Source organism: Hyperoodon ampullatus (assembly GCF_949752795.1).
Source record: "Hyperoodon ampullatus genome assembly, chromosome: 3".
NCBI classification, from domain to species: domain Eukaryota; kingdom Metazoa; phylum Chordata; class Mammalia; order Artiodactyla; family Ziphiidae; genus Hyperoodon; species Hyperoodon ampullatus.
This window is the reverse complement of record NC_136916.1, coordinates 65,054,604-65,123,524: the sequence shown is the minus strand read 5'-3', so window position 1 is coordinate 65,123,524 and position 68,921 is coordinate 65,054,604. Positions and strand designations below refer to the sequence as shown.

Below are 68,921 nucleotides of genomic sequence, written 5' to 3'. Positions count from 1 at the left end.
TCATTTATTGTACCAAGAAAGACTTGGGTTAACTCTATATTTCTAGCTGCCAGCCTTTACTAGTTATTTATCTTCTACTTGTTTAGCAGTCTTGTCTAACAGCACTAGCACTGGTAAAGAGTAGGGTAGTTAAACTGTTTACAGTCTTTACCTTCTCTGCCTATGTCACCATCCGCAGAGTTGTATTCCATTCTGCAAAGTGTTTAATGTTTACTTAGATAAGTAAAACCTTATCACACTAGAAATTACAACTCAGTTTTACTTTGTAGCTTAATTCCATCATGTAATAAAATAATCCTGGTGCGTAGGATTGGAATTGATCTCTATTTGCATCCTACCTTAGAGTGCTGCCCTGTAGATAAATATTGCTGCTCCAAGGGGGCTAGGTAGAAGACTAAGGATGAGTTGATATAATTGCATCCTTGTTATTAAAAAATAGAAAATGCCTCACCAATGGTGAAACAGCAGTCGTTTTTATATATCAAAGACACTACCCTGTTAGCTAAAAATTGATCATCATCCAATAGGAAGCTTGAGTTCAAAGATTTTAAATTCAGAACACTGTTTTTCAAATAAAATAAGTGGATTTAAGTTCAGTAGTGTATCATTTTATGAACTGTTTTAGAAAGCAGTTAATACATTATCATGATTGAGAGCTTTTTTCCTCCTGGGTATTAAATTGATAATTAAATTGTTCTTTTTTTCAGACTATGCCCTCTTAGAGGGTAGGGAAGGCATGTTTAACCTGGTGTATTCAACTCTTTGCTGGGCTACATGTTTATTGTTTCAGTACTTAATAAATATGCGTAATAAATAAATTGTAGCTGCAGTTCTGAACCTACTTTGCTGTGACCTGTAATAGTCTGTTCTGCACTCTGCTCTCTTTGTCTTTCAAGCAAATCACATCACCCGAAACTATGACCCACTTTACTACAATAGTGCTGACATGTTTGGAGAGCCTAGAAAGAAGAATTGAAATTTAACTGGCATCATGGGATCTCAGTTGGTTTAACAGTTTCTCTTACCTTACTTGGTAATGCATGTATAATAATACTGAATGGCATTTGCTCTCAAGGGATTTTAGAGTTGAGTACAACAGAAATATATTGCAGGAAAGAACATAGATACTGTAATTAAAAGGGTTATGGGAGAGACTAGAAATTACTCTATCTGTTAACCTGTTAATTTCAAGACCTAAAGCATGTATTTAAATATGATACTGTGGAAAATAATCTTCCTAGTTCAAAAATTAATAATAAGCTCCATCATAAGTAGTTATGTATATTGAGCATTAAATCTTATGATACTCATTTATTTCATCTCTTTTCTTAAAAACTGGACATTTCCTGGACATAAGCTATTTGATACACAGGCATACCTCAGAGATATTGCAGGTTTGGCTCCAGACCACCGCAATAATGTGATAACTTCAACAAAGCAAGACATACGAATTTTTTGTTTTCCCAGTGCATATAAAAGTTAATGTTTATTCTATACTGTAGTCTATTAAGTCTGCAATAGCATTATGTCTAAAAAATAATACAATACTTAATTTTAAAATATTGCTGAAAAATGCCAACCACCATCTGAGCCTTCAGCAAGTTATAATCTTTTTGCAACATCAAAGATCACAGATCACCATAACAAATATAATAATAATGAAAAAGCTTGAAATATTGCAAGAATTACCAAAATGTCACACAGAGACACGAAGTGAGCAAATGCTATTGGAAAAATGGCACTGATAGACTTGCTTGACACAAGGTTGCTGCAATGCACCAATTTGTAAAAAAAAAAAAACAACACAGTATCCACAAATCACAATAAAACAAGGTGTGCCTGGAGTTTACTGTTCTTTTATTTACTTAAAGAAAAGAGAAGGTCAGGACTGCATTTTTTTACTAAGTATCTGTCATCTATATATAATAGTCTTATTGGCAAGTCAGCTGAATCTTATTCCCTAAAGGATAAATTTGTAAGATGTTTCATGTGAACAAATAGAGGGTATCAAAGATGTGAATTCAACGTAGAGAAGACTTAGTTTTTTTAATATATTGTTTTCAATAACTATACTTTTTGTGTTCTAGTTCATTTAAACATATCAAAATTCCTTTTTCTGATCCCCAAACTGGTTTAAAGGTGGTCATTCACTATTATGGGGCCAAGTTTTATTGTTTATTCTAATGATAAAATTATGTATCCTTACCGTAAGACATTCAAACTTTAAGCATTCAAAACAAGCATAACTTTTTTTGCTTTCAAACAGAATTTTAAAAAGAAAAAAGTAAAAATCACTGGAAGACAGTGGGTAGCCTCTTGAATGATTTTAAACAAGGAATGATATGCATAAGTAGATTTGTATTTTAGAAAGATCACTGGCAGCTGTATGGAAACAGATTGGAGGCAGGAAGGACAGGCAGGATGGACACTGTTAGAGTACGCAGGCCAAGAAAAATAAAGGCTTTAACTGAGACAGTAATCACAGGAACATGGAAGAGGAGACAGGATCAACTGGGTTTTGGTAAGGGATTGCACGTGGTGAGAAGGGCAGGGGAAAAGCTGAAAAGGACGCCCAGGTTTTTAGCCTGAGTGACGAGTAGCGTACCCTCAACTGACATAGAGAACATGGGAGATGGAACAGCTTTCGAGGAAAAGATTATGGATTCAGTTTTATACGTGTAAAGTGTGAGTTGCCTATGGCACACCAAAGGAGGATAATCTTTGCCATTTGAGATACAGGCCTGGAATTTGAGAGTTGGTTTTAGATGTCATCAGTATAAGTGGTTGTTGAAACATTGGGACTGAGAGAGATCACTAGGAAAGCATGTAGAGAGAAAAGGGCCAAAGTCTGAAGAAATGGCTAAAGAGATGGGGGAAAAAACAAGAGGGTAGTAAATAGGAAACAATGGAAGAAGAATTTGAAGAGGAAGAGTCATTTAGAGCATCAAATACCAGTTAGCAACCAAAGAGGTTGAAGATTAAGTGTTCATTGAAATTAGCAACTTAGAGATGACTGGTATCTGAGAATAGTCAGTAGAGTGAGTTAGGGAAAGAAACCAGATAACCATGTGTTTCAGATTGGGTAGCAGCAGTGACTAGAATAATATTTCAGGTAGTTTGGTTATAAAGAAAAGGTAAATGTATGAGCAGTTGCTTAGAACGGAGGATAGAAATTAATGGAGGGTTTTATTATGAATTTTGATTTCTTTCTTAGGAACAGAGTATATTTATATCTGAAGGAAAAAAGAATAGTCACTGTTGCAAAAGAGGTTAAAATAATGGTAAGAGAACCAAAATACTTGAAGAAGCTAGAAGGATATCCAGAGCATGGTGTCTTCCATGGAGAAGATAGATACTTACATAAAAAATTTATAGCACAAACTGATATAATTCCTGATGATAGAATTTAAGTGCCACGTGTTAGATAAATAAAAAGAGAAGGCTGGTAGTTCCAGAGGAGTTGAGAAAATTTTGATAGTCTGATGTCAAATGCTAAACTCAGTTGGGTATCCTCCATTTAGTTTTCTACTTTGAAAATCAGTGCATCATTTAGAAGTGTGTAACATAAGCCTTCAGTTCATTATTGCTGATGAGAATCTTTAGTTATGTATAAGATTTCCCTGGCTCAGTCTGATAGATGACCTTCACTGTCTTCAGGCATTTAATCCATCTATGTTTCTATGCCAGCTCCATAAAACCATCAGTGGTACCTTTTCTCTTGGAAAGCACAGCCATGAAAGAATTTCTTTCGCAGATTACTATAAAGCTTTACTATTAGTAAGTTTTCCTTCTCGTTATTACTTTTTTTTATATATATAAATTTATTTATTTATTTACTTTTGGCTGCGTTGGGTCTCCGCTGTTGCGCATAGGCTTTCTCTAGTTGCAGCGAGTGGGGGCTACTCTTCGTTGAGGTGCGCGGGCTTCTCATCGTGGTGGCTTCTCTTGTTGCAGAACTCCAGCTCTAGGCGTGTGGGCTTCAGTAGTCGTGGCACACAGGCTCAGTAGTTGTGGCTTGTGGGCTTAGTTGCTCCGCTGCATGTGGGATCCTCCCGGACCAGGGCTCGAACCCATGTCCCCTGCATTGGCAGGAGGATTCTTAACCACTGCGCCACCAGGGAAGTCCCTCATTATTACTTAATATTCTTCCTCAAAACTTCCCCAGAATCATGAAATAATTACATGTTGTTTTTACAAAGTTCATGTTGCAGATAATCTATCTGTAGATAATTTTGAGTTTGTCTTGATTATTGTTCTCTTCTGTGCAATAAAGGACAGCACAGTAAGAATATGAGGTTGTAATAGTAAATGGGCAACCATAGATGTGAAGTGATCGTATAGGCAAAGTGTTAGTGTTTAACTTTTTTAACAGAAGGCCTGAATTCTATGAATATTACTAGAACATATATTATCTTGAGTGTAAGAAAAATCTCATTCTGGTTTTCCATTCATCTCCTAAACTTTTACTCTATAGAGGCTTTTTAATGCCTTAACATACACAATTCTATGAATTAATTGTCCAGTTGGCTCTTTGAGGTTAGGGAAGTGCTTTTATGTTTGTTCATGAAGTCCAATATGATTGATTGCTTTAGGCATAACAGTGCTTTCCATATATTTATCTTTATTCCCAGTGTACAGGTCAAAATAATCACCATTGACTTGACTTTTTTTTTTATCTAAGAAATACACTTCTCATCTTCCCAGTCTAAACATTTGGTGGTAAACACTCTCCAAATCCAAGTGAGTTAGTATGTTTCATGAGGAACTCTGATATTCTAATGTGTTAAGCACTGAGAGATACCCCTTTCTGCTCTCATGAGCACACAGATGTGGCCAACTATTGATATATACTGTAAATATTGACATACATTTGAAATTATTTTGAGTAAAAATCTACAAGCTGGTTATCTATTCAGGTTGATGCATAGCATTAGAATACTTTGGTTGAAAGAGTAAAGTTCAACAGAGGTGCAGAGAAAGAGTAAAAGAAAGAAATATGGACTACTGAAAATATAGAACTCTAGAATTTTTAGAGCAGAAAGAGATCTCAGCAGTTACCAGATAAGCCTTGGGATAACTGAGTGTATATGACTTAGAAAAGGGAGCACACTTATTCTCTATATCCCTGAAAGAGTAGAATGAAAATCTCATATAGAAACTCCTTGGGGATAAGTTTGGAGTTCATTATAAAGAAGAACCTTCTAGGGACTTCCCTGGCAGTCCAGTGGTTAAGACTCCGTGCTTCCACTGCAGGGGGCACAGGTTTGATCCCTGGTCAGGGAACGAAGATCCCGCATGCCGCAGGGCTCAGCCAAAAAAAAGAAAAAAGAAAAACCTTCTAGTGGTCAGAGCTATTTGGAAGTGGGAGTAGACATCCCCAAGTGAGATTTTCAGGTCGCGAGCTGAGCATTGGATGTGTAGTTGGACCCAGTGACATTTGTGAGATCTTCCAATCCTTGAATTCTTACCTAAACCAATGACCAACGTTTCTCTTTTCTTTTAACTTTTTAAAACTGCGGTATATACAGTAAAGTGCACATATCTTAAATGTACAAGTCAATGAATGTTTATGTATATATGCACCTGAGAATATTTCCAGCACTTCAGGAGGCTCTAGTCGGTACCCTCTCTCCCCCTATTATAGATAATCACTATTCTGATTTCTGCCACCAAAAAATAGTTTTACCTATACTTAAACATCACATAAATAGATTCACAGAATATTTACTGTTGTGGGTCTGGCTTCTTTTGCTCATCGTTATGTCTATGAGGTTCATCCATGCTACATGTAGCAGTAGTTCAATCTCTGTAATATTCCACTAATGTCATTGTAGGAATGTCTCATAATGTAGCCATGCCACTGTTGATGGACATGTGGATTGGTTCCACTTTGAGACTGTAAATAACCGTGCTATGAACAATCTTCACATGTCTTTTGGTAGACACCTGCACTCATATCTCTAGGATATGTTACTAGGAATGGATTGCTGTTTCATAGGATAGGTTTAGGTTTATTTTAGCAGTTACTGCCAAGCAATTTTCCAAAGTGACTGTGCACATTAGATTCCCACTAGCAACATAATGAGAGTTTCAGTTCCTGCTCATCCCTGTCAACACTGTGTATTGTCAGTCTTTTTTATTTTAGCCATTGAATACGTTGTAGTATTTCTTTTTCTATGGTTATTGATCATTTGAATAGTCTCTCTTAGGAAGTGCTTATTTTATTTTTAGCCTTTTTTTTAATCGGGTCATTTATCTTTATCTTGATGATTTTTAGGAATTCTTTACATATTCTGAATATGAGTCTTTAGGGAATTATATGTATTACAAATATAATTTCCCAGTCTATGCCTTACTTTTTCACTCTTTTAACATGGTCTTTGATGAACAGATGTTCTTAATTTTAGTTAAGTGCAATTTATCATATTTCTCTTTTGTGGTTAGTGCTTTTTGTTTCCTCTTCAAGAAGTCTTTGTCTAGCCCAAGGTCATGAAGACATTTAGACCAATAATTTTTTTTTTCTTTTTAATTTTTTGGCCGCACCATGCGGCATGCGGGGATCTTAGTTCCCTGACCAGGGATCAAACCCGTGCCCCCTGCAGCGGAAACAGGAAGTCTTAACCACTGGATGGCCAGAGAAGTCCCCCAGACCAATAATTCTTGAATTACAATACTAAATTAGATAATGGTAAACTTTCATTTATTCATACACCAAAAAAAAGAAATAAATGTATAGAACTGTACTATTTTCTCCCATATTTTAATTCTTAAGCTTTTGGCATTAGCTGTGAATAAGTAGATAATGATGATGATACTAAATCTGAAATTTACTGTCAGGATACTTGGTTATTGCTATGGTAACAAAACCACTACAAAATCTCAGTGGCTTTTTTTCTCACTCATGCTGCTTGTACAAAGTGGATTAACAGGGGGGCTTTGCTGTTTTTGTTCACTTAGGCAAACATGATGTAAACTCCATTATAATATATACTTTCATGATCACTGTGATAGGGGAAGCAAAACATGGAAAATTGCTTTTGGACTCTTAAACTTTCTGCCTAGAAGTATCATGTCCCACTATGAGTTGACCCTATGAGTTCCATCAACCTTGCCTAATTTCAGAGGTTGTGAGGAAGTGTAATCTTACACTTCCTGAAAGGAGAGCTAAAATATTTGTAAATAGCCATAATAATGACTGTCACAGTTAACTTGGGCAAGTTACTTAACGTCTCTCTATGGATTGGTTTGTTCACTATAAAATAGAGGCTAATGATAGTATCTATCTCGTGTGGTAGTTGTGAGGATTAAATGGGGTAATACATGTAAACTCTTAGAATACTGCCTGATACTTAGTAAACACTCAATATATGTGTGCTAATATTACTTCTGTCATTGTTACTAGGCTCTTACTCTGTGATGGACTCCATACTACCTGCTTTACATGGATTGATTATTCAAATAACTCCCATAGTATCTACTATTACTATCCTCATTTACAGATGAGAAAACTTAGCTTCAGAGATATTAACTAACTTGCTCACGTTCCACAACTAAAAAATAAAAGGTGGGATTTGAATTCAGGCAGTCTGATTTCAGAGCCTGCAATATTAACCATGACTCCCTCCCAGATAGCAAATAAATATTAACAGAAGAATTCAGAAACGCATCCTGTGCCTAGAGAACTCTGTGTTTGTGTATGTACAGTTCATGGTTATGAGTTTATAGTGAACTTTTAATATATTTCAATTTTCTGCTAGTTTGTAAAGTTTTTCTAGTTCATATCATTTAATTAACAGTACTATTTCTGTACTGTTGTTCTGTCATGGTCTTACATCTAAACAAATTTAGAACTGATCTTATCCTTCATTAAAAAGTTGAAGAAACTTAGGCCAGAATGGTTTAGTGATCCCAGAAGACATAGCTAGTTGGTGTCATGCCTGAACTCAGACTCAGACTTCCTGACTTCAGTTCAGAGCTCTTCCTACTGCCTCTGGTTCCCTCCCTGTAGTTTACATGCCACGTAATCCTTTATCAAAAATTTGAGGTGCTTTGGTTCTTCCTCCCCCCAAATTTGAGTGAGTTTGTTGTAGAAAACTGCAATTGTGCTTCTTCCTCATAGCTCACATTGGTACATCTTGATTTTAAGTTACTAATTTTGTCTTTTAAATATTCTGATGTTACTAAACACCAAGAGTCAGATGAGATATTTGGAGAGACTTTGTAATAAGAATAAATACCTCCAGAGAACATGCTTCTGTGGAAAAACATTGTAATGATGAGCTTTTTCACGTAAGCCAGATTTGGAGTCAAATTTCTGAAGGAAAAGGGATGACAGTGGAATTAGAGATGGATCAGGTATACTATATTTGAGGTATATCTCAAGATATATTAGCAAGAAGTAAAATGACTATTTACACATAAACAGCTTGTTACTTTTCCTACCAGTGACATGAGAATGTACATTTATCAACCTCAGATACATTGAGTTTTCAGAATTAAACCTTTTAAGGAAATGCCAAACCATATTAATTTCATGGTCATGGTCTGTTTTCCCATAATTAAATGGGATTTTTGTATGACATTTGCAGTGTATTGTCATATAATTTTATCTGGAAGGTTAACAGGATATAAATTGAGTTAACCTATAGTTCTAGCCAGTAATAACAATTACTCATTCTATTGCTGTATGGTAGAGAAGGAGTAGGAAGGAAGTCACGGCACTTCTTTTCCTCTCAGTATCAAAAGTTGTCAGGTATCTGTCAGGAAGATGAACCTAACCTGTGCCACATGGTAATGCATTCATAGGGAAATATATTGTTGTCTTGAGAGTACATTATCCTTTTCCTGCTCTCCTATAGTTTCAAACATTTCTTTTTGCATTAGAATAAACACTTTTATAAAATTGAATGCAGAATTTAAATGAATTTTTTAATATAAAACACAAAGTTTATAAACTGTGCTGTCATACTCTTCCTGCTAGACATGTTTACTCTTCTCTGTCCTGAAGGGCTCATTCTGATTTGAGAGAGTGAGACAATGAATTTATCACTAGAAATTATCTCTAAGGCTCCTTTCAGCAATAAGGTAGTATATTTTCTGGAGAGGAAAATGGGAAGAGTCTGGTCAAAGGGAATTTTAGTTCTATGTGTAGGAAAAAGTTTTAAAAAGAAAGTGTATTCATAAATAGAAAGTATTGCATGTGGAATTAAAATTGAAGTTTAAAAGGTCTGTGATTTTTTATGGTACTTTCCTCTTTCTTTAAAGTAACACAACCATATTACTGAATGTTGGGGAGTAAAAACAAAGACTGGAAAGTAATTACTCATAATCTCATCACCCTAAAACATTACTACTTTGAGCATTTGGGTGTGTTTCCTTCCAATCTTATGTATCCGTTCTTTTGATATAACTATAATATGTGTAATATACTTTTTTTTATACAGCAGGTTCTTACTGATTATTCATTTTATACATATTAGTGTATATATGTCAATCACAATCGCCCAATTCATCACACCACCCACCCCCCACCGCTTTCCCCCCTTGGTGTCCATACATTTCTTCTCTACATCTGTGTCTCTATTTCTGCCCTGCAGACCGGTTCATGTGTACCATTTTCCTAGGTTCCACATATATGCATTAATATACGATATTTGATTTTCTCTTTCTGACTTACTTCACTCTGTATTACAGTCTCTAGATCCATCCATAGCTCTACAAATGACCCGATTTTGTTCCTTTTTATGGCTGAGTCATATTCCATTGTATATATGTACCACATCTTTATCCATTTTTCTGTTGATGGGCATTTAGGTTGCTTCCATGACCTGGCTATTGTAAATAGTGCTGCAATGAACATTGGGGTGCATGTGTCTTTTTTTTTTTTATTTAATTTTATTTTTTATACAGCAGGTTCTTATTAGTTATCCATTTTATACATATTAGTGTATATATGTCAGTCCCAATCTGCCAATTCATCACACCACCACCACCACCACCCCCGCCACTTTCCCCCTTTGGTGTCCATATGTTTGTTCTCTGCATCTGTGTCTCTATTTCTGCCCTGCAAACCAGTTCATCTGTACCATTTTCCTAGGTTCCACATATATGCATTAATAAACGATATTTGTTTTTCTCTTTCTGACTTACTTCACTCTGTATGACAGTCTCTAGATCCATCCATGTCTCTACAAGTGACCCGATTTCATTCCTTTTTATGGCTGAGTCATATTCCATTGTATATATGTACCACATCTTCTTTATCCATTCGTCTGTTTTTAAACTTTGTTTTAAACTTGGTTTTGTTTCACCTAGAAACAACGGAAACAAAATCAGTAGCTTGTAAACCAGGAAGATAACATCTAAGCACTTGTTTGGAATTGCCGTCTGTGTATGAAGGGCGAAGCCTTTTCATACTGGGTAGGGTATTTAAAGGAAAAATGTTCCTGGGAAACTGGTCTTCTAGAGCTTTAAATGTGTCAAGTTTGAATTCTGTGGCTATTTGATTTACTTTCTGAAGTCCTGAGCATTATCAGCTTTAGGATTCAAAAGCAAAATATAGCAAAATAATTCTGAGTTTTAAGTTTTGTCTCTTTCATTAAAATGCTCTGTTAAACTGCAACTGTGCCTATTTGTTTTGTAGGGAAAAGTGTGAATTTCAAAAGCAAAATATAGCAAAATCTGTGTTTTAAATATTCTCTTTCAGTTTAAACTGTTCTGTTAAACTGCAATTGTGCCTATTTGTTTTCTGAGGAAAACTGTGAATTTCACTTTATTATTCCATTAACTGCCTTTGACTCACTGCAGCTAACATTTTTTTGTTGTTTTGTTGTTGTTTTTGTCTTCAACTTTTGACTAAAGAAAACTTCCTTACTATCCAAAGCTCTCTGTTTTTTCTTTTAGGAATTCTCCCTAGGAAGAGAATTTACTTTGTATTAAATTAAATTGATTGATTAAAATAAAGTTGATTAAAATGAAGAACCTTTGGGATCTATTTCCTTTTATTACATTATAGTTTTTATAAGTGATCTCTGACTTTCCTTAAACATCATCTTTTACTTTTAGTATTCATCAGATTAGGAAGGGTAAAAGGTTTGGGAATTATTGACTGTAGCAGAAAAGAACATCCTTTCCATCTCTCCTTTGCAGTGTCGTTTCACAGCTGTAAGTTTGAGCTGAAGAAAACAGTGTAAAATATAAGAAAATAGAGGAGCAATGTTCCTTGAACCAGTAAGGACCCTTGCCCTAGAACTGTTGACTATTAAGTTTTTGTTTGGGTCAAGATACTAGAGACCTTTGTTGCTTCTGCTTTCTCGTATATAGCTTTCTCAGACTCCAGGCTTGAATAATTTTGTTTAAGAACTAGAAATGAATACCATCTGCCTCCTTAATATGAGTCTGGATTCTAAACATGTAAGTACCCTGAGCTAAGTGTTCCTTCTCAGGTTTTACTCAGTTAGTAGTTTCTGTTTCCTTCAGATCTCGAATGCTCTGTGAATTCACTGCGATCATTAGCAGTTATCTTAGCTGGTCACCCCATCTATTTAATTCATCTGTATTTCTTCCCTGTTTTCTCATATATTTAAATAGATAAATAAGTAAGTAAGTAACTTTACACACATCAGCTACTACAACCTTTGCATTTTTTTTTACTGTTTGCCCTTCTGTGCCCCCAATAGATTACGAACTCTAAAGGACAAGAATTTCTTCTTAATCTTAATTACCTCTGTGTCTTTGATGCCTAACACAGTGACATGTAGTGAACTGTGAAAAGCATTGCTTTTTCAAAATTCATTTCCCTCTTGGTAAACATAAAATTCCTCTTTTCTGATATAACCTCCATGAGGATCACTAAGAAGTGAGTGAAAAAATATATATCATGTGGCTTCCTAAATGGAGTAGGAAGTTCCCCCCTCTCACCTCTCCTCCCCTGCCTCATACACACCTACCTTTTACTGTTTCATAGTACCCCAGTGTCCCAGGAAATTGTTTGGGAAAGTACTCTACACTAAGGAAGTACTCCCAAATTTTATTGGATTACTTTAACTCTTATTTCCGGCACTGGTCCAGAAGTTTCTTACTTGGGCAGTTATCTGTTTACTAATAATAAAAGCAGTGCTTGAATAGGCTGTGTAGGAAGGACAACTTGGGACCAACAGTCACCATGAAAAAGCCAAATATGTGGACTGTGACCTCAAAAGGCAACACCCTGCTTGTAAAGTGACAAATTTGCTTTGGCAGAGGAAAATGTTTCTTATTTTCTCTGTGTTATCACAGTGCTTTAACCTGATACAAAACACTATGTCTAGATGTTCAGGGTTATTTTTTTTTTCACAACATATTTTGTGTCCTGATTGTAACATTTCTCCATCAAGATTCCACTGAGAAGAAAAAAATGCATGTACAGGGATCAAACTATCTCAAAAGAAATCTAAAGTGTGCTCAGTTTCTTTTGATGATCTAGTACTTCTATATTTTTTAGAAAATACCTAACTCAAAAGTTTGCAAAACTCTCACTCCAAAAAATCATAAACAACGATAGAAGATTTATGTTTGTTTCTAACCCTGGCATCTTCTTCCCGCTTATCATTGTTGTCTGAGAACAGTGTCTCTAGACCAAGGAGAATAACAGCACACACCACTTGACACCAGGCACGATCTTAGTGACACGTAAAGATGCTCAACAAATGTTTGTTGTTCAAATATAAATTCTGCAAGCATTTGCCTTAAAAAGAGGCTGGATTATTTCCTTTATGGCCCAAAACAAACACTATATTTAACTACAAAAAATTGGAAGTAATATATTGTCAGTATAGCTTTATCACTAAACAGGTTATAAAACTACAGTTAAAATATATGCAGGCCGGACTTCCCTGGTGGCGCAGTGGTTGAGAGTCCGCCTGCCGATGCAGGGGACACAGGTTCGTGCCCCGGTCCGGGAACATCCCACATGCCACGGAGCGGCTGGGCCCGTGAGCCATGGCTGCTGAACCTGCACGTCCGGAGCCTGTGCTCTGCAACGGGAGAGGCCACAACAGCGAGAGGCCCACGTACCGCAAAATATATATATATATGTATATGCAGGCCACAGTTAGATTCTATTCCTAATTTTTTTCCAGTTATTTTGAACTGAGAAATTGGCTTTACCTTCAAAATATATCAAGAATCTGACTACTTCTCATCACCTCCACTACTACCACTGTTGATCCAATCCACCATCAACTTTCAGATGGATTACCGCAATAGATTCCTAAGTGATCTCCTTACTTCTACCCTTGACCCTCTTCACCCTTCATTCTGTTCTCAAAACTGCAGCCATGGTGATCTTATAAAAATGGTTTATTCCATGCCTTATCTACTCAGAATGTTCTAGTGGCTTTGCATCTCAGGGTAAAGGCCAGTCTTTACTATGATTTACAAAGCCATATATGGTCTGGTCCCCTATAGCAGTCAACATCATCTACTATTTTTGCCCCTATTTCAGTCCAGCCAGATTTGCTGCCTCCTTCAGTCAACCAAGTGTACGCCTTGCATGTGTTCCCCCTGCCTGGACCACTCTGTCCTCACACATGTGCACAGCTCTTCATCTCCTTTAGGTCTTTCCCCAAAGGTTACCTCAGTAAAGCCTTTCCTGGCCTCTGTTTAAAATTCCAGAACCCTCTTCCCTTGAACTCTTCCTGGGCTGTTTCCTTGCTCTCTTTTTTTCTTTGTACTTATCACTATGTAACATTATTCATTTTACTTATTTTATCTTGTTTTTTGTCTGTATCCCATTATACTGAACTCAGTAAGGGTGGGGACTTTTGCCTGTTTTGATTGCTGCTATATCCCCAGTACATATAAAGTGCCTACAGTGTTAGATACCCAATAAATACTTGTTGAATGAATGAATCAGTTTCTCTATTATTTAGTTCTTAGACTAGCCCACTACATTTTTAAAAATTAACAGTAGTCATGGTTACAGGAGCCTGGGCTCTAGATTCTAGGAATAGAGAGCCACATTTTCTGCTCACTCTATCCAACACCCAGCCAAACACACACCTCTATGCCCTTCTTAGGTACTGAAACAACCCTAAGCCTTAAACTCTAATTATCTCCCCGATCTTACCCATCCCCAAAAAAGTAAGTACTTAATTACCACCAAATTACCTAGCCTTATCTTTTGCCCCCTCATCTCCCGTATCAAAACCTACAGTTAGAGAGTTCTTAATGAACCCCAGTTAACTGCCTGGGGATTAGCCAGTGCTCTTATTCCCTCTGTAAAACATATTGATTAATGCCCACAGCCTGCTTAATGCTCTTAGCTAAATGTTCACAGCTGGTAGATTGTTCTGTAGTAAGCCTTCTTCTTTCACTTGCTCCTGTTAAATTGCATGCATATAAAAATCAGTTGTATTTATTCCTCAACTTCAGGGCTATCTTACAATGAATTGTATAATTATAATAAATTAATTTTTAAATTAATAAACTTTATATTTTAGAGCAGTTTTAGGTTCACAGTAAAATTAAGCAGAAAGTACAGAGTTCGCATATACTCCATGTTCCCCATATGTGTAAACCTCCCCCACTCTTTTTTTTTTTTCTTCTTTTTTTGCGGTACGCGGGCCTCTCACTGTTGTGGCCTCTCCCGTTGCGGAGCACAGGCTCCGGACGCGCAGGCTGAGCGGCCATGGCTCACGGGCCCAGCCGCTCCATGGCATGTGGGATCTTCCCAGACCGGGGCACGAACCCGTGTCCCCTGCATCGGCAGGCAGACTCTCAACCACTGTGCCACCAGGGAAGCCCCCTCCCCCACTCTTAACATCCCCTACCAGAGTGGTACATATGTTATAGTTAATGAGCCTACACTGACACATAATCATCACCCAATTCCATAGTTTACATTAGGGTTCACACTTGCTGTTGTACCTTCTATGGGATTTGACAAATATATGACATATCTATTATTCTAGTGTCATGCAGAATAGCTTCACAGCCCTAAAAATCCTCTGTGTTCTGCCTTTTCACTCCTGCCTCCCCCCTAACCCCTCCCAATCGTTCATCTTTTTACTGTCTCCATAGTTTTACCTTATCTGGAATGTAGTGATATTGGAATCATACACTATGTAGCCTTTTCATATTGGCTTTTTTCTCTTTGTATTATGCATTTAAGTTTTCTCCATGTTCTTTCTTGGCTTGGTAACTTACTTCTTTTTAGCACTGAATAGTATTCCATTATCTGGGTGTACCACAGTTTGTTTATCCACCCACCTACTGAAGCATGTCTCAGTTGTGTCCAAATTTTGACATTATAAATAAAGCTGCTATAAACATCCATGTGCAGGTTTTTGTATGGACATAACTTTTTAATTCCTTTGGATAAATACCAAAGAACCCAGTCGCTGGTAAGAGTATGAGTAGTTTTGTAAGAAACTACCAAATGGTCTTCTTTAGTGGCTGTACCATTTTGCGTTCATTTCTACCAGTAATGAATAAGATCTCCTGTTGCTCCATATCCTAGCCAGTATTTGGTGTTGACAGTGTTTTGCATTTTAACTGTTCTAATAGATGTGTAGTGGTATCTCATGGTTTTAATTTTCAATTCCCGACTGACATATGATATTAACCATCTTTTCATATGCTATTTGTCATCTGTACGTAGGCACTGTTGAGTCTGTTCCGGTCTTTGGCCCGTATTTTAATTGGGTCGTTCATTTCCTTATTGATGAGTTTTAGGAGTTCTGTGTATATTTTGGATAAATTTCTTTATCAGATGTATCTTCTGCAAATACTTTTTTCACATCTATAGCTTATCTTCTCATTCTCTTGACATTGTCTTTCACAAAGCAAAAGTTTTTCATTTTAATGAAATCCAGCTTATCAATTCTTTCACAGATTGTGCCTTTGGTGTTATATCTAGAAAGTCATTGTCATACCCAAAGTCATCTAGATTTTTCTCCTATGTTGTCTTCTAAGAATTTTATAGTTTCAAAATTTAAATTTTAAATTTAGGTTTATGATGTGTTTTGAGTTAATATTTGTGAAGGGTGTAAGGTCTGTTTCAAGTTGTTTTTGTTTGTTTTGCATATGGATGTCCAGTTGTTCCAGCACCATTTGTTGAAAGACTATCTTTATTTCATTGTTTTGCCTTTGCTCCTTTGTCAAAGATCAGTTGACTGTATTTATATAGGTTTATTTCTAGCTAGGATCTCTATTCTGTTTCAATAATTTATTTGTCTTTTCTTTCCCAAGTGCACACTGTCTTGATTATTGTAGCTTAATAGGAAGTCTTGAAGTTGGGTAGTGTCAGTCCTTCAACTTTGTTGTTCTCCTTCAATATTTCCTTGGCTATTCTGAGTCTTTTGCCTCTCCATATAAACTTTAGAATCAGTTTATTGATATCCACAAAATTACTTGCTGGGATTTTTATTGGGATTGAGTTGAATGTAAAGCTCAAACTGGGAAGAACTGACATCTTGACAATATTGAGTCTTCCTACCCATGAACACGGAATATTTTTCCATTTATTTTGTCCTTCTTTGATATCTTTCATCTGAGTTTTGTAGTTTCCCTGATAGAGATCTTGTAAAATATTGTTAACGTTATACCTAAGTATTTCATTTGGGGGGGTGCTAATATAAATGGTAATGTGTTTTTAATTTCAAATTTCACTTGTTCATTGCTAGTATATAGAAAAGCAATTAAATTTTATATACAGTTGAACAACTTGGGTGTTAGTGGTGCTGATCCTCTGCACAGGAAAAGACTAAGCCACATGCTACCAAAAAAACCAATGGGTCAATGAAGAAATCAAAGAGGAAATTAGAAAATACCTTGAGACAAATGAAAATAGAAATACAACTTTCTAAAATCTATGGGATGCAACAAAAGCATTTCTAAGCGTTAAGTTTATAGCAATTCAAGGCCTACCTCAAGAAACAAGAAAAATCTCAAACAAACAGCCTAACTTTCCACCTAAAGGAATTAGAAAAAGAAGAACAAAGTCCAAAGTCAGCAGAAGGAAGGAAACAAAAAAGATCATAGTGAAAATACCAAAATAACAAAACAAAACAAAAAACAATAGAAAAGATCAATGAAACTAAGATCTGGCTTTTTGAAAAGATAGACAAAACTGATAAACCTTTAGCCAGACTCATTAAGCAAAAAAGAAAGTGGGCCCAAATAAACAAAATTAGAAATGAAAGAGGAGAAGTTACAACTGGTATTACAGAAATACAAACAACCCTAGGAGAATACTATGAACAGCTATACAGTGACAAATTGGACAACCTCAAAGAAATGGATAAATTCATACAAACATACACTCTTCCAAGACTGAATCAGGAAGAAGTAGAAAATCTGAACAGACTGATCACTAGTATTGAAATTGAATCAGTAATTAGAAACTCCCAACAATTAAAAGTCCAGGACCAGATGGCTTCACAGGGGAAGCCTACAAAACATTTACAGAAGAGTTAATGTCTATCCAAACTGTTCCCAAAAATTGAAGGGGAGGGAACACTCCCTAACTCATTCTACAAGGCCAGCATTACCCTGATACCAAACCAGACAGAGACACTACAAAAAAAGAAAAATACAGGCCCATATCCCTGATGAACATAGATGGAAAAATCCTCAACAAAATACTAGCAAACTGAATCAACAATATGTAAAAAGAATTATACATCATGATCAAGTGAGATTTATTCCAGGGATGCAGGGATGGTTCATTATTCACAAATCAATCAATATGTTACACCATGTTAACAAAATGGAGGATAATCATGATCATCTTAAAGATGCAGTAAAAGCATTTGACAAAATTCATGATTAAAAACTCTCAACAAGTGGGTATAGAGGGAACATACCTCAGCATAATAAAGGCCACTTATGACAAACCACGGCTAGTATCATACTCAGTGTTGAAATGTTGAAAGCTTTTCCTCTAAGATCAGGAACAAGACAAGGATGCCCACTCTCGCCATTTCTATTTAATTTATATTGGAAGTCCTAGCCACAGAAATCAGACCAGAAAAAGAAAAGGCATCCAAATTGGAAAGGAAGAAGTAAAACTGTCACTATTTGCAGATGACATGATTCTATATATAGAAAACCCTAACAACCCCACCAAAAAAATATATTAGAACTAATTAATTCAGTCAAGTGCAGGATATGACATTAATATACAGAAATCTGTTGCATTTCTTTACATTAATAATGAACTTCAGAAAGAGAAATCAAGAAAACAATGCTATTTACAATTGCATCAAAAAGAATAAAATACCTAGGAATAAATTTAACCAAGGAGGTGAAAGACCTGTATTCTGAAAACTGTAAGACATTCATGAAGGAAACTGAAGATGATACAAATAAATGGAAAGATATTCCATGTTCATGGATTGGAAGGATTAATGTTATTAAAATGACCATACTGCCCAAAGCAGTCTACAGATTTAATACAATTCCTATCAAAATACCCATGACATTTGTATCAGAACTAGAATAATCTTAAAACTTATATGGAACCACAAAAGACCCTGAACAGCCAAAGCAGTCTTGAGAAAAAAGAACAAAGCTGGAGGTATCATGCTGCCTGACTTCAGACTATACTACAAAGCTACAGTAATCAAAACAGTATGGTACTGGCACAAACACAGACACATAGATCAATGGAACAGAATAGAGAGCCCAGAAATAAACCCACACAAATATGGTAAATTAATCTGTGACAAAGGAGGCAAGAATATACAATGGGGAAAAGACAGGCTCTTCAATAAGTGGTTTGGGGAAACTGGACAGCTATATGTAAAAGAATGAAATTAGAACATTTTTTCACACCGTATGCAATAATAAACTCAAATGGATTAAAGACCTAAATGTAAGACCTGAAACTATAAAACTCCTAGAAAAAAACATAGACAGTGGGCTCTTTGACATTGGTCTTAGTGATTTTTTTTTTTGGATCTTTCTCCTCAGGCAAGGGAGAGACAAAACCAAAAATAAACAGATGGGACCTAATCAAACTTAAAAGCTTTTGTGTGGGAAAGAAAACCATCCACAAAATGAAAAGGCAGCCTACTGAATGGGAGAAGATATCTGCAAATGATATGTTTGTTAAGGGGTTAATATCCAAAATATATAAAGAACTCATACAGCTCAATATCAAAAAAAAAAAGAAGCCCAATTTAGAAATGAGCAGAGAACCTAAATAAGCATTTTTCCAAAGAAGACATACAGATGGCCAACAGACACATGAAAAGATGCTCAATATCACTAATCATCAGGGTAATGCAAATCAAAACCACAGTGAGATATCATCTCACACCTGTCAGAATGGCTATCATCAAAAAGACAAGAAATAGGGCTTCCCTGGTGGCGCAGCGGTCGAGAGTCCACCTGCTGATGCAGGGGACATGGGTTCGTGCCCCGGTCCAGGAGGATCCCGCATGCCACGGAGCGGCTGGGCCCGTGAGCCATGGCCGCTGGGCCTGTGCGTCCGGAGCCTGTGCTCCACAACGGGAGAGGCCACAACAGTGAGAGGCCTGCGTACCGCAAAAAAAAAAAAAAAAAAAAAAAAAAAGAAATAATAAATGTTGACAAAGATGTGGAGAAAAGAGAACCCTAACACTTTGTTGGTAGGAATGTAAATTGGAATAGTCACTATGGAAAACAGTATGGAGTTTTCTCAAAAATTAAAAGCAGAACTACCATACAATTCAGGAGTTCCACTCCTGAGTATTTATTTGAAGAAAACAAAAACACTAATTTGAAAAGATATATGCACCCCAACATTCATAGCAGTGTTATTTATAATAGCCAAGCATCCTAAGTGTCCATAAACAAATGAATGGATAAAGAAGATGTGCTATATATATATACAATGGAATATTACTCAGTCTTTAAAAAAAAATGGAATTTTGCCACTTGCAACAACATGGATGGACCTAGAGGGTATTATGCTTAGTGGAATAAGTGAGACAGAGAAAGGCAAATACTGTATGTTTTCACTTATATGTAGAATTTTTTAAATAAAACAAACAAATGAATATAACAAAACAGAAACAGACTTACAGATACAGGTAACAAACTAGTCGTTACCAGAGGAAAGAATGGGTGGGAAAGACTAAAATAGGTGAAGGGAATTAAGAGATACAAACTACTAGGTCTAAAATAAATAAGTTACAAGGATGTACTGTATACCACAGAGAATATAGCCAGTATTTTATAATAACTTTTTATGGAGTATAATCTGTAAAAATATTAATCACTATATTATACACTTGAAACTAATATAATATTGTAAGCCAACTGTATTTCAATTTTTTTAAAGTTAAGAAATAAAAACCATGCTGTATCTTACTCTGGTTCTAATTCTTGTTCAGTCTCTTCAAATCGTTTTTTGGCTTTTAGTATGCCTTGTAAATTTTTGCTGAAAGGTAGAAATGATGTCCTGGGTGAAAGGAACTGTGGTATATAGGCCTTCAGTGATGTAGTGGTAAGGTGTGAGGGGAGGAGAAGCATTCTGTAGTACTATGATTAGGTCTCAGTCTTTTGGTGAGCCTGTGCCCCTGGACTATAAACTTCACTGGTGCTTCTTAGTTTTTTCCCCCTTTCAGTGGGACAGGATGGCTGAAATGGGCTGGAGTTCTGTATTTCCCTTAGCCCATGTGGAAAGCTGGAGGAGGGTAGAATTGATATTTTTTTAGCACTCCTAAAAAGTGTGGTAAGGGTATGGGGAATTTGGAAATCTCATACATTGCTAGTGGGAATGTAAAATGGTGCAGGTGCTTTGGAAAAGTTTGGCAGTTCCTTAAAATGTTAAACATGGAGTTATCATATGACCCAGCAATTCCATTTCTAGGTATAGGCCTAAGAAAATTGAAAACATGTCCACACAAAAACTGTACACAAATGTTCTTAAGCAGCATTATTCGCTATAGACAAAAAATACAAACAACCCAAGTCTATCAGTCTATCAGTCTTTGAATGGATAAACAAAATGTGGTATTATTCATCCATGAAAAGATATGAAATACTGATACATGCTAAAATGTGATGAACCTTGAAAACTTTATGCTAAGTGAATGAAGCCAGACACAAAAGGTCAGAGAATATGATTAAATTTATATGAAATATCAAGAATATGTATATCTATAAAGACAGAAGGCAGATTAGTGGTTACCTGGGCCTAGGGGGAGGGGGGAATGGGCAGTGACTGCTAATGGGTACCGAGTTTCTTTTAGGGATGATGAAAATGTTGTAAAGCCCTGTAAATATATGAAGGCCACTGAACTGTATAACTTAAATTAGGAATAAATTTTATGGTATATAAATTATATATTTTTAAAATAAAACAACTTAGGATGGTTTTGGTGTGAGTCAGGGATGAGAAGTTTGAAGAGATGAGCCTGAATATTCAGGAGGGTTTGAGTGAGTTAGGTTTGATTTGATTGGAAATTTTCAGTGAGCGATTAGTGTTAGAGGGGATTTTTGAGTTTCCAAAGTTACAGTGCAGACCTTGGCTCAAAGTGTAAGCCCCAAGGTAATACTACTTACTTCCAGGTGGAAGCCTTCCCTGGGTGAATCCCTTCTGCGAGAAGACATCTGCATGATATACCTGTTTCTGTAAACTGCAGTGGAAAACCAAACTTGTATATTGCCTTGCCTTTGTACATATATCTCTTCTTTCCCCTTCCAGAGCAGCATTCATTACATTTCTTAAGTGCTTTGCATAGAATTTCAGAGTTTAGTGTGACCTCTGTACTGGGACATTATTAGGCACAGATGCTACACTGAAGGGCTTTTGGCAGTCAGTGGCTTGGTAGCTGTGATTCAGTTTGAATCACCCCCTCATGAACCATATGAAAGCAGATTCTTGCAGGATCCCAGCCAATTCTTGGGAATCATTTTATTTTCCCAACTAGTTTAGAGGCCTTTGAGTTTCACTGGACTTTTTCCTCATTTCCTTCTTTTGTTGATTTTGGCCCCTTAACCTTCCACCCACTTTATTACTCATTTCTTAGGGACCTGACTACTCAGTAACACTAGAGAAAATATATCTGAAGCCATATGGATTGAGTAAAACACACTTAAGAGGAAAAAACAACATCAACAAGAAATGTGTTCTCTGAACTTCCTTTGTTTATATGATCTATTTATATGTTGTTAAGGTTGTGTTGTCCAGCTGCCTCCCCATATTTAAAAAATGACTAAAGATATCTGGGAAACACTCTAAGAGGATCATGTTGGTATAGTGAATGAAAAGACTCTTCGTTTGTCCCCCACCAGGTAATATATCTTCTTTTGAGGTATAGGTGGGATGCCAAGAGCTTCCAATGCTGAATCTTGAGGCTCTCGAAAAGTCCTTTACTTCTAAGGAGACTTTTAGAAAGAAGCCAATTAAATGAGTCCTTTTAAGGTTTGTGGATATATACCTGACTATTTGAATGTTTGCTTGTGGTTTATAATTAGATTATATGGCATCTAATTGATTAATTTTCTTTTGATAAAATGAATATTGGTGTAAGGTGATGTTAGCAGCCCTAAAAGCCTGGGCTCTAATCTGGTCTGTGCATAATGTGAAGTAAAACATAAGTGCACTTGTGTCAAGATTATCCTAGAAAACATCTAGAATGGAATTTTGCAGTATTTGTTAGAGCCCCTTGTAAACCCCCCTCTCTTGAAGGAATTGAAAAGTTAGCAAGTATCCCTGCATGTGGAATAAACTCCGTACTCTGTGGTTGAGTGGGAAGTTCCTCTCTGCCTTCCATGCTCTGCCACTATAATGGGTGGTGAATATACAAAGATGCATTTTTTCACAGTAAGCTATTTATGGAATTTGGTCTGCTAAGTAACAAAGAAGTGAAAACAAGAAAATAAGTAAGAATAAGAAATCATCACTGTTATCATTTTGTAAGTAAATTATTATATTGAACATTTTAGAATATGGCATCACTGTCATGTGCATTTTCTTCGTATTTCCATCTCAGTGGAATGAATCCTAGCTCTGCTTGGGCTGCTGTGCTTTTCTTTTAATTGCTATTTCACTAGGTCTCCTTAGCAGCAGCACCTGAAATAACTGCTGAGGGAGCTCCTGAGTGAATTTTCATAATCTGTTCCTCAATTCTCCCAGTTGATTGAGGTACTTTTTTTCTTGAGTGGTTTGCAGTTCCGCTTAAGTGGCTGATGTTTAGGGTCACTATTGAATGTTTTGTTTGAATATCATTTTCATGGTGAATGGAAGGCTTCTGCTTTTAGCTATATGGGGGTGAAGCCCCTGGTAGTAAGCCTTGAAAGGGAAAAATCTTTCTTTGTAGCGATATGCTAAATGAAATTACTCTCTTTGTCACTTTGTCCTTTTATCCTTTCATTCTGATAACCTCAGGGTCTTCTGATTTATTTGCTTTCTTCAATTAGGCTTAGTTATTTCCTGTGCCCAGGTGCATGCTATTTCCACTGTTGGTCATCATGGTGATGTGGAGCATATTTCTGACCTGGAAGTGTGGTTTCTTTCATTTTGAACCACATCAGTATGCCTTCCATCCTCTACTTCCTTTGCATTGTTTCCTTTTGGAGGACTCAGATTGTCACCATTTAATCTAAGGATGATTCATCTGGCACTAAGAACTCATAATGCTGTAATAACAATACCTTTCTTTATATAATAATACTCAAAGCACTTACGATCTTAGCCTTTCTCTGTTTATGAAGCACTTTCAGTTTAATCCTTCACAATAACCCTGTGGGTTAAGTCAGCAATTTTGTCTGTGTCTAAGATGGTAAAATTGTATCTCAAAGAGGCTGAATAACTTGCTCAGGTTTGCAGTGCTTCTGAGTTACTCTGCTTAACAGTTTTTACCGGAAATGAAGCATACTTTTGAAGATATTCTGAATGAACAAAAAGGAATTTTCCAAACTGTGTCCTGGCTGTTAAAATCTGTTTTTAGTCTGGTCAGTTGATAAGACCAGGGTTAAAAGCCCATTAACCATAAAGTTCAAATTGATGTGTCCAAGTCAAGAAAATAAATATTTAGGTCAGTTTCTATTCTGCTGCTGATGTAATAAAGTTAAGGAAGACTGGCTCTTAAATTAATGCAACTTGAACTGGAAATAATTAAGCCATTAAATTCTTTTTTTATTCTGTCTTCCTTTTAGAGAGATGGAAACCTTGATGACTGGTTCCACCCTGCCTCCCCTTTTTGCAGATGAAGATGGCTCCAAGGAGAGTAATGATCTGGCTACAACTGGGTAAGCAGCTGCTTTGGGACACTGGGCCTCTGCCTAGGCTTCAGAACAGCTTCTGACAACATATGAGGTGCTAAAGAGGCAGTTTTATATCAAAAATAGAAGGTGCGTTTGTTATGCTTTGCAAAGAGAATGAGAGCCATTGTAAACTGCTTTGATATCTGTATTCAACTGTCATTTGCAATGCTCTGGTTCCTGTGAACTGGAACAGCAGTACTGTGGGATCTAGGAAACATCAGTGACTCCCAGTTAAGAGAATTACATAGTCACCATTAAGGAAATACTTGCCACAGGGCTAGCTTCGAAAATCAAATTCATTTTCTGTCTGAATTGCCACAGATAGTAAAACAATTTTCTCCCCAAGCATCACGTTTTTTGGTTGCTGTTTTAAGATTAGATTTTTAATTATGGTTCTTTATTCAAGATGCCTAGGAGCTCTAGCTGACTTCTCTTCCTCCCAACCTACCCCTCCCTGCCAACTCCAACTCCTTTCTTTGGTATTTTTGGACAGATATATAAAGAAATATAGAAAAGGGCTAATAGCAGTAGTCCCTCTTCCACTGAAAATCTCTGTTCCACTTGAATTTTTATCTTTTCTATTAGACATTACTTGCCAAAGAAGAAATGTATTCACTAATAGATTGAAGTGCTAGCTAATCCCTAAGATGAATTATTTTAATATTCCTTAGAGCTCTTTAAAAACAGACTACACTTTATAATTGTTTCCTTCCCTGACATTCTTTCTTAACTCATTAATATCTGCCTTCTGACTTTATTCAGATGAAACTGTTCTCTAAAACTTTTCTAAAAGCTGCCTACTTGCTGAGTCCAACTTGTACAATAAAAATGTTCTGAATGTCTGCTGTGTGCCAGGCACCATTCTAGGCACTAGACATTAAGCAATAACCAAGATGGACAAAAATCCCAACCCCTGTAGAGCTTAAATTCTACTGGAGAAGTCAGACAATAGACAGGATAAATAAGTAAAATGCATACTACATTGATAAAAACTATGGATTAAAAAATAAAGTAAGGAAGAGGGACAGGAAGGGCTTGGGGTGCCATCTTAGATAAGATGGCCCAGAAAGGCTTTACAAGTGACTTGAATAAAAACCTGAAGGAAGTAAATTAGCTAGCCTACAGTTATGGGGGAAGATTATTCTAGGCAGAGGGAGCAGTGAGTGGGAAAGCCTTGAGGTAGGAGTGTTTCTGCCTTTTAGAAATAGCCAGGAGGCCAATGTGACTGGAGCAGAGTATACCAGGGGGAGGGGTAATAGGCTCCATCAGTGTTTCTCAAAATTCAGTGCACTTATGAATTGCCTAGACATCTTATTAAAACGCAAATGCTGAGTCAGAAAGTCTGAGTTAGGGCCAGAGATTCTACATTCTAATAAGCTCCCAAATGATGCCAGTGCTGCTGGTGTAAGGCCGGTACTTTGAGTAGCAAGGGACTAGATCGTGTAGGATCGTATGGGTCAGAGTAGGCACTTTAACTGTTACTCTGAGTGAGGTGGGAAAGCATGGGGAGATTTTGAGCGGAATGATATGATCTGACATTTTAAAATAGTATCCCTGCGGCTGTTATATAGAGAATAGAGTGAAGGGAGCAGGGGCTGAAGCAAGGAGACCAGTTACAGTTCTAAAATAATTCAAGTGAGAGATGATGACTCAAAGAACTTCACTAGTGACTTTGACTTTTGGCAGAGTAGTAGGGACAAAAACCTCACTGGAGTGGGTTTCAAAGATAATAGGACTGGGGGGGTGTTGAGAAGTATAGAATTCTAGATATATTTTGAAGGTAAGCCAAACAGGATTTGCCTGAAAGACCAGATGAGATGTGAGAAGGGAAAAAAAAAGCAGTTAAAGACAGCTCCAAATTTTTGGCTTAAGCAACTGAAGGGATGGAATTGCCATTAAATTAGATGGGGAAAACTGAGCAAGTGGAGGGGGGAATTTTAGGAGTTCGGTTTTAGAGATTTTAAAATAGAGATTCTTTTTTTTCTTCTTTGCGGTACGCGGGCCTCTCACTGTTGTGGCCTCTCCCGTTGCGGAGCACAGGCTCCAGACCCGCAGGCCCAGCGGCCATGGCTCACGGGCCCAGCCGCTCCGCGGCACGTGGGATCTTCCCGGACTGGGGCACGAACCTGTGTCCCCTGCATCGGCAGGCGGACTCTCAACCACTGCGCCACCAGGGAAGCCCTAAAATAGAGATTCTTATTAGCTCTCCAAGCAGAGATGTCAAATAGGCAGCTTGATACAGGGCTCTAAAGTTAGGGGCTGTCTACACTAAAAAGAGAAACTTGGGAGTCAATCAACATATTAGAGATGATATTTAAGGCTGTGAGACTGGTTGAGATCATCAAACGAATGAGCACTGTGTAGGTAGAAAAGAGAAGAGACCTGACACTTGAACTCGGGGATACTCCAGCATTTACAAGTCAGGGAGGAGAGGAAGAGTCAGCAAAGAAGACTCAAGGGGGTACCTGAAAAGGTATAAGAAAAAACAGAGGAGTGCAGGGTCCTGAAAACCAGGTAAAAATTATATTTCAAGGGAGGGGAAGAGATGAACTGTGTCAAATACTTCTGGAAGATCTGGTAAGATAAGGTCTGAGAAATGACATTGGATTTAGCATGCAGGTCACTGGTGACCTTGACAAGAGTTGTGAACACTTATCTCCTTTGGGTTAGGCTTAAGAAAGAATGAAGGGAGATCAATTGAAGTCAATAACTATAAATAATTCTTTCCACTATAAACAATTGAAGTCAGTAAGTACCCCCCTTATCCATGGTTTCACTTCCCATGGCTTCTGTTACCTGCCACGGTCAGCCATGGTTGGAAAATATTAAATGGAAAATTTCAGAAATAAACAATTTATAAGTTTTAAAGTGCCCGCCACTCTGAATAGTATGATAAAATCTCACATCATCCCACCGTGTCCTTCCTGGGACGTGAATCATTGCTCTGTCCAGCATATCCCACCTGTTAGTCACTTGGTAGCTGCCTGTTATCAGATGGACTTTCATAGTATCTTAGTGCTTGTGTTCAGGTAACTCTTATTTTACTTAATAATGGCCCCAAAGCGCAAGAGTAGTGATGCTGGCAATTCAGATGCACCAAAGAGAAGCCCTAACGTGCTTCCTTTAAGTGAAAAGGTGAAAGTTCTTGACTTAATAAGGAAAGAAAAAAAAATAGTTATATGCTGAGGCTGCTGAGATCTATGGTGAGAATGAATCTTCTATCTGCGAAATCGTGAAGAAGGAAAAAGAAATTCGTGCGAGTTTTGCTATCACATCTCAAACTGCAAGAGTTACGGACACAGTGCATGATAAGTGCTTAGTTAAGATAGAAAAGGCATTAAATTTGTGGGTGGAAGACAGAACAGAAAACAGGGTTCAGGTATACTGGGGATCTTGGAACATACCACCCTCAGGTCAGGTCCATAAAGGAATGGAGAAAAATGAAGTGGAATCAAGAAAGTGTGTTTTTTGTTTTGTTTCCAGATAAGAGTAATAATGCCACATTTGTTTGCTGATTAGGCTAATCTAGTAGAGAGGAAAGAATTGGTGATGCCAGAGAGGGCAGAATTGCTGAAACTTGTTTTTGAGTAGGCTAGAGGGTGTGGGATCCAGGGCACAAATGTAAGGGTTGTTGGCTTTAGCTAAGAGCATGGACAATTCATTCATTGGAACAAAGGAGCCTTTTTTTTTTTTTTCAGTCTTTATTCAAGTTGTCATCTCTAAGGCATTTGCTGCTTTTGACCACTCCCTCTGATTCCTATCCATTTCAGTCAAGGGATTCACAGGATTGGTACTCTTTCCTAAACCTAGTTTTCATATTTTACTGAAATAAGAATGTGCAAGAGTTAGTAACTTAAAAATTGATAGCACAGTTGAAATGAAGAATGACAGTGAAAGAAAAGACATTGTAAGACATCCAAAATGATTGAAATATTTGAAAAACAAAGCTGCCAAGATCAAACTGGATCCCTAATGGCAACTCTTCAGAGAACATAATTAGCATTGAGTTAATAACTTCTCCTATCTACCCTTTTTCACAGGACCTCAAAAATGTAGGAACCTCCTAGTTATAATACTCTATTTTTTATAGAAGTGTTCAGAAAAATAAAATGTCTGTCCTTTCAAGGACAGTCTGAATCTGCTTTCATTCTTTTCTCAGTCCACTGTAATCTGGTTTTTATTCCCATAACTCCACTAAAACTGTACTCTCTTGAAGTACAGGGAGTACAGCTGAAGTCCTTCAGATCTTCAGATTTAGCAGATACTTTTTAGCCTATCTTATGTGACATGTGCAACTTTTTGCTTGTGTAATAACCCCTTCTCAAAAGTCTTCCTGCCTTGGCCTCTGTAACAGTATTCTCTCCTAGATTTCTTAATGCCCTCCTTAGTCTTTCCCAGCTTGTCTAACACTTGCTCCTAAAATATTGTTCCAACAGAGTTCTATCCTGACTTTTCTTCTCACTATCTTTCTGGAGAATATCTAGCACTTCCCATTATTTCCATGAGCTGATGCCTCCCAAAATATCTCCTGCCTTTTCTTCACTTCTGTTCTCTCAGGGCATGTTTCCAGTTGTCGGTGGGACAGCTCCACCTAATTATGCCATGAGTGTTTCAAACTTAGCATTTTCTCGTCTGTCTTTCTTACACACACACACACACACACACACACACACACATTCCAGTTGTTACATTGATTAATAGTACATTATCACCCAATCTAGAAACCTCAGAATTACCTTTGACTCTTCTTTTTCCCTCACTATTTATATTCAATCTGTCATTCTACCTCTTAATTATCTCTTACCTTTCTCTCCCCTATTCTCCTGCTTCCCCTTGTCTCTCACTTAGTCTATTGCAGTAGCCTCCTGAAAAGTTTCCCTTTCTCCTATTATACCCTGTTCTTTCTACCTGTAATAATGTTGTTTACCTGTTGAATGCCTCTTCATCTTTTAAGACCTCCTCTGTAAAATCTTTCTTAACATTCTCTCCATACATATAAAATTCATCATCCCCTCTACTGTACCTTTATGGCACATTTTACAGACCTCTGTTTCAGTACTTATATTGCATTGTAAGTATTTTCTGTAACCCTATGGAGTATACATTCTTCCAGAATAATGACTGAATATTACTCTCTTGTACATCTTCCTCCACCTTCCCCACTACCTGCCCCAAACCCCAAACTCCCTAGCGCATGGCGTTACTTTTATTTCCATTCCTTTATCTAAATGCGATAGGATATAACTCAGTCTAAGATCCAACCGTCATCTGTACCTTCTCATGTCCACTTTTCAGAAGGATGAGATCTGGTTTGCTGACTCATCTGGAACAGAATGATAGGAACAGAAAATGTATATCTCTGATTTATTAACATTTATACCTGAACTTATTGAACTTGATAATATTGTTCTTAGATGATCTCATTGTCAATAAACACTATAATCCAAGGAGTAGCCTATGGAAGAGATATTTCTTATGCCCTTAAAGAACGCTCTCTTTTGTAATAGGGGGTCAAACTGCTTCTTCAACTCCCATTCCTGTTCTTTTCCATTAATAGTATTTTCCTTTTATTACATGAAAAGGAGATACATGAAACTAGCATATAAAAGTTGCATGCTCAGAACTAAAATGTAAAGTCTACGTTGAGGAGAGAGGTAATTTGTGGGGGAAAAATTATAGTTGTTTTTAGTAGGAGATTTCTTCATGGAACTGACCTGATCCAATCAAGCACTGAAACCTTTTTTAAAATGCTCTATAATTGCTATGGAGACATTGTTTACATTTATACAGAATGAGGTGGGGGAATTAATTCAAGGGCTGGCATGTGATTTTGCTGGCAGTGAAATTTGTCTTGAACCTTGGTAAGTAGGAGTTTTTGATGCTGTTGATACTGAACTTTTTCCACTCTGCCTATCATTCTTCAGGATAACCCACCCAGAGGTTCCATATAGTAGTGGAGCCTCATCATCCACAAATAATCCAGAATTTGTTGAGGATCTCTCCCAAGGTCAGTTGCTTCAGAATGAGTCTTCAAATACAGCAGATGGCAATGAACAGAGGCACGAAGATGAGGTAAGCTGAAGCATCTCCTCCTGTTACTGGTCTCTGAGGCTTCTGAAGAAGCAGTCAGCAAGGGAGTTGATCGAGGTGTTCATCCTCTGGCCTCCTTACATTCTGCAGAATATTCTGTTTTATATTTCTTGTTTCACATAGAGCCATATTAATGGTTTTAATGATACAGAGACAAGTAGACTCTTCTTTTTCCCCTACCTAGAAAATTTATACCTGCATCAGATTAGATGCTCAACAAATGCTTACTGAATGAGTTGCATGATTTAATTAAATAAGGAATTAGGGCTTCCCTGGTGGTGCAGTGGTTAAGAATCCACCTGCCAGTGCAGGGTACATGGGTTCGAGCCCTGCTCTGAGAAGATCCCACATGCTGCAACTAAGCCCGTGAGCCACGGGCTATCTAACTACTGAGTCTGTGCTCTAGAGCCTGCGAGCCACAACTACTGAGCCCGCGTGCCTAGAGCCCGTGCTCTGCAACAAGAGAAGCCAACCACGATGAGAAGCCTGCGCACCGCAACAAAGAGTAGCCCCCGCTTGCTGCAACTAGAGAAAGCCCACATGCAGCAGTGAAGACCCAACACAGCCAAAAATAAATAAATACAATAAATAAATTTATTTTTTTTTTAAGTAATTAATGAGGAGCCCGCATGCCCTTACTCAAGACCACACTCTGCTCACCAAACCCTGCAGCGTGGAGTCATATGTGCCCAAAGGGTTCACACGACTTACCAAGTCATTCATTGTCCCATAGGGGGCATCTTTTTCTAATTCACACAGAGGTTCTGTATGGACCTGGGCCATCATTCCCTTGTTGGACTTTCAGTGTTCCTCACAAATGACTAATTACATTGTCTATGTTTTAAGGTACTCTTTTTTTTTTTTTAGCTATAAAAGAGTACCACCATTGACTGTTGTCTTTGTTCTTAATTTGAAAGAGCTTATTCTTTTTATGTTGGCATTCTTAAAGATTTTGACAAATGCTTAAAGCTTCTTAAACATCTTAAATCCTTAGTAGCTTTAATGTTAAATGTTACTAGGTTTACAAAACAAAACCAAAAAGAAAAACAAAAAAACTGATACCAAATGCACCATTTGCCCAATGCTGAATTATTGTACCATTTTATATATAATTGGAGGAGTGCAGTATGGTAATTAATATTTAGATATTTTTGCCCCATTTGGCTTATCTTTCTCTTCTCTGAAATAAAAATGCTTGTATCCATAAAACTTTATTAACTGATAGGCTATGTGTATTTGTAAAATTAGGAAGTAAAAGTACCTTGCATCCTGTTTAAAAGGACAAAGAAAAAGGCTGTGGTAAAACAATAGTGGTACTTCAGTCCTTTAAACTTTTTTGGGGGCGATTTTGTCTTTTGATTTAACTAATAACATATGAAGACCTCTGCCTTTATAAAATAAACATCTTAAGAAATAAACCAGCAAGCCAAAGAACTAGTATTCATTTTGGATATATTATAGTTGCTGAAATTTTTCTAAGTCATAGATATTAATTTTAAAATCTATAGTGCTATCTGCTGTGGGAAATAAACTGGTCTTTGAATGATATCAATGAGAAACACCCTTCATGAATGATTTTAATCCTAGTACTACAACTTGTCTCTTCTTTTGCCCAGTGCATGTGACAGCATCTTGTTCTGATCTACTGTAGCAATGTCTGCTTCCCTGGCACAGTGCTGTATATGTGCTGCATTTCTCATTTAGAATATTCCCCTGTCAGGAGTCAGGATTTGTTAAGTGCATATGAAGGCCAGAGCTTATGTGATCATGGTACCCCATATTCTTATCTGTTGGGATTAGCACTAAAATAGCCCCTTAGTGTAACATTGTGTAGCATGGTACATAAAAAGGTCTGCAGGTGAACCATCTGGAGTCCCTTCTTGAAAACTGCACTGCAGCCATTTGTACCTATAACAGGTTTGGAGAGCTTTGAATATCCAGGGCCTTAATGGTAGCAAAATGCAATTATTAATCCTGTTTTGTTTGTTGATGTTGATTATTGTGTTATTTGGGGAAATTTTTGTTGTTGTAATTTGGTTTGGGTTTTTTTTTTTTTTCTTGTTTTGTAGCAAAGAAGTAAACGAGGAGGTTGGTCCAAAGGAAGAAAAAGGAAGAAACCTCTTCGAGACAGCAATGCACCCAAATCCCCCCTTACAGGATATGTTCGGTTCATGAACGAGCGTCGAGAACAGCTTCGAGCAAAAAGACCAGAAGTCCCATTTCCAGAAATTACAAGGATGTTAGGCAATGAATGGAGTAAACTTCCTCCGGAGGAAAAACAGGTAATTGTTCCTATTCCTGATCTTTTGCTTGGTTTTGATTATATCTCAAAAATAACTTTTGTCAGAAAAGCAAAGAGAATGGACTGTTGATTCTTCAAGTTTGTCATGGGTCTAGGAGACCAGAATAGCAGGGTCCTTCATAGCTCTTTTCTCCACAGTGGTTTTTATACTCTTTCAGGGTCTGCTGCAGGGACGTGAGCAGGAGGGACTCTAGGATCCCCCCCAAACCAAAGCAGCTCCGCTTTTATTTGCTTTATATGCTGAGAGTTCATATAAGATTTTTGTAAAAAGTAGTTCAATATTAAGAAATCTATCAGCATGGTTTATTCTGCCGAGTTAAATGAAAAGTCATGAGTTAAATGAGAAAAGGTCTTTTGATAAAATTCTGATGTTCACATAAGAATTTTGTTTAAGAAAAAGATTTTACTGTTTTAATAAACGTTTTAAACTGGAGTTCTGGCAAATTTAACCTACTATGAAAAATAAAGCAAGAACTGTTTGAATTGTCTTTCCTCCAAGACAGAAACTAACCCTATTGCCAAACTGAAACAAATCCATTTGTTAGATTTGAGAGGAATTAAAGACAAGTTAGCCACGAACTGGTTGAAATGCCACAAAAGTGGTGTGATGGTAGGGATTGTCGGAGGGGTTAAAAGTTCCCAGCATTTTCAGTATCTGATATATGTCTATATTTCTCTTATGTCTTACACTCTTTAAAAAGGATTCCAAACAAACTAAAACCAAATTGAAAAATACTCTTGGGAATTAACTGAATTCAAAAAATTTCAAAGAGATCAGATTGAGTTGCAGCTTGAAGCTCTGTGCTTGTGGTAGCAAGCTAATAGAAAACAGAGTATATCATCCATTGTTTTAGCTCTAATGTATAAATGGATTATGAGCTGTACATAGTAGTTACTCTTTTCTCTTTAATTTTTTTACTTCAAAATTAATACACGCTCATCGTTTAAAATTTTTTCAGACAATACAGAAGTATATAAGGAAAAAAGCAAAAGTCATCTCCAGGGATAACCAACAGTCATTAGGCAGGGCAAGGGTTTTTGTGTTTGTTTTTGTTCTTAAATTTTTATTTGAAAATAATTTTTCAAATGTACAAAAAGTTACAAACATAGAATAATACAAAGAACACCCAAATACCCTTACCCAGATTGACCTATTATTAACACATTTTCTCTTTTTGCACATGCGCTCATACTCTCCTGGGCAAGACTGGGCATGTGGTCTCTCTTTTCTCTCTCTCTCTCTCTCTCTCTCTCTCTCACACACACACACACACAATTTTTTTCTGAATTATTTGATATAAGTTACATACATCATAGCCCTTTACACTTAAATATTTCAGTGTGAATTTCCTAAGAATAGACATGTTCTCTCACTTAACCACAGTTTAGTTAACAACCTCATAATTTTGTATTAACACAATACTTTTATCTAGCTTACCATCTATATTCCAGTTTTGTCAGTTGACCTAACATCATTCCTCTGGAACATTTTTCCCTTCCAGTTCAGATTCCAGTCCAGGGGTCAGGCTCTGAGTTTAGTAGTCAAATCTCTAAATTCCTTTAATCTGGGATATTTCCACAGCCTTTCTTTGTCTTTTATGACATTGATATTTTTTTAGGAATACCATCTCTCCCTCTTCCTCCCCCTCCTTTTTGTTTACTTTGAACAGAACATTCCTCATTTTCTATTTGTCTGATGTTTCCTCATGATTAGACTGAGGTTATGCATTCTTGGTCAGAATACTGCACAGGTGGACGTTGGTCCTTCTCAGGGTATCGCATATGCAAGCACACAATGTCTTTTATTCCTCATTCCTCATTCCTTTTATTCATAATGTTAATTTTGCTCACTCACTGAAGTTTTTTACTCTCCCTTATAATTAATAAGTAGTCCGTGCAGAGACATTTTAAGAACATTCAAATAGTCTGTTCCATATCAAAATTTCCCCCTAGATTTAGCATTCATTAATAACTTTTGCCTGATCTAATATTTACCATGATGGTTGCAAAATGATGATTTTCCAATTCTAGCACTCCCTCCACATTTGCCAGTTGCCCTTCGGCATTCTAATCTAAGCAAGAGCCCTCTTCCTCCCTCCATTTATGTATCTGTTTGTTATTTATTTACAATTGGCATAGGCATATGAATTTCTTTTTTTCCCAATGGTTTATAAATTATTACTATACTTGAGTATTTTGATACTTAAATTGTCACAGATTTGGACATTTGACCCCTACATCTGGCTCTTGTGTAGGACAAGGCTTTTAACATGATTTCTAAGTCTTGTTTGTGTTCATTTAGGAGAGTATTTTTATACTTTATTTCTTAAACCTAATGATGAATGAAAAGTACAAGGCATTAAACAAAATTATCCTAATAGATCAATGAACTTTGTTTAAATAATTAATAGCACAAAGCATGTAGATACAGGCTGTCTCATAGTAGTCCATTTTAGGTCCATAGGGTGAGGTCATTCTTTTTTATATTCCTTGTATCTCCATTCTTCTGGCTCTTAAAGGCCAATTGATGTATGAGATCATCTCCTCAGAGTGGGTTGGGGATAAAGAAACAAAGTAATATTCCATCCTTTCCCCTGGGAAGATTAAGTGTGCCTATGTGTTGTTCAGTCTTCTTGAGGACTCTAGGGCCATGTGTAGTTCTATCTATAGGATTAGTAGAAGAACTATAATCTTCTTGTGAATTTTTTATGAGAATGACCTCAATAGAAGTTGTCTTCAATAAGTTAAGAAAGGCAGTAGTCTAAAAAGTTAGAATCACCTATTTCTGTTATAACTGAGAGATTATATTTTATTCTATTCACATGACTTTTTTTTTTTAATTCTCAGTGCTTATCCCACTTGTACTTTTCTTTCCATGTGCTAATTATCCTTTGCTTTCTTCAAAGAGTTCATTGGTATTTTACCTCAGTAAGACCTATTTCTTGAAAATAATTCCATATTTCTTTCCCAGCGCTACCTTGATGAAGCAGACAGAGATAAGGAGCGTTACATGAAGGAACTGGAGCAGTATCAGAAGACTGAGGCCTACAAGGTTTTCAGTAGGAAAACCCAGGACCGTCAGAAAGGCAAATCTCATAGGCAAGGTATCAGAACCAGAACCAAATGTATTTGTAGTTTGTTTTGCATGATGGAGTGTCACAAAGCCAAGTATTAGAGTGATAATATTAAAGATATGTTTCTATCATTTCTCTATTATACTACATTCACTTACAAGCATCATCTTGGAATTTTATTAAAATTACATTGCTCTCATTTAGAAAATTCATTTTGGTTTCCATATCCATTATCAACAAATTGGCTTGTGCTCCAAGACTCCTTTTAGTTTTCTGTGCTTTTTCTTCTATTTCCAATTTAGTCATTTCTCTACCTCTAAACAAATCTGTCTGCTACACTATATAACCACCTTGCTGTAACACCTCTAAGCCTTTCATGTGATCATTTCTCCCAGCTTCCAATGATCAATCATCCTTTTAATTCACTCATTCATGTATGCGTGTATTCAAAAAATGTATTGAACACCTCCTATTACATATCAGGATCTCACCTAGGCATTAAGGATGCAAAGGTAAACAAGATACAGAAGATCCCGGTCTTCATGGATCTTTTGTTTTCTGTTAAAATTGTTCATCCCACTCTTAAAATATTGCTAAAAGTTCCCCTTCTTCAGGAAACACTGCCAAAGAAAGAAGCCCCACTCATAATAGCCTGTCATTCCTGAGCTATTGCGTCTTCTCCACATTTGGGCATCTTGCCTGCTAAACTGTAATGTTGTGCAAACATCCTTTGGCATGTATTTCCTGTCCACTCTCCCACCCTGTTCTCCTCAAAGGTAAGAACTGTGTATGCTGTTTCTCTTGTGTCTAACTGCGTAACCTGTAAGATGGCATTCCCTTTAACTTTTGTTGACTGATTAATAAAGCTATCAGAGAAAATATGATATGTTTTGAGAGCCCACATATACCAGCAGTTTTTGTAGCTTAGCACAGTCATTTCCTTAGGTTTTGTTATTTTGTTTTGTTTTTCAGCTTAATGTTCTTATTCTATCATATTTTTAGATGCAGCCCGACAGGCCACTCATGATCATGAGGTAATTAACTTTCTGTCTACATAGTGTGTGTGTGTGTGTGTGTGTGTGTGTGTGTGTATGATATATGTATATAATAATGATGCTGTTTGAAATGCTATTGGACTGTTTTTTAACGAATGGCAGAGTATTTCCTATCCTGTAATTAGGATTGGGTTAGTTGCCTTTAGCTCAAGGATTCTTAGCATATGGCAGACACTTATGTCATGAGTCTGTCCTTGAACTAAAGCCCCTAACTCTTGTCCTTTCTTATGGTCCAAGAATTTTATTGGCTTTAAATGCTGAAGATGGCTGGAATTTGGAGTGAGGTATAGAAATGAAGACCAACTAAAAGCTATAACTTGACCATAGTTTATCATCATCAGATACTATATTCTGACTCTTCAAAAAATTGTTATTTAGGGAATCCAGCATTTAGTTAAAATGAACTATTCAACTTACAGCATCTACAGACCACAAGTGACATTATCTTGATTACTATGCCTACTTTCCTCACTGGTGCATATTTGTTTACTGGCCTTTTCCCCTCCATTGGTTCAGTCTCAGCAATAGGATTTAGACCTGTGTTCCTGTATAGGACTGAGGCCTGTGTGTGTTGGCTCTGCTGCATAGAGAGCTTTAGATATATATGTAGCCTATGATTAATACATGGTTCTAAGAAAATAAAATTTGTGGTAATTTCATGCATGAAAATGCTCAATGACTCCTCATTGCTTACCAAATCACATTCAAACTCAGCAATCAGGGTTTTCTGTAATTAAGCCCCAATTTCCCTTTCCAAATACCTTAACTCCCATATTTCCCATATATATCTTATGTACTTAAAAACCTTTAATACTCACTGTCCTCCAGGTGCCCCATCCTTTTCTGCCTCATGCCTGTGCTCATATTCTTCCTTTCACGAGAATACTTTCTTTCCCTCACTCATTTTTTCTATTACCCTCTCCCATCATCCAATTTTGCCTCTAAATTCTAGTCATCCATCAAACCCTATTTCAAGTTCCATTTCCTTCTTCAAGCTTTTCCTGTTTCCTCCAACTTCTTTTAAACCTCACAGCTCTCTATATTACTCTTACACACTTAGCTGATATGGCTAAGGTGCCAAAGTTACTCAAGTGCTTCTGTTATTAACACGCTTGGATTATAATCTCTTTGAAGGCAGGCATGGTCTAGTTCCATCTTATACCCATCCCATCTAGCATGATGCCCTTGCATGGAAGAGTTCTTCCATAAATACTTATTTGTTTCTATACAAAACCCATTTGTTGAAATAACAATGGATATTTACACAAACTTTTCTGATATATCTTTTGCATGTATTGGGTTTTTTACTAAATCAAGGAAATCATTTCTGCAAAATAATAATGTATTTATCTTGGAGTTGTAGTTCTCATACCTAATTTGGTATTGGTGACCTTCAAAACATAGCGAAGACTTTTAGATTCACAAGTCAAATAGATTTATTACCATCCATGAATTATAAAGTGAGAAGCATAGTAAATATTAGCATTTTATTATTCATATAAATCCTATATAAATGTAGTTATATATGACATCTCTGTGTTTCAATTAGGATGAAATCTTATTTTTTTTTGCTTGAGAAACTGTATGTACACTATATATTTTTAAATTATAATTGAATAGTGTTGCAAGCTTTCCATATTGCCAAATACTTATATAATTACTTATTTCTCCTTCCTTTGTGTGCCCAACCCACCAATATCATGAAATTACCAAACTTCCTTTTTTCCCTATTAAGCATCCTTTATAGCTTCTCTATCCTTAATGGTTACAAAAGAGAGTATGAACAGTAATCTAAAATATTAGAGCTCACATTTTCTAGTCAATGACTGACTCCTTTCATCACTATGGATTTTACTGCCCAAACCATATGTGGCATTTTTGCCTCTCATAAAGTTAATAGTTGCCATCAGAAAAGAATTAGTAGACTTAGTCATAGAAGCTGCTGCTACTGATTTGAGAAATGAAGGTTTTTTTAAATACATTATTTAGTATGATATGAATTTCTATGATATGTGAAAAGGAATAAGTCTCTGCGATTTCCCTGTTTCAGGATTAGACTCATGTGAACCACAGAAAAGGAGGGAGTAGGTGGAGAGCCAGCAGTAATTTCTCAGATGTGTGTACAGTAGGGTCTATAAATCGGTTGTATGCCCACATCAGGATAAAGCTCTCTTAGTAAGGCTGTTGACCCAATTAATGTCCCCCACTTTATCCGTTTTTATTGAATAATATCTTACTAAACTAGATAATTTCAAAAGAGTTGCAATAAAAAAAAAACCTCTTTGACAATTGTTAAACGTAGTTACACATAACCTCTTAGAGTATAATAAGAGTTAAGAAAAATAAGAAAGCACTACAAGTGGAAAACAAAAGGAGCCACAGAAGCCCCCATGGAAAGGAGGAACTAAATCAGACCTTAAAGATGACCCACGTTTTGTGGGGCACTTCAGATATATTTATATTCATATATATATATTCATATATATATATATGTAAAATGGCTTGAGCAGAGTTATGAGGAAGTTAATAAAAGAACAAGTACCTTGCAAAGTGCCTAAAACATCACAGTTTCTAAAAACATGCTTATTTCCCTTTACTTATCCTATTAGGAATAAAATGGCAAATGCCATAAAATAGTCTTCGAGCTCACTTCAAAACTACTAAGACCTCAGAAATCCTCTCAACTGACCCCCTCATTTTGCCGGTGAGGAAAATGACTTGCCTGAGACAGGAAAGAACTTCCCAGAGTCACTTATTGAATTAGTTAGAGGCAGAATTGTGACTGAAAGCCAGGCCTCTGTAGCCCCGTCTTATTTAGCAGTCCTGGCAGCACCTGCCACGTTATATGGAATAAACAGTGTTGCAAGTTAAAATGGGCCAGGTTGCCTGTGAGGTCAGCAAAATTTGTTGCCACTTGAGACAGAAACGATTTGATTTGTGTGTATGTAGTAAAGAAACCTATTGTATTCCCTAATGGAACTTAGATTCCTAAGACATTGTTGCCAAGGCAGTTACTGGAGAGCATATTAGAGCCAAAGAAATGCTGACCTGAAAGCCATTCAAGCCATTCTGCATAGCAGTGGGGCACTTAAGCCTGGTACACAATATTAAGAGCATTCCTTAAGGTAAAGGGCACTTGAGAGAAGCATATCACTCTCTATGAAATTCTGGCCCTGAGCCTAGATCACAGCAAAATAGTTTCAGTTCAAAAGGCCTCTGTTCTCTTACCCTCCACTCAATATATAGAATGAAAACCAAAGTGGAGAGTATTCTTGCTCCTCTCAAATCAAAAGCCAGCCTGCTAGACCCAGGAGTCAGCTAGTGTTACTCTCAAGAAAGTGTCTAAATCTCATGTGAGGACTAAGATAGAAACAATAATTTTGTTTCTCCTTTAATTTATGGGAAATGACAAAATGACACTCAGCCTGAACAAATTAGACCCTTTCAATGAAGAGGTAATGAAATCCTTATGATTTTAATCCCTTGAGTGACCTTTGGAGCAGCTTAAGTATATCTGAGCCCCCAAGAGGATCCTCTCCAATGCCAAGTAATGTACTCAGTAATGGAAGAGTGCTGATGGTTTTTATGACCACTCTTCAGTTAAGTAGAATTCTCTGTTGCTTCTCAGAGACTGAACAGTTTCATTTAATTGCTTTGGTGTTTCTTTTTTTGCACTCTAAGAATCTATACCAAAAGGCAGTGTGTTAATGCACCTATGTGGTGCTGTCCTCTGCCCTTGTGTAGTTAGCCTGGTTTGGTTTGGACTGCTTTGGCAGGGAAGAGAGCAGAATTACCCATCTGAGCAGAATCTAGGCCTTGGAGAGGGCTCTTGGTACCATGGTAATGGGAGCCAAGCATCCCCACCTACCCATCTGACTGGCAGATATTCAGACCTATGGCTAGGTAAACTGATCTCATATAAGCCTGTGCAGTTACTAAGAGACTGAACAAGATGGGATGATAAAATCATAAGGCCTTATCCTAAGTCATTTATGGACTTATGCTTATATCTGTTATGTCTTGTATAGTAACAGAGTTAAAGAATATGGTAAGCCAGCAGAGTCGAGAGAAAGTCACTGAGATATGCCTAAGATACGTTCTGGAACCAGCCTTTCTTGTCCATACATTAGTTCTCTTTGAAATCCACCAAGAGCTGCCTAGAGGTAGAGCTTTGCATGTTGAAACTGGGGCTTTCAATGGTAATTTTGTTGTTTGTTTTTAAATTGTTCTGGAAAACTTCACTTTCTTTCTTTAAGAGGTAAAAGATAGGGTAAAAATTAAGTGCTGTGAAAGTGTCTTCAGGTAAATACATTGTTTTTCAGACTTCCATCTTAGAAGTCTCTCTTGATCAGCTGCCATTGGCAGGCAGCTCACACAGCACAGCCCCGACCCCTAAGGAGGCAGATACCAGTATGAAAACAGGATCTTGGCTGTCAGAATTCCCTCATAGGCTGTTAAGTGTTTAACCTTTCTACTGGGCCCCAAATCATATTTGTGTTCAAAGATAAAAGACTAGTGGTGGCAAAAGTAGGAAAGATACATCCTGTCTCTGGCATTAAATATGTTTCTATAGGAATGATTTCTAGATTTTTTAAACTGTTCTTTATGTTATAAAGGTTTTGGAATCTTCAGATTTCACTAGTAATTTCTTCAGTACTCATTTCCCACTGTTCTCTTTACCATCTTATATTATGCAAGATTTTAAATACTGCCAAGACACTTATAATTTATGTTCTTAATGCTTTCAACTTCAAATTCATGGTATAAACTGCAGCCAAAGCATTTTGAAATATTGACTTTATTCACACGGATCATTGTGGAATATATTTTGCAGCGGTTTTACGAGACTTTTATTTTTAATGGCTTATTGGTGAATTAATTTTAGGTTTATTATTCTTTTCTATCTCACATAGTCCTTGGCATTTTCATACTTAGAGCCCAGTTACTTCTGGATTTTTGGTTTTGTTTGTTTGTTTTTCCTGTGTCTGAAGAAAGTCTAAAAGATCCCCAACTATAGGCTGCCCTTGTAAATAAGTAGAAGTAAAAGTAGAAATCCCAGTGGAATACCATTATTAGTGCTCATGGCTGGCAGATCTCTGCTTAAAATTCTTATTGTCCACTCTGCAAATTTAGATTGCATAATCCTATCTCAGAGAGCACTTTATGTATGTAAAGTGTATATACATAAATGTATATAAATGTATATACATGTATATAAAGTGCTTTATGTATATAAAGCACTTTATGTATATAACCAACAGAAGCAACAGAAAAAACACCTAGAAATTCCCTTTCTATATTCCTACCTCAACCACTTTCTCCACTGTATACTGTTGACTATTCAAAGCACAGAGCTAAGAAATGGTTTCCAAAATCTTCATTAGGGAAGTTTATGTAGGTTTGTTTTAAGGTTTCTCATTGCACAGCAGTTGTCACCTGAGAGATCTGAATATTTGACCTGCTTGAGCTCTATGAAAGTTTGGTTCCAAAGAAAAGGTGAATACATTTTCCTCACAGCCTCACCTAGACTGATTCCTGCTCATCCTACTATTTCTTTAAGGAAAACATGACCATTGTGCCTTTAGGCACTACTGTTTAATTTAGCTTCTGTTTAAGAATTAACTATTTTGTTACTCTTGATTCACAGAAAGAAGCAGAGGTAAAGGAACGGTCTGTTTTTGACATCCCTATATTTACAGAGGAATTCCTGAACCACAGCAAAGGTGATTACCAAAGGATCGTTTTGTGTTACTCAGGTCTATGACAGGGGATTTAGTTGTCGGGAGGAATTCATTGCTGAAAAGCAACCGTATTGATATTCCAGACCCTGGGACTGGTCTGGAAGAAGAAAACTGCTTCCATTTCACTCTGTATTAAAAGCAGCTACTCAGAGACCCGTGGAGGACAGCTGAGCCAGTGTTGTCAAAGCTGCTTTAGTCTCTGGATCAGAGGAAATAAATATACATCACTAATTCAATTGCTTTCAGGCTCTTAGCCTAGAACCCTTTGTACAAATGAAAGCTTACATGGATGTCCAAAATATAAAATAAATGTGAGTAAAGCTGACCCCACTGCAGTAAAGATGTGGACCCACAGCTGTGCTTGCCCAGTCTCCCAGGATCCCCCTGTGGAACCCCTCAGGCTTCTCATTGCACAGCTTTAAAAAATCAAACAAACAAACAAATACTGGGAATTACAGCAGTTCCTTACAATCTTAAGTATAAAATATGACCAGCTTTAAGAATTAAAATAGGGCCTCCCTGGTGGCGCAGTGGTTGAGAGTCCGCCTGCCGATGCAGGGGATACGGGTTCGTGCCCCGGTCTGGGAGGATCCCATATGCCGCGGAGCGGCTGGGCCCGTGGGCCATGGCTGCTGAGCCTGCGCGTCCGGAGCCTGTGCTCCGCAACGGGAGAGGCCACGGCAGTGAGAGGCCCGCGTACCACAAAAAAAAAAAAAAAAAGAAGAATTAAAATAACTCTGGGGAGCCAGGCGTTTTATTGCTGAAATTGCTATCTGGAAGGCACGAGAATAGGGACATGAGGAGGGGTAGCTAATTAGAGACAGCTAAGCAGGACTTCCTGTAAGAGTCATCAGGACTCCTCAGAGAGGCTGGTATTACCTGTGTTTTGTGGGGGTTTTGTCCTCAGCTCGGGAGGCAGAGCTCCGTCAGCTTCGAAAATCCAACATGGAGTTTGAGGAGAGGAACGCAGCCCTGCAAAAGCACGTGGAGAGCATGCGCACAGCGGTGGAGAAGCTGGAGGTGGACGTGATCCAGGAGCGGAGCCGCAACACCGTCTTACAGCAGCACCTGGAGACCCTGCGGCAGGTGTTGACAAGCAGCTTCGCCAGCATGCCCTTGCCTGGTAATGTCATCCCTATAGCTGAGCCCTGTGAAGTGGCAGGGGTGGGGGGAGGTGCTGTTCATGTTGGTACTGGTGTGGTGAGGCTGAAGTCTCACCTCCAGAGGAAAATCAGTAAACTCAGGGGTCTTTTCCTCGGAGGTTTTTGTGGGCCATGTAATAGAATCTCAGTATTGGTTAAAATCATCCAGAATTTCAGGCTCTCTGCTCAGTTAAATTTTTCTTCAGTTATATTTTCATACAGTCTACTTTCTGTTAAGCTTAATTTGATATTCTGAACAGTGGCAACTGAGTAATATTAAAGTCCTGAGTGGAGCACTTTTCTTTTTTTTTTAAATTGTGGTGTAATTGACATATAACATTGTGTTAGTTTCAGGTGTACAACGTAATGATTCGCTATCTGTATACACTGTGAAAATGATCACCCCAAGTCTAGTACCATGCATCATCACAGAGTTACCAAAAAAATTTTTTCTGTCATGAGAACTTTTAAGATATACTTTCTTGGCAACTGTCAAACATGTAGTACGATATTTTTGACTACAGTCACCATGTTGTACATTACATCCCCATGACTTAATTTATTTTATAAGTATAAGTTTTTATTTCTTGATCCTCTCCCCCAACTCACTCATCCCCCAGAGCATTTTTCTGATGTATATTTGCTTGCTTTGCAATATTGTCTTAATGGGAAGGAAAAGGAAAAGGAAAATAAATACTAGTATTTCTTTTTTTCGTTTTTTTTTGTTGTTTGTTTGTTTTGTTTTGTTGCGGTACGCAGGCCTCTCACTGCTGCGGCCTCTCCCGCCGCAGAGCACAGGCTCCGGCCGCGCAGGCCCAGCGGCCATGGCCCACAGGCCCAGCGGCTCCGTGGCACGTGGGATCCTCCCGGACCGGGGCACGAACCCGTGTCCCCCACATCGGCAGGCGGACTCTCAACCACTGCGCCACCAGGCACCACACTGTGCCCATAGTATTTCTTATATACTCTTTCATTTTGAAAATAGTTACAGCAGAGCTGGGAGAGTCTTTAACCTTTTGTGCTATGCAACTACTCCTATATACTGCACAACAATTATATAGCCCATCTGTTTATTTAGAGTATGTGGATTAATTCATTTCTTTGAGGTCTAAAAGTCTCTCCTCTGAAAGTAAATCTTCTCTATGGAGCAGACCACATTAGAGTCAAGTTTCTTTTGCTGTGGAATCACTGATCTGTGTTATGGTTGAACTGAATGGGAGGATTTTCTTACTTTCTCTTCTTATCTCACTTCAGGAAGTGGAGAGACACCTACAGTGGATACTATCGACTCCTATATGAACAGACTGCACAGTATTATTTTAGCTAATCCCCAAGACAATGAAAACTTCATAGCTACAGTTCGAGAAGTTGTGAACAGGCTTGATCGTTAGGGAATGGTGAGTGCTCACTGACATGATTCGTATGTGCCAGCATGTCATCAAAAATAAGATGGCATTAGACTTTATCAATACTACCAAAACCCTGGAATTACATTGAATAAGTGAGTTGGAGACTTGATTAAGATTCCTGTTGCATGGTTGCTAAATGTAGTATATAGTGTTGGAAAACTGAATCAAGATAGTTTTTCCTCATGCATGCCTCCACATGGCTTAATGGAAAGATCGTGATTTTTGTGGTTGGACCTCAGTTCTAGCTTTGTCACTTGTGAGCTGTATTCTCAGGTATTAGTTTCCCAAAGAGCTTTGAAGGGTGAGTGAGAAATTTAGAGAAAATAACCCCCCAAACAACACATAGAACAAAATAAATATCACTTAATTGTTAAGCTTCCTTTCCCCTGTAAAGTTAATGATAATTTACAATAGTCAGTGAGACACTGTATGTGTACAAGACTCTATAAGTAAGAAGCTTTTCATTTATCACTCAATATCAGAGTAACTGTAGTATGTTAAATGTTAATGTGGACTAAACTTACAGTGAAACAGTTAATGCCTTGATTAAATATATTAAAAAATAAATAAACTCTCAATAAGTAGAAAAAGAGGAAAGAGAAAATGAGCTTTTTAAAAACATATTCAACAAATGACTAGTAGTATGTGTTGCATCCTTTTAGAAGAGAAAAAAATAAATTTCCCAAAGGGATCTGCTTATATGAACTTTTTGGTACTAATGGTCAGTCATCAGGTATCATCACTCAAATTCCTATAGCGATAGGGTACCCTTCAGTATGTCATTCCACAAAGTTGACAGCCCTTTGGTCTGTCAGTTAAATTGTTCCATACCTGCAGACATATAAACTGTGTGGAAATCTTGGAGTTGGACCATACAATGAGTGGCCATATATGAATACTAAAACAAGAGTGGATAGCAGGATATGCTCCTTAGAATGGCTGGTCATGGGCTTGGATCCTTATTTATTTGTCTTGCAGGTACATGAGCACACTCATATACATACTCATATTCTAACATGGTCTGGACCTTGAGCAACATGTGCAAGAATAAATAAAACCCATGATTCTTTATCTAATGAGGCCACATCTGCCGGCAGAGACAAAAGCAGTAGTCTTTATCCTTCTTGTCCAAGCCCTTGAATAGTAACTGTACAAGGCAATTTATTATACTTTAGCCTCAGCCGTGCTCTGGTGGGGAAAGGATTACTGTCCTTTTAGTGAGTAGCCAGATGGAACGGACCATACTTCTAAGAGATGGCAGGACTCCCTGCAGAATAAAGAAATGGCATTACTGCTGCTGTTTGTGAAGGGAACAGCTTGTAAATCTAGGCTTGGGATTTTTAGGAGCTCATCATCCTTCTCATTTTCACACAGTGTTTTCAATTAGCAGTCTTTTAGGCTTGAAAAGAGAGAGCTGGGAGAAACAGTGTGGAGGATTGTGAAAGAACACAGTAATTGATAACGTGGTGTCTCCTCACATAGGTATAAGGCAGTTATTGCAAGTCCTGAGCCAAAAATGGTTTTCCATTTTGAGCATTTGGCCAGTAAGACTCTCCTAAAGCTTTATCTATCTTAAGGATATAAACTGTAGTGTCTGCTTTCCGAGGTGTCTTTGAAAACCTAGAATGTGATGATTATTATTGATTTTAACCTACAAATATTTTGCCCTTGAAAGAAACAGTACCTGAAAATGTGAACCGTTTTATTACCACAGATTCTTACAATCTAGCCATGTAAACATAACTAAGAATGGATAGTTCTCCACACCCTCTGAAACTGTCAAATGAAACAATTATAAAGTCTGTGATAACACTAGCTTGCCCTCATTATACAAATATGTACAGACAGCTAGGCCTGATGTCCCCAGCATTCATGGTGCAATTAATTACTCTGACATGAGCTTGGCAAAGGTTTCTTCCATTGTCAGGACCCAGTGAGTGAAAGGAAGCTAATGGTCTACAGCTTTAGAGGAGCATATTAGAGCTGGAAGGGGTGTTTAGAAACCCCAAAGAGGCAGAATCTCTTGCCTGAAAATACCTGAGTACATGGGTGCAGAATCCAGAACTAGAACACATGTATCTAAACTCAGTGGGGTTTCTAAAACATTGATACAAGGAGGTAAGGATGGGTGTAAGGGGAAAGCACTAAAAAAAATCTTAGAATGAGAGCATTAAGATAAATGGGACGTAATTAGGAAAAAATTACAATCCAGCAATTATAATGTTATAAAATTTTGGTCAGCCATTTTATAATTATTTTTATAGTTATACAATGGAAGAATTACCCCAGCTGTCATCTTTCTTTGTGGCTAACTTGTACTTAGAAAAAGTGGAGCTGGGAGGAAGTCATGGGGGTGATTTCATATTGACAGATGACTACTGTATATAAACTATCAAAAGCCATATGTTGCTTGATTTCAGTTGAACCAAGTGATAAATATTTGCCTGTTTGAGGACTAGAAAAAAAATATATATATGTGATTGCATTTTTATCAATGTAAAAATGTATTCATCTTATGCACACAGTACATCCCTATCCATGCAGAGGGCCTTAGATTTATACTTAAAGAAAATTGGTTTTGGACCTCCCTGGTGGCGCAGTGGTTGAGAGTCCGCCTGCCGATGCAGGGGATACGGGTTCGTGCCCCGGTCTGGGAGGATCCCATATGCCGTGGAGCGGCTGGGCCCGTGAGCCATGGCTGCTGAGCCTGCGCATCCGGAGCCTGTGCTCCGCAACGGGAGAGGCCACAACAGTGAGAGGCCCACGTACCGCAAAAAAAAAAAAAAAAAAAAAGAAAAAAAGAAAATTGGTTTTGATTGACCAGGACTAAAGTAAAGTACTAATTTTTCATCATCAGATTTGTCCCTGATACTTGCTTTTCTGTGTTCGGCTGGCAATTTTCCAGCCTCCTGAGCTGGAGCAGGGCCACATTTTTCATTGAAATGTTGTCTAAAATGCCTCAGTGAGGTTGGTTGCTTGCAGCTTTATGAGCTCTTTAGTTTACATACACCCTGCTACTCACCGTAACCCTTTTTTTTGGCCACGTAACACTGGGTGTTTATTCTGCATAATAATAATAATAAATGACACTGTGAGCATTTACACATGCCAGCACATCCTAAGTACTTTACGTGTGCTGGCTCATTGACTCCTTGCCACAACTCCATGAAGTTTTTCTTTTTTCCATTTAATTTAATTTTATTTTTTTATTAATTTTTACTGGAGTACAGTTGCTTTACAATGTTGTGTTAGTTTCTGCTGTACAGCAAAGTGAATGTCCCCTCTTTTTTGGATTTCCTTCCCATTTAGGTCACCACAGGGCACTGAGTAGAGCCCCCTGTGCTCTACAGTCGGTTCTCATTAGTCATCTATTTTATACATAGTATCAAGAGTGTATATACGTCGATCCCAATCTCCCAGTTCCTCCCACACCTCCCTCCCCCTTGGTATCCATATGTTTGTTCTCTACATCTGTGCCTCTATTTCTGCTTTGTAAATAAGACATCTATACCATTTTTCTAGGTTCCACGTACCTTAACCCTTTTGAAAATAGAGCAAAGCATTATTTTAACCCATAGCCCTAACCCTTTCTGATCTGTGCTTACGTTTTGGTATCCTTTTTTTTTTTCTTTTCTCCCAATTCTACAGGTCTTAGAGCTCCAAGATGTTCTGTAAGTGGTTTTACTTGTTTGGAATGAGAAGCCATCCATGGAAATTTGAATTGAGTGGAGGCAGAGAGGGAGGTACAGATTACTCTGCTTGTGAAGGAACTGTCAGTTGAGTTAAATGCCTTCACCCCAGGAAGCCATATGAGGGAGCAACAAAAGGAACATGTATGTGAACTTCCTATGGAATCGTCCTCGTGAAGCTTTGACCATGTACAGCCACTCTCCTAAGTCTTCAGTTTCCTATCATTTCTATTTCTGTTAAAGTGGGTCTGCATATATTCTGCTGACCAGGCGCCCCTGAGACTGGCATCTTCTGCAGCAGAAAGGAAGCCTTCTTATTGTTCTGCTTCATTCAGATTGGACTCTTTTATCAGTGGCTCTGTGGTTTTATCAGTGGTTTTCCTACCTAGCTGTCACTTTTTTTTAATGCTTTTGGGGGTTATTTTTTTATTTCCTTCACCCCCACCAAGCTAGACATCTCCATTTTCTGACCTCTTGGCTTTGTTGCTCAGCAGGGTTCTGAAGGAGAGTTTCTCTCATTGGACAGGCCCAGTCTTCTCCCATCATTGTCCTGCTGTGACTCCAAAGAAAGGAGCTTCTTGTTGACAGTGTCCTGTGGAGTGAGGCTGTGTTTCGTGCCCCACACAGCGCTCAGTGGGTGCCAGTCCTCGTGGAGGCTTTGTGGTTGCTGCCCTGAAGGAGAATGCTCTTTCCTTCCTCCTTGGTACCGCCTGCTGTTTTCTGAGCATTGCTCCTGCACATACCCTGCGTCCCAGCCCCAGCAAGGCTCTTCTGTTTCCATCTGTTGGCAGTGACTTGTGGAATATTTTTGCTGAGGAAAAGGTCATTGGTAAACAGGACAGAACGAGAAAAGTAGTTCTCATTTGGTATTGAAAAAAATCCTAAAGTTTATCATAAGTGAAAACAGAGGGAATCCCTGTCTGCTTGAGGTGTACCAATTCATGGATATGGATGGGTGGAAATGCCATTCAGAATAGCCTCCAGCTGATGGAGAAGGACACGGGGGGAATTCTCATGTCCTTTGTCTTCCTTCTCTAATCATAACTGCAGAGTCTATGTCAAAAGGACAGGCTTCCCTTCCTTCTCCCTGCTTAATTAGTAAGTGATTTTTTTTTTTTTTTAAACACCAAAAGGGAAGAAGGGTTTCTGTTTCTCACCTCAGGGTTTGGTTTTGTTGTGTTGTGTTTGGATGCTCTGGAGCACAACGCTGATGGTTGCAGCTGAGATCTTTGGAGCCAAAGCAGGGCATGCTGAGCCCATTGTCTAGGCACCACACCACCGAAGGCGGGTGGAAGTGTGGCCCCTTCACAGTATGCTCACAGGCCAGGGTGCAAGCCAGAAACCCCCGTCACGTTGCTGCCTCATCCTGTCTTCTCAGCATCTCCTCCCCTGACTTCTTTCTTAACCCAAAGGAAATAAAACAACAACAAAAAACCTTTTTGAAAATTCTGACACAACACACATCAAATTTCCATGTACCGAAGCCCATGTATCACCACTTGGCAGGCTTTTAGAATAAGAGCCCATCATTATCTATCGCTGTAAACCTAGCCAACTCACCTGCTCTTCTCTATTTTCCGGTTTCTCTGCTCTCACCTGACATTCCTGTGACTTCTTTCAGACTCCCTGCCTACTAAGTCCAAGCTGGAATGCACTGTCTGTGGCAGGACATCCAAGCCGGTTCTGGAACTTTGTGTCTGCCTTCTGCCAAATACTTTCTCTCCTTTCTTCCTCCTACTCTCTGTTTCTCCTTTGTGTCAGTTTTGCACAGCGTTCTTAGCAGTGCCGTAGACCAGAAAAGGCTGTAAGCTGGTCCAAAGATCGTCATTCTCCTGAGTCTAGCTAGGATACCTGACATTGACTTGAGACATCTGCATATTCAGGAAAGCACAAGATCTCAAGAAAGCCTACAGTCTGAAATCATTTTCACAAAATAACAGCCTGCTTTTGACACGCTAGCTGGCCCTCCTAGCAGTGACACACCTGACTCACTGGTGGCTGGGATTCAGCTGCCACAAAACAAGCAGGTTCTGTGAAGCAGGTCTGCGTCACCTCCTCTCTCCTCTGTGCCCAGCCAGGAGGTAGTAAATGAGGTCACAGGCTAACGTGATACCTAATTCACATTTCCCAGTAAACTTGTAGATGTTATTGCACTTACATGTTCTTCTCAAGAAATAAGTTGTTGCCTATTCAGTGTTACAGATTTCTTTCTTTTTATTGAAACACAAGGAGCAGCTGAGGAAAATGAGACAAAGTGTTTTATTTATGACAAAATAAAATTTTAGAAAAAAATTTGTGTACATGTGTTTGAAACTGTTGAAATGCCAAGTTTTCTGTACAAGTGTTTTTGTAATTAAACTTTTAGATTTTCTTTGTCTTTTTAAGAAGTCGATATGCTTGCCTGACATTTGCCTCATTAAAACTTTTCTGTGTTGAATCCACCCGATTCAATTTTACCTGCATTGCCTTTTCATCTTAAAGACTTTGTCAACTCTACGTTAATCATCAAGTCTGTTATGCTTTTAAAGCAGTAACACATTGATTTTACTAATTGCTTATTCAAAATGTGTCTTAGCCTGTTTGAGAATTCAGCTCTCTTAATGTATGTTATAAGAATACAATGAGTTATAATTCATTTTAATGTAGCAGTAGTATTCTGGAGGCAACTTGAAAGAAGTCTGATGTTCTTCAAGTCAGTGACTTCAGTCCCCTTGATAGGAGACTTTTGACTTCCTTTTGACTGAAGAGATAAATTGTCCTTAAATGCTTGCTTTTAAAAATAACCACTACTTCACCAATCAGAATCATTTTTAAAGGAAATTTGTCACCTACTTCCACCATGCTTTTAAAATCCTAGGGGTGAGCTCACCTGGCTTCCAAACCCTGCATCTCTCCAAGTAGCTAGTTGTGTGGCATTGGGTGAGACTTGCTTTGTTCTAGCTTCAGTTTTCTCATCTGACATGCCTCAGCTCTCTTACACTTGTTAGAAAGATAGAATCAGGTAACAGAATCGACCATGCTTTGGAGGATATGAAGACTCTGTTACATGAATGCGAAGAATTGTTGAGGTAACTCAGTTAGGATCAGGCTTGACTACATTTAACAGAAACTCAAATCAGCAAAAGCTTGAATAAGAAACTTATCTCTCTCACTGAAAAGTATTCCAAAGGTAGGCAGTCCAAGACCAATATAGAGGCTCCTGTCTGCACCACAATATGGTTCCTTTCTCAAGGTTACCTCAAGGTCCAAAATAGCCACTTGACCGTCAGCCGTCATTTGAAATTCCTGGCAGCATAAAGAAAAGAAAAAACGGGCAAGGACAAAATGGGCAGACTCAGCTGAGTCAGCACCCTTTAAAGAGCCTTCCTGGAAGCCACACTCAGCTTCCAGAACGCAATCACATGACAACAGCTAGCTATATGGAAGGCAGAGGAATCTCATATTTCCTTGGACATTACTGCCCCCAATAATTTACAGGTTTTAGTCAGTAAGGAAGGAGAAAATAAATACAGAGTAGGCAGCTAAGTTAATTTCATGACTCACATGTGTGACTCCATGCATACACTAAGGCCAGCCCTGCTATATTAGTAAACAAGATGCATCATCCTGCCTTTGCCTCTTGGCCATCGAGAATGACCACGTACTTCCTTGGCACGTTTTTCCCCCTTAAACAGTCAGAAAGCTGACAACTTGAGTTAGCATTTCCTGTTCCCACCTTAGCTCCTCCCTTACCCTCAACACCGGTGACCAGTCGTGTTTGGCAAAAGTCAACATAAACAGGTGGCAATATCTCCCCCAGTTGTTTGTTCCCTTTCTCTAACTGCTCAGCATCTGCTGGATTAAAACAACAACAGGATAATCTTTCCCTGAGGGTGGGGAAATTGAAGTATTGCTTGGCGGAAAAGCTCATAGCTACTTCCTGCCCTCTAAATATCCTGCCTTGCAACTGAGGGTTCCAAGGGCCTTTTCTTTGTTTTATTTATTTGCCTTTTGATACATAGCCTGTGCTCAGAAATATGTTTTATAATATCTATAGAAATAAACACTAGCTCATACACCAACTCACAAAAAAGTTGAGGATCAAGAGTTACAAAGGTCAGGGGCTTCCCTGGTGGCGCAGTGGTTGGGAGTCCGCCTGCCGATGCAGGGGACACGGGTTCGTGCCCCGGTCCGGGAAGATCCCACATGCCGCGGAGCGGCTGGGCCCGTGAGCCATGGCTGCCGAGCCTGCGCGTCCGGAGCCTGTGCTCCGCAACGGGAGAGGCCACAACAGTGAGAGGCCCGCGTACCGCAAAAAAAAAAAAAAAAAAAAAAAAAAAAGTTACAAAGGTCAACTGAAAAATGTTAATGTACTTCCTCTCACCCAGAAGCCATTTCAGTTTAGTTTTCATGGGAATGTGGTCTATAGGGAGAAACTTCTACCGGAAGCATAAATGTAAGCTCTGTTAAACGACTAGAAAAATGCAGGAAGGAGAAGGAGCCATGAGATAGGGATGGCATTGGGAAATTAAGAGCAGGGTCAATGCAAACTGTCCAAATAGAAGGATTTTTGTAAACCACCTACAACACTGGGTTGGTAAAGAAGATGCCTTAGATGTTTAGATAAGAATATATAAGACAGTGGTTATAGAAGTAGTCTTTTGTCTGAGTCTCAAACACCACCTGACACTTGAGAGCCAGTTCTTTATAATCAGCTGCTGTGTTCTCCATTGCATGTCAGTTCACTATTTGGGACCACAAGAGTATTTATAAAACATGTTTCTGCCCTTGGCGTGACAGTCTAGTGGGAAAGACAGACATCTACGTCAATTGTTCTAACACAGGGCAGCTTGTATTGAGTTTTAATAGTGGTAAATAATTTTTGAAGAGTGAAAGAATTGCTTGAATCTTATCTGACAAGAGCTGGTTTTTCCATAATTGCCAGAGAGTTTGCATAGGGAGCACATCTGAGTCTTAGGGGATCAGCATCTTAACTAATAAGGACTTTTATCTGAAATGTAAATGAAATATAAAAGTCTAGACTGATAACTATCGGAGTTTTTCTAGTAGAAGTTGAGGTAACTGGAAGGTAAGAATAGTTGGATTATTGTAATTTAGACAATACTTTTTCAAAGTATGGTTTTGACTCATTAAGGGGACATTAAATCAAGTTGGTCAAAAACATTTTTTAATTAAATTGAAGAGAAACGATCAGAATGCATTACATATAGTAAGGGTAAATATTATTTTGTGAAAACTTGTTTCCACTTCAGAACAGACACGTGATGGGTTACAATGTGAAATGTACTTCTTACTGTAGGGTCACAATAAAGATAATCAATGACTGTTTCACTACCTCTTAAATTGGATTGAACTGCTGGGTTCAAGTTTGGGCTCTGTGGTTTTCTACTTGTGTGACCTTAGGTAAATTGCTTAAACCACTCTGTGGCTCAGCCTGTAACACAGGGATATTTATAGTGTCTATTGTGTAGAATTTTTATGTGGATTAGTTAATCCATGTAAGGTATTTAGTACCTGTCGCAGAATAGACACCTAAGTAAATATTAGCTACTATAATTTATGGAAGACTCAAGGGGAAAGAACAATTAGATACATACTATAGGCCAAGCACTTTGCTCTGCTTTTTATATAAATTATATATATCATTTAATTTGTACTACAACCTTATAGAGTAGGACTGTTACACCCATTATCCAGTACGTAAATTAAGACTCAAAGCTGATAAGCACCTTGCAGGTTATACAACTGGGAAAAGGCAAAGAAGAGATTTATACCCAGATTGTTCTGACTCCAAATTCCACTGTGGTGGTCCTGTCTTAGAGATATTTAAGGAGACTGACAGGAGTTCAAGCAGAGGCACAGTATGGGGGTTCTGAGAACCAGAATTTGACCTGATCATTCAGTGGTATTTGTTGAATGCCTTTCTTGTGTTAGGAGCTATCCTAGGTCCCTGTCCCCATGGAGTTTATATCCTGCTGGGGGAAAAGAGACTATAAACAATTAACCTAACAGACTCACGTCAGCTAGTTGCCTAGAGGAGATGAGATGACACAAACTAACTAGGGTAGAGGAAAAGCCTCTCTGAAAAAGTAATGTTTAGAGAGAGAGCAGATTGATGTGAAGGAGCCAGCCCTGTAAGGACTGGGAATAGAAAAGCCAAAGTCCTGAGGCAGGAATGAACTCTTTGGGTTCAAGGGAAAAAAAACTATTGAGGCTGGAACAGAGTAAATAAGAGGTAGAGTGCTTTGAAGATGCAAGGAAGGCAATAATGAGATTCAATGACACACAAATAACACACCTTGTAAAGCATGGTAAAGAGTTTAAATTGTATCCTAAGTATAGAGTGAAGAGAGTTCTAAGTTAAGTGACAAGATTTGATTTATATTTTTAAAGGATCACCCTGGCTGCTGTGAAGGGAATTGTGAGGAGGCAAGAGAGGAATCAGAAAGGCTAATTAGAAGGTTGGCCCATGGGGCTTCCCTGGTGGCACAGTGGTTAAGAATCCACCTGCCGATGCAGGGGACACGGGTTCGATCCCTGGTCCGGGAAGATCCCACATGCTGTGGAGCAACTAAGCCCGTGTGCCACAACTACTGAGGCTGCACTCTAGAGCCCGCGAGCCACAACTACTGAGCCCACCCGCCGCAACTACTGAAGCCTGCGCGCCTGGAGCCCGTGCTCTGCAGCAAGAGAAGCCACCGCACTGCAACAAAGAGTAGCCCCCGCTCACGGCAACTAGAGAAAGCCTGCGCACAACAATGAAGACCCAACGCGGCCAAAAATAAAATCAATTAATTAAAAAAGAAAGAAAGAAAGAAGTTTGGTCCAGGTGACAGTGGCTTAGTCTAGAGTGGAGGCAGTGGGGGCAAAAAAAAAAGAACTGCTAATGAATTCAGAACATATTTTGGAAGTATAATGAACAGAAGTTGCTGAGGGATTGGATGTGGAGAATGAAGGAAAAAGAATCAAGAATGACCTGACCCCTAGACTTCTGGGCTTGAGCAACTGGGTAGTGGACAGAGGTGCCATGGCCTGAGAACGCATAAAGTTAAGGATGAAACATCGTGGAGGAAAAGAGCAAGAATTCTGTATGTGGACTTGCTAAATTTGAGATTCAACCAGCAGATCAACCCCTGGGCAAGACACATCTCTCAGCTATTCGTTAAAAGGTTCCTTTCAGCTCTTAAAAGTCTGTGGTTCCGTGAGATTCTAACTTCAGTTCAGGGCTGCTAACATTCCTTTCATCCTCGGTGCCTGCGCACACACGCGTAGATCCGGTTACTCAAGCTGTTCACTGAACTATGAAATTAAGGAATGGTCTCCTTTTTAATTTTTCAAGCTCCTTAGGAAAAGAATTTTTTAAACCTTCCATCTGCATTTGTTTAAGATTGGCATAAAGCAGCTGAATGTTCTAGGATATAAAAATCATACCATAACCTGATGGTTAGAAAATCCTGGGCAAGTAATAGAAAGCGTCTGCTTGAAGGAGACTGGATGAAAATATATTTGGCATCAGTCAAAGAAGGGAAATATGAGAAGACATTAGTGATACAGCCAAAAGGTTTATGGAATCAGCAAATGGGTTCCTGCTAGGGGTGCTTCTGCTATCTTCAAGGATAGAAATTAAATAAAGGCAGCTGAGTCCAGGCAGTGACTGTAAGATGATAACCTTCTACTTTTCTTGGGGCTGGTGGATTTTTCAAGTGGGCTTATATGTATCAAAAGAAGTTCTTGTTTTGCAGGACAAACTAATGTGGTCATTATGGATTTTACTCATCCCCCAGGAGAATGAGTATTTTACATATATTCATTCATTCAAATATTTTCAAACAAGTACTTACTATGTGTTTAGGGTATAAAGTTGAGGACGTCTCTCTCCTCAAGAAGTTCCCAATATAACACAAAAGAAACACAGGATCTGATAAATTATCAAATAGCTATAAGCAAAGTGCTCCTGAAAATGAAAAGGAAGGATTCAGTGGTTGTGCTTAGGGGAAGTCAAAAGAGGGCTTTACCCGGGTAACATTTTGAGGTAGGCCTTAAAAAAAAGAGTAGTTCTTAAAGAGAAGCTAAAAATAGACCTGGAGCTATGAGTGCATTTTTGGTGTACTCCAGTAATTTGGTGTGACTGGAACACAGGTTGTATCCAGGGTACTGATAAAAAATGGAGATAGTAAGGTTTTTTGAAAATGGATTACAAATGGGCCTTGAATTCCATACGAAGGGATTTAGCTTTTATTTTGCAGCCAGGGGGAAGGCATTAAGGCTGTTTTGCAAGGCAGTGATGTGAGATGAAGAAAAACTGGACCAGAGGTTCTTAAACTTTTTTCTGCCACGAACACTTTAGGCAATCTGGTGAAGCCTGTAAACCCCTCTCAGAATAATGTTTCAAGTGCAGAAAATAAAATGCATAGCATTACCAAGGAAATCAACTATACTGAAAAATAACTATCAAAATATTAGCATTACTACTAAATATATTAATATGAAAAAGAGTTATATGGGAATATCTGTGTTTCTTACTGAAGGATTAAATAATGTAATCTAGCAGCAGCTCTAATAACTACCATAATTTTAAAGTTGTAATGATCATAAATGATATTTCAACATCTGCAACAGCAGTAATGGGATGTAAAAATATCTGTGATTCTGTGGGTGCCGAAGTCACTGGTCCTGTCAGTACTCCTGGGGCTTGTTGCCAACATTTATAATCAAAGGAAGTGCAAATTTTCAGTTAGAGGTTTATGAAAATCAAGATGTAATTTTTTCCCCATCCATGCCTTCAGTTCTTAGTCCTTGCCAGATTCCTGAATTCAAGACAGTATGGAGATGATAGACTGGTTAGGAGACTGTCAAAAAACTCAGGTCAAGAAGTAAGAAGAGCCTGTATTGGGAGTGGTAAAGGAGCAGACTGGACAAACATTTGGTAATTTGGCTTGGTTTCTCCCAACCCACAATGAGGAATCCTTCTCAAGGAGGAATTTGGGGGTAACATGTGGTCTGACCAGGCAGATTCCCCAGGAAGGAAGCATAAATCCTTTTAGCAGCTGTCCATATTGCAGTATAGTTTCATTAATTTGTTCAGCTGATACTGATTACCCTCTGTGGCAGACTCGAGGAATACAGCAACACAGACATGGTTCCTGCTTTCATGGAGCTTACTGTCTAGTGGAAGAAACATGATGAAACAAAACTAAACAGACAGAAACTTCCCTGGTGGTCCAGCCATTATGACTCCATGCTCCCAATGCAGGGGGTGCCTGGGTTCGATCCCTGGTCAGGGAACTAGATCCCACATGCTGCAACTAAAAGAGCCCGCATGCTGCAACAAAGATCCAGACGGCAGGTTTTTTGGTTTTGGTTTTGGTTTTTTGGTTCTTTAGAGGAACTGAATGAAAATCAAGGGAGTGGGGCGGAAAAAGCAAGGGGAAGAGTAGCAAAAGGCAGAGGGGAGCTAGACCATATGAGGTCTTGTGGACCATCCGAAGGATTTTGGATATGAAGTGCAGGGGGAACCCATTGAAGTTTTCAAAGAGGGAAGTGATATAATCCAATTTGTGGTTTTCAAAAATTCTCCTGGCTGCTCTCTGAATAGTGGGTTGTGGAGAACACTCACTGAAGAAGGGAGGTCAGCTGAGGCTGTGGTCCCTGGTGAGAGATGATGGGAGCTCGGACTGAGGCTGTAGCAGAGAAGAATGAAGGGGAGAAGAGTGTGGAACAAAGAACAGGAAGAGCTATGGGCTAGAGGTGGGAAGGAGGGAGGGAGAGAGAGCAGCTGCAGATGAAGCTCAGGCTTCAAACAGATCCATTGGAACACTGTTTATTGGGATACATATGGCACCGTTTATTGAGATGGGCAGCTGGGGGAGGAGCAGACCAGGGCAGGTGGGAGAGGCTAGAAGCCAGAGATCCTTGTAGGCATGTTCATTTGAGATGCGGGAGGGTAGGTGTTAAGTAAGCATCTATATTGACAACTCTAAAGCTTAAAAAATAGGTCTGGGGGCTTCCCTGGTGGCGCAGTGGTTGAGAGTCCGCCTGCCGATGCAGGGGACACGGGTTCGTGCACCGGTCCGGGAAGATCCCACGTGCCGCAGAGCGGCTGGGCCCGTGAGCCATGGTTTCTGAGCCTGTGCGTCCAGAGCCTGTGCTCCGCAACGGAAGAGGCCACAACAGTGAGAGGCCCGTGTACCGCCAAAAAAAAAAAAAATAGGTCTGGACTTGGGGTGACATTTACTAAAGACCCCCAAAGAGGCTTTTTGTGTTAACTTTTTTCTCTCAGATCCTGGCTCAGCTCTGCTGGCAAACAGATCCCTCCAACCTCTACCATCCTGGCTAAAAATTTCACTGTTTTGGATCCACTGTTTGGATCCTGGGCCCTATTACCAACTTTGACTATTCTTTTGTCCTGCCCTTGACACCAGAAACAGCATCTGGACCCAGCTGCAACGTATCTGTTGGCTTAAATCAGGCAGTATCTCTAAAGGTGTTCAGAGCATTTAACTTACATAGGTTTCTTGTGTGGGATTTCTGCAGGGAGAGCTTTGCATCTGTAAAGACGCTAAACATCCTAGAGGCTTACCGTGAAATAATATCTGTTTACCGTGGCTGATTTTATAGCAAATATGATTGGGACATTTACTCGTTTCTTAGAACTGGATGAAAACAACAGGACAGACCAAGTGAATTGCAGCAACTAAATATGCTAACAACATGCGGTAAAGGGCTACAGATTATAGAAAATTGTAAATTGTGATCATGCAAAGAAGGGGTTTCGCTGTAGCTTGAAAACCTGACCCACAGCTAAATGAGGCCAAGATTAATCATGTCTTGCTCTTATACATAAGCCAAAGGATCTTTTCTAAAGATCATACCTATTAACGCAGTAAAGACTTTTCTGCAGTTTATACCATAATGAGCTCCAGGCATTTAATGAGAGAGGCAAGTACTATTGTTGAAAGTGGTAACCTTCAGCATCTAATCCGAAAATGAAATAGGTCTGCTTGCTCTGCAAAATGAGGGCCCAATTCAGTCCACGAGATGAAGAGGACTCTCACAATTTTAGATGTTCTGGTGCAGGCAAACTTAAATCTTCTGGGAAAGGGGGAAAGGTTTTTGTTTGTTTGGTTCTGTTTTTATAATTAGGTAAGGATTTTATCTGCAAGGAGCAAGTCACTGACTCCAGGTTGCAGGCCCAGAAGCTTCTAAAGGCAGTAAAATAAAACCAGCATTAAGGAACAAACCAGCCTAAGGAGCTTGATGGAGTTTCCCAAAAGCCCCTGGAAGAATAATATAGCATTCTGAGGAGGGGAGACTCTGCTTCCATCTCTGTCACGATGGCTGTCTCAGATGAGGGTAATTGCCTGGCAAAAAATACTACCAGCATGAAAGAAAAAGTGTCATCACACGCTGATCCTTGTTTTCCGGCCCCCAGAAATCTCTCATCTAAGGATTTATGTTAAGTTGTATCCGCTCCTATTTTGCTATGCAGTAGGAAGTGCCAGGACATAAACCTGACCCTCCTTCCCCCAGTGAGGCCGTCACTGACTGTCCCACAGACAGGATGCTGCCTCACGTCCTGGACCTCACTGCAAATCCCTGCCCCACTTGCTGCTTTCTGGCTTCCGCTTGCAATCCCAAGAGACAGAGGGCTGCAGGGGCAGGAAGGGAACGAACAGGGCCTCTGAAGCTGAAACCCTTTAGATGTCTGAGCCTCAACTGGTTTGCCTTGGTGGGTCTGGGTTGGCCTTCCTGGGCAGGAGGAGGGGGACTCTCAGCTGCTTCCGAATGTCCCTTTCTTAAAACTATGGCAGCGCAAAACAAGCCAGGTCATTGTATTCTTGGATATAAATATTGATTCTAGATGGCGTTAACATTCTGTTCATAAAAGGATGTAACATATTTCTCCCACATCATATTAGACTGATGTGTTGTTTGGCTGAGAGCAGTACAGACTGCTGGCTTCTGCGGGAAAATGTGGACATTTAAATGCATGCAGCTTTCAGAAGTCTAGGGAGCAGTCTCCGGAATAGAAACCAGACCCCTTCCCTGGCTCCAGCCCTGCCCTCCTCCATTCAGTTTCTCCCTTCCCAACTTCATGTTGCATATCGCATTAGCATTTCTAATCGCTTGTAATTTAGGAAGATGCTTTCTTAGAATTAGCTCTTAAGGACCTGGAAATGTGGGCACTTCTCTCTTCAGGAGGCGTGGAAGGGCAAGGCCAAACATTTTTCGCTTTCTTCCCCTGGGGGAAAGATCTGGGAGGTCCCACTCTTCTGTTTTCTTTTTCACCCTCCACGTGGGAGGCAAGGGCAAAGCCTTCAGACCAGAGGTGGTCCCTCCAAACTATCACCCAGGCCTGACCAAGCCCCAAACTCAGATGTGCTGGCTGCCTGGCAAGGCAAATTCCCCACGTTCCACAAGTGCTCTTGAGGGGGAAATAGCACTAATGAGAAAGTGGAGTTCTTGATGTGTGTGCGTGCTCACTCGGGTGCCAGCACATCTCACAGACAGATCCTCATCCAGTATTTCGTAAGAGTCGTAGAGCCTATTTCCAGATGTGTGGGAGAGCCGCGGTGACAGAAGTGCTGTCAGGAGAGCCAGTGCCCTCTGCTGTCCCAGCCCGGAAGCACCACAATGGTGGGGGAGAACCCGGGGCTCCAGGAAAGCTGGTGGCTGTCAAAATCCACCACAGACCCAGGCCGGTGTGGAGGGGGCGTGCAGCTCCTCGCTATTCAAACGTTGAGTCTGTGAGGGGCTGAATTCCCTCCGTCTAGCTGGCTCTCTTTATGTTTGGTGGTTGAGAACGAGCCAGAGGTGAAGAGGATTTATAATAAAACCCCAGCTCCCAGCAGCATCCGCTGGTCCCATTCCCGGGAAGGTAAGGAACAGTGGGCTGGCTCCTGCCGGTGAAGCTGGCCAGCAGGCCCAGGCACGGCCCGACAAAGAGGGCGGCTTGCCCAAGAGGAGACCGTCCACTGCATAGCAGCCCTTCGGCCACTCCCTCGACTGGGAATGCGGCTTCTAGAGGCCTTGCTGGCCCCAAGGCTTCCAGCCGAGGGGAAGTTGTAACTGCTCCCACTCAGGCATGCTGGCATCTCCAAGGGGCCTCTAGAGCTGGCACCTCCGAGAGGCTGGCTCAGCTTACAAGCTGAGACGGAGCTGCCACCACCTCTGCTCCACCGCCTGCCAAGACAGCGGCTCAGAAGCGGCCTGGGGCCGGGCCCAGGGTCAGGCTTGCTGCTGCAGGAGAGTGTGTGTGTGTGTGTGTGTGTGCGTGTGTGTGTGTGTGTGTGTGTGTGTGTGTGTGTGATGGTGAAAGATGGGGTGGAGATATTCAGGTGGGGGTCAGAGGGAGGCTGGTGAACAGAACTGCTTGGACAGTCTTGCAGTTTTGCAAAAAGGCACAAAACAGTCAGTTATTGTTTTTTGGAAGGTTTCTGATTTTTTTTTTTTTTTTGTAAACGGATCTCCTCCCTGTTGGGAGAAGAAAAACCTAACCTGCCAAACAAACCCTAACAACAATGCCCTTCTCTCTCTGGGACCAATTTCCAGACTGCACAGCAGTCCTGACAAGGTCAACCAGCTGGAGCTGTAAGCGGAAGATCTTTATCTATGTGGGAAATAGGAAAATCATTTGACTGATAAAAGGAAATACAATAAATAGCATCTAAATTCCTGGCTGCATTCCCCCGGGCCCCTCCTCTGCTGGAGAAAGTACACGGGGCAGGAATACATGTGCTGCTCCAGCATGTTTAAAAATAGCATACAGCACACAGCCCTTTCTTACCTTCCAGAAAGACTTCATTACTGGATTCTCAGTCCTGAGCCTGCAGAGCTGCTGCCGGCGCTTTCTTCTCCCCACTCTGGATTTTTCTCTTTTGGAAACGTTAAGGCAGTGCGTGTGATACATTTTACTCACGGGCCAGCTCCTGCTCAACTAGTTTCAATCTGGGCACGTCTCAAGCTCACATTGAAAGTCCATTGTATTTAATGGGGTGTTAACTCTGTTTATTCTCTGGGACTTGTGCAATAATTTTACACTCTGCAAAACCAGCAACTTGAACTTGAAGTGGTGTGCCTCTCTCCCCATCCCCACCCTGTGAGCCTCAGTGCACAGGCACCTCTGGCCCTGACTCTAGCCTTCCGTCAGCTCAGGTAGCCAAACAAGGCCTGGGCAGAGCTGGGAAACCAGGGTTCACACCCACGGCCACCGCCCGTTAGCATTGGTCTCTTTATCTCTTGGAGACTCAGTTTTCTCATCTGTAAAATGGGGATTTTAATCAGCCCTACATACCTTGAAAGGCTGTTTACAAACAACAATTCCATAGTGGAGAAACATTCGGTGGGGCTCTGCAAAGACCCCCTTTCTATTATTCCCAACCAGGCCACTTCTGTATCACCTTGCAACGTCTCCAGACTATCTCTCCACTAAAACCTGGGGGATTTGGGTTCTCTGCAAAGCCCACTGATAGGACTGTGTCTTCACTGTGCTGCTGTGATTTTCTAATTCCATTATTCCTTCTATGTCTATTAGTGGGCACTCTACTCTCAGGAAGCAGCTTTTTCTTTTCTCCTTTTATTTATTCACAGTGCTTGGCCCTAAAAAGTGGTGAATAAAGAAAGACTAGGTGCTCCCTTCTAGCTCTGAATCTCTGGGTCTAGATCAAAATAACCGGAGCGGGGCTCCCCTGGTGGCACAGTGGTTGGGAGTCCGCCTGCCGATGCAGGGGACACGGGTTCGTGCCCCAGTCCGGGAAGATCCCACATGCCGCAGTGCAGCTGGGCCCGTGAGCCATGGCCGCTGAACCTGCGCGTCCGGAGCCTGTGCTCCGCAACAGGTGAGGCCACAACAGTGAGAGGCCCGCGTACCGCAAAAAAAAATAATAATAATAATAACTGGAGTGCATGCAGTTTCTAATAAACTAAAGTTCTGTATGCATTATGTCTTGGATTATTCCCTCCTGATCTAAAAACTGGATTCTTAGGGACCTTCCAGAGTCCCCACTGCTCAGACGCCATCTGGACCTTGGCCCTCTCTCTCCAGGAGCCAGGCTTTCCCTCCTGCATGTCAACAGCTCAAATCTGAATCTCCAGGCCCCTCCTCACTGGAGTTCCTGATCTCTATTTCCAGCTCCCTCAGGCCTTCTCCATCTGGCATTCTGCAGAATCTTCAAACTCAATTTGTCCAAAATTAAATAGTCTCCCCAAATCCACATTTTCTCCTGCATCTGCCAGCTCAGTTAAGAACTCCACTGCCCACTCAAGCTAGAGAACCTGTCATTCTCCTTCCCTCTCCTTCACTCTTTGCCCTGCTCCCCCCACTGTCCCCCTACATCCCCTCATTCACAGAAACCCCCCTCATTCAGCCGTGGAACCCCCTATGCAGTGGTCCCTCTCACCATCCCCAGGCCAAGCTTCTGTAAGTTACTCAGCATTCGGCTCTCTTCTGAGCTCCCACAATAGCTCACTGTCTTGTTTTTCCTCTTGATTAACTAGTTCTAAAGTAGCTCTTTACTGGCCTTAGTACCTCCAGCCTCCCATTTGTCCCCTCCCCAGCGCCCCCGCCTTCTGTCCTGCACACCGCTATGAGAGCCACCTTTCTAAAACACAAGTCTAATCTTGCAAATATCACTCTATTGTAAATTATCGTTCTGGGGGCTTCCCTGGTGGTGCAGTGGTTGAGAGTCCACCTGCCGATGCAGAGGACACGGGTTCGTGCCCCGGTCCGGGAAGATCCCACACGTCGCGGAGCGGCTGGGCCTGTGAGCCATGGCCGCTGAGCCTGCGTGTCCGGAGCCTGTGCTCCGCAACGGGAGAGGCCACAACAGTGAGAAGCCCGTGTACCGCAAAAAAAAAAAAAAAATTATCGCTCTGGTGGTGGCTTTTACTTTTATGATCCCGTTTAAGCCTTGTGATAATTCTATATGAGAAGCATTATCCCTTCCACGTTACAGGTGAAACTGAGACTTGCTGGGTTAAAGGACCCAAGGCCACATAGCTGTCACAGCTTGCAGACCAGGATTTGGGCTGTCTTATACCTCAAAATTTGGTCTGTCTTATACCTCAGAAGCACATAGGGTAGCAGCTCCGTGCCTGGCACATAGCAGGTGGACCAATGTGTTTTTCCTCCCATTCCACCTTTTTACAAACTTCAATCTCTTTAGCAAGGTGCAGAGGCCTATTCTGTCGTGGCCAACTATGTCTCTAAAGGTGTTTCCTGTCATTCCCTGTGCCCCATCATCACCACCACCTATCAGACCACATCAGATCACTTGCTGGTCCCCAAACTCTCCCTGTTCTTTCTTAACTCTGTCCTTTTTTTTTTTTTTTTTTTTTTTTTTTTTTGCGGTACGCGGGCCTCTCACTGCTGTGGCCTCTCCCGTTGCAGAGCACAGGCTCCGGACGCGCAGGCTCAGTGGCCATGGCTCACGGGCCCAGCCGCTCCGTGGCATGTGGGATCTTCCCGGACCGGGGCACGAAACCCGTATTCCCTGCATAGGCAGGCGGACTCTCAACCACTGCACCACCAGGGAAGCCCCAACTCTGTCCTTTTGAAATCCTCTTTCCCATTGTTCGGCAAGTGTTTTCTTCCTCTATCTTCCTCATCTGCAAGTATCAGGCCAGACAGCGCTTACTCTGGGATGCTTTTTCTGATCCCCAAACATAGAATCTGTGGCTCCAACATCCCTCTTGCCAACACCATTCGCTGTGTACATCTATTTGGATGCTGATCATATTGGAGTGTGGGTATTTGGGACCATCTCTTCCCATCTTTGTATCCTTGGTGCCTGGCACTGTGCCTGGGACAGAGTGGGCACTCACAGAAGAGTGTGAAATTTAGTTCGATCTCTCATCCTTCCCTATGACTAATGCTTAATTTCATCTGTTTTGCAAAGGGGAGAATGTCCCCAAAGAATGGTTTGCGTCACCTCCGTTCTCTCTGATTCCCACGCCCACCTCCTCACTAATCTGCTCTTGTGAGGTCACCAGAGACCCCCACATCACCAGGTCCCCAAACACTTTCTCGTCCTCATCCTCCCAAGCTCTCAGCAGCGCTGGGCACAGCTGCCACTCCCTTCTTAAGTCACTCTTTCCTCCTGGCTTCTGGGCATCACAGTCTGCTATTTGCCTCTTGCCTCTCCAGGCTCTCCTGGTCCTCAGCTGACCCCCAGAATTGGAACACCTCAGGGCTCTGTCCTAGGCTGCATTCTCTTCTCTCCCTACATTCTTTTCCTGAATGGGCTTGTCTCTTCCCAGAATTTAAATATTTATTTATTTATTTAGGTGGCACCGGGGGTCTTAGTTGCAGCAGGCAGGATCTTTAGTTGCAGCATGCGGACTCTTAGTTGCGGCATGCATGTGGGATCTAGTTCCCCGACCAGGGATCGAACCCAGGCCCCCTGCATTGGGAGCACAGAGCCTTACCCACTGGACCATGAGGGAAATCCCTCTTCCCAGAATTTAAAATACTATCTCCTTCTTCAGCTCTGAGCTCCAGAGTCAATATTCAATAACCTCAGTGATTTAATTGAACCACTTAGATGATTCCTATTATCTCAGACTCTCAGGTTAATCCCCCAAACCTTTCCTCCCTCACTTGGTCTTGCCCCTTTCAGTGAAAGGCAAAATCATGGATCCCCTTCCTGGGATCTTGGGAGTCACTTATCTAGGAAGAAGGCGTCTTGGAAGAGGGGTCCAATTTAAGGATGTCCGAATATCATGGTTTCCTACATCTGATGCAGGTTTGGAAAAACACCAGATCCTTTAACCTGGTATTCAATGCTCGGTATCATGTGACCACCCGCCAGATGTTCCAGCCCCACCTTTTACCCTGCCCCTAGATCAGAAATGGTCTTCTGCAGAAAAAGTTTCCTGACCTCTTGCTGTGGTCCGAGTGCCTGTGTGTCTCCTCCCACACCAAATTCATGTGTTGAAATTCTAACCCCCATGTGATGGTATTTGAAGGTGGGGCCATTGGGAGGTTATTAGGCATGAGGGAGGAGCCCTCAAGGATGGATTAGTGCCCTTATAAAAGGGATCCCAGAGAGCCAGAAAGCTCCCTTGCCCCTTCCACTGTGTGAGGACAGAGCAAAAAGACACCATCTATGAACAGGAAGTGGGCCCTCGCCAGCCACCAAATCTCCCCTTGCCTTGATCTTGGACTTCCCAGCCTCTAGAACTCTAAGAAATAAACTTCTGTTGTTTGTAAGCTACCCAGTCTCTGGTACTTTGTTGCAGCAGCTTAACAGACTAAGGCACCTGAGCTCCAGATGAATCAAGCCATCCCCCGTCCCTTAAATGCACCTTGCAAATGTATACTTTTGCACTCATTGCTCTCTGTTCCTCTCCATCTAAATCCTACGTGCCTTCAGGCCTTTCCAGTCCAGCATCTTCTAGAATCTTCCATGTCTACTCCACCCAACAATGTCTCATCCTTCTCAAAACCCCTCTAGTAACACATAACGTTGGTAGACTTAGCACCCAGGGCCTTGTACTGACCGTTAGCTTTCCTGGTGCTTATGTCGTGTGTCCTTCCCAGATTGGGAGCAAGGTGAAGACTGGACAGTATCTTATTCATCGCGTACTGCAGGGCCCAGCCAATGCCTGGAAACATTACAAGTGCTTAGAACATAGAAACACATTAGAAACACCCCTGTCCGAGTGGTCTCATCTATCCTGACATTCCCCTATCTAAGTCTGAGAAGGAACTATCTATTTACTTGCTTAAGTATTCTTTTTTTTTTTTTAATTTATTTTTTGCTGCATTGGGTCTTTGTTGCTGTGCACGGGCTTTCTCTAGTTGCGGCGAGTGGGGGCTACTCTTCGTTGCAGTGCACAGGCTTCTCACTGTGGTGGCTTCTCTTGTTGCAGAGCACATGCCCTAGGCGCATGGGCTTCGGTAGTTGTGGCTCGTGGGCTTAGTTGCTCCACGGCATGTGGGATCTTCCCAGACCAGGGATTGAACCTGTGTCCCCTGCATTGGCGGGTGGATTCTTTTTTTTTTTTTTAATATCTTTATTGGAGTATAATTGCTTTACACTGTTGTGTTAGATTCTTCTGTATAACAAATTGAATCAGCTATACGTATACATATATCCCCATATCCCCTCCCTCTTGCGTCTCCCTCCCACCCTCCCTATCCCACCCCTCTAGGTGGTCACAAAGTACCGAGCTGATCTCCCTGTGTTATGTGGCTGCTTCCCACTAGCTATCTATTTTACATCTGGTAGTGTAATATGTCCGTGCCACTCTCTCACTTCATCTCAGCTTATTCTTCCCTCTCCCCATGTCCTCACGTCCATTCTCTACATCTGGCAGGTGGATTCTTAACCACTGAACCACTAAGGAAGTCCCTTGCTTAAGTATTCTATCTTTAAAAGATGTAAATTTCATCCAGTTCCCTCCCTCCAGTTTATCTCCATGAGGTGCTGAGGACAGGCATAGATGGATAAGTTACAAGAACAGTTTTAGGAGACTGCCTGGACTCAAGAAGCAGTGAGGTAAAAAAGGCTGCAGGGTCCAATCTCGGCTCAGCCACTGATCATCAGGTTTGCTATTTCACCTCTCTTTCCTTGGTTTAATCATCTGTAAAATTGCTGAGTGAAAACTGGATATCTACTTGAGCAGAGGATTCCCTAAAATCCTTTCTAGCTCCTCAGACTAAGGATCTTATTTTTCCTAAAGGCCCTCAGTGTGGTGAGAATTCCCAAGCTCACCTCCCAGGAGAGGCAGGGGTGAGTGAATATCTGAGCCCCCCACCTTGGGCACCAGCCCTCTCAGGTTCATTCCTCATTCCAGCTTCACAGCAGCTCTGAGGGAAAGGTGTTATTATCTACATTTAGCAGACCAGGAAATGAGACCCAAAGAGGATTTGCCTGAGCATGGCCAGCATGTTGCAGGACTCCAGGGGTGTCACTCACATCATAGCCTGTCTGAGTGGTGCTCCCCGGGATCGTTATACATCAGTGATTCTCAGACTTTAATGTTTGGATCACCTGGGGATCTTCTTAAAACAGATTTTGATTCATTCACTCTGAGCTGTGGCCCAAAATTCTGTATTTCTAACAAGTTCCCAGGTGAAAAGGCTGCTGCCTGGTCTCTGGACCCCACTTTGAATAGCCATAGTATACAACCTGCGTAGCTGTGCATGGCAACCCTGCCAAACATGTAGCTCAAAAGT

The 68,921-nt window shown here is 39.9% G+C and overlaps 1 protein-coding gene across 1 annotated transcript; it reads left to right on the top strand.

Moving 5' to 3' along the window:
- Positions 1 to 24,132: 24,132 nt before the first annotated feature.
- On the top strand, positions 24,133 to 45,035 carry HMG20A (high mobility group 20A; the record flags this gene model as incomplete). Its single annotated transcript, XM_079701040.1, has 8 exons — positions 24,133 to 24,225; positions 30,165 to 30,312; positions 32,400 to 32,612; positions 35,604 to 35,736; positions 36,709 to 36,740; positions 42,409 to 42,484; positions 43,410 to 43,625; positions 44,899 to 45,035. The coding sequence occupies exons 1-8, from the start codon at positions 24,137 to 24,139 to the stop codon at positions 45,033 to 45,035; spliced, it is 1,044 nt and encodes a 347-aa protein (XP_079557166.1). The 5' UTR covers positions 24,133 to 24,136.
- Positions 45,036 to 68,921: the final 23,886 nt, after the last annotated feature.